Here is a 60,948-nt window from a genome sequence, read left to right on the forward strand (position 1 = left end):
TCGCAACAGTTTCTGTGTGTAATCAAGAATGGTCCACCACCCAACGGACACCCAGCCAAGTTGACAACTGTGGCGTCAACATGGGCCAGCATCCCTGTTAAGTGCTTTTGACACATTGTAGAGTCCATAGCCCATCGAATTGAGACCGTTCTGAGGGCAAAGGGGAAGGTATTCTTTATGTTTTGTACACTCAGTGTATTACACATTGTCTATCAGGAATATCAATAACCACTGTCTTTTAGCTTTAGACAATAAAACGTTGCCTTTAAAATTGTGAGCTGGAATGGCAACCCCCGCTGAAAAAAAGAGAGCCGTTCGCTAACCATGTCATTGACATTTCCAAAAAAGTAGTCTTCCGAGCATGAATGCGTCTCTTGCGATGCGGATCTTATTTTTGTACAGTCTTTCCAAAATAGAAAACAGAAACCAGCTTCAAATCCATTAAGTAAAATAAAATAGAAAGTAAGAACTTCGCTGAAGTTAAAGTGATTCAACGGCTTACAACAAAAACTCGCTAAACGGGATGCAAACAGGATTATCACTGAGCGGGACCATTTGTTTTCTTGACCTCCAAGGAGATGGGCAACATCCACAGCATTATCCATGTACTTCTTTCAAACCTCAGGTGCCACATTCAGGCTGATATCACCTTTACATTTTCGTTGGTCTCTTCTGGAACCCCGTTTGTTGCATTTAGCGAGATTCAAGTTATCAACATTCACAGACGCATAATGCGTTCTCCCTCACCATCTTCTCCAGGTTGTCAGCCCTCTCGTCGATTTTAACCGAGTAATTCCTTGGATGATGTTCGCATGCAGATCATAAAGGGTGATATCATTTTGCTTCATCTTGTGGGCAGGGCTTTATTTGGTCTGCGATATCCGAGTCACTCAAAACCCCTTCCGCATCAGTAAGCATGTCGTCCTCATGAGTCAGAGCCAAGGGGATGTCTGTCGAGTAATCATGTTCAGTAACTAGCTAACGTTCTTATTCTTCACAGCATCCTTGTGGCTAGCTTAGCCTTCTTTACATTTTCCTCTTGCGACACGTTAGAAGGTCCTTTCGACTAATGGATGAATTATGTTATAGTCCTAGTTTTAAAGTGTTTTCATGGCTTCTAAAAAAAAAGTTTGAAGGATATTAAAGTTTAAATTAGGCGGACACGGTTGTAGCGACCGCACTTGTCGCCATCTTGACGTTAGTCACCCCATAGTTAGTACAACTGAGGTCGCTTCCAGTTAACGTTAATTGGCCAGTTTATTTATCTCACTGACATTTGCGTGTAGTTCAATCGCTGACACTATTAAATAGCCATACGCCGCGGGAGGTTTATGGACGTAAATAAGTTCCCTGCGTTAGCCAGCTAGCTCTGGTTAGCTAGCTTGCTCTGCGAACGTAACTAGCAAATAAATCGATTTCCTTACCTGAGCTGAAGTCGTTGTATTGTCTGCCCCTTTCAAGTAACAGCACCTTATTTTAGCAAACCTGAACACTGTCAGTGGCAAAAGTCAAATAGCATAGATGCAATATCAAGCACAGGGATTTCAGTTGCAAACAAATAGCTATGGATGCTAACCGGATGTTGTTAAGTAATGAAATGCGGCAGTTACGTAATCAGTCATTTATGAGCGCCTCTGTGGCGAGGATACATACATATCCTACCTACCAGCAAAATGCGTGCTCGTAAAAAAATATTTCTAGCAATAAAATTAATGCATTTTTATATTTGACTATAAAGCATTTTGAAATTGAATCAGCTAAAATATTGTACATAATTTATGTACAATGATGGTCAGATTGGGAATTTAACCAAGACACTGGATATCCCTCTCGTGGTGTAGAGGCTCTGCTTTGGCAAAGTGGGTGGGGTTATATCCTACCTGTCTGGCCCTGTCCGGGGGTATCATCGGATGGGGCCACAGTGTCTCCTGACCCCTCCCGTCTCAGCCTCCAGTATTTATGCTGCAGTAGTTTATGTGTCGGGGGGGCTAGGGTTAGTCTGTTATATCTGGAGTATTTCTCCTGTCTTATCTGGTGTCCAGTGTGAACTTAAGTATGCTCTCTCTAATTCTCTCTTTCTTAATCTCTCGCGGAGGACCTGAGCCCTAGGACCTTGCCTCAGGACTAACTGGCATGATGACTCCTTGCTGTCCCCAGTCCACCTGGTTGTGCTGCTGCTCCAGTTTCAACTGTTCTGCCTGTGGCTATGGAATCCTGACCTGTTCACCGGACGTGCTACCTGTCCCAGACCTGCTGTTTTTAACTCTCTAGAGACAGCAGGAGCGGTAGAGATACTCTGAATAATCGGCTATGAAAAGCCAACTGACATTTACTCCTGAGGTGCTGACCTGTTGCACCCTCGACAACTACTGTGATTATTATTTGACCATGCTGGTCATTTATGAACATTTGAACATCTTGGCCATGTTCTGTTATAATCTCCACCTGGCACAGCCAGAAGAGGACTGGCCACCCCTCATAGCCTGGTTCCTCTCTAGGTTTCTTCCTAGGTTTTGGCCTTTCTAGGGAGTTTTTCCTAGCCCCTGTGCTTCCTGCATTGTTTGGGGTTTTAAGCTGAGTTTCTGTACAGCACTTTGAGATATCAGCTGATGTAAGAAGGGCTATATAAATACATTTGATTTGATTTGTTTAACACCCCTACTCTTACAATAAGTGATCACAGATAGTCAGGACACCCTTTTAATGTCCCATCTAAAAGACAGAACCCCACAAAGGATAATGTCCCCAATAACTGCCCTGGGATCAGAGGAAAGAGTGCCTCCTACTCACACACCAAAACAACTTCAAGAAGCATCTGGCCTCCCATCCAGGTACCAACCAAGACCAACCCTGCTTAGCGTCAGTGGTAATCCAGCAGTGAAATGCAGGATGGTATGCTGGTTGCTGCAAATTCTCTGCAGATTCTATGAAATCCTACTACACTTCAAACACAAGTGTTGAAAGTCTTCAGAAATTGTGGTTTCTTTACCAGATAGATTCCAGGGCCCGTATCCACAAAGAATCTTAGAAAAGGTTCTAGGAATCCTGTTAAAACCTGTTTTGAAAAGAAGAAAAATCCCAGTTCAGAGAAGGTTGTAGGATGATGTTAAGACACTGCCCAGACAAAGTCTAAACCAGCAGTAAAATCAACCAGAGAGTTGGATATAATGAGGTTTAATGGCAGTTGCATTACCGCCACCAATTAGACTGGGGTCCCTTATACTTTGCAAGGAATAAAGGGAAAGGGAAAATATAAATAGAAAATGCCCTGCCATCTAATCCTACATTAATTGAAAACCCACCACCCTATTCCACTATATAAACCTATCTGGTCCTACCTCAGGCCAATAGCCTGTCAAGAAGCAGTGCGGCTTGGCTGGGTTGTGTTTCAGAGGACACACGGCTCTCGACCTTTGCCACTCCCGAGTCCGTACGGGAGTTGCAACGATGAGACAAGACTAACTACCAACTGGATACCACAAAATTGGGGCGATAAAGGGTAAATAAAATAGTTTTAAAAATGTCAAAGTTCTTCAAATGTTTGAGACAATCAGTTGTGTTGTCACAAAGGAAGGGTGGGATACAGAAGATGGCCCTATTTGGTAAAAAAACAAGTCAATATTATGGCAAGAGCAGCTCAAATAGGCAAAGATAAAACGACAGTTCATCCTTACTTTAAGACGTGAAGGTCAGTCAATCCGGAAAATGTCAAGAACTTTGAAAGTTTCTTCAAGTGCAGTCGCAAAAACCATCAAGCGCTATGATAAAACTGGCTCTCATGAGAACCGCCAAAGGAAAACCCAGAGTTACCTCTGCCGCAGAGGATAAGTTCATTAGTAAGCAGCCTCAGAAATTGCAGCTCAAATAAATACTTCACAGAGCTCAATAAACACACATCACAACGGTTCAGAGGAGACTGCGTGAATCAGGCCTTGTTGGTCGATTTGCTGCAAAGAAACCACTACTAAAGGACACCAATAATAAGAAGAGACTTGCTTCAGCCAAGAAACACGAGCAATGGACATTATACCGGTAGAAATCTGTACTTTGGTCTGATGAGTCCAAATGTTTTATTTATTTATCCAGGCAAGTTAGTTAAGAACAAATTATTATTTACAATGACGGCCTACCAAAAGGCAAAACGCCTCCTTCGGGGACCTGGGTCTGTGCTCTTCTTTTTTTTTTAGAAATACAGTATAAATATAGGACAAAACACATCACAACAAGAGAGACAACACGACATAAAGAGAGACCTAAGACAACATAACAAGGCAGCAAAACATGACAACACAGCATGGTAGCAACACAACATGGTAGCAGCACAAAAACATGGTACAAACATTATTGGGCACAATCAACAGCACAAAGGTCAAGAAGGTAGAGACAACAATACATCACACAAAGCAGCCACAACTGTCAGTAAGAGTGCCCATGATTGAGTCTATGAATGAAGAGCTTGAGATAAACTGTCCAGTTTGAGTGTTTGTTGCAGCTTGATCCAATCGCTAGCTGCAGCAAACTGAAAAGAGGAGCAACCCAGGGATGTGTGCGCTTTGGGGACCTTTAACAGAATGTGACTGGCAGAACGGGTATTGTATATGGAGAATGAGGGCTGCAGTAGATATCTCAGATAGGGGGGAGTGAGGCCTAAGAGGGTTTTATAAATAAGCATCAACCAGTGGGTCTTGCGACGTGTATACAGAGTTGACCAGTTTACAGAGGAGTAAATCTGCAAATCTGATTGCCGAATGAAGAACATTTAGCTGCTCGAGAGCACCCATACCTGCCGAATTATAAATTATGTCTCCGTAATCTAGCATGGGTAGGATGGCCATCTGAATCAGGGTTAGTTTGGCAGCTGGGGTGAAAGAGGAGTGATTACGATAGAGGAAACCAAGTCTAGATTTAACTTTAGCCTGCATCTTTGATATGCTAAGAAAAGGACAGTGCACCTTCTAGCCATACTCCCAAATAATTGTATGCGGTGACTACCTCAAGCTCTAAACCGTCAGAGGTAGTAATAACACCTGTGGGAGGAGGGGCATTCTTCTTAACAAACTACATGACCTTTGTTTAGGAGGTGTTCAGAACAATGTTAAGAGTAGAGGAAGCTTGTTGGACACTAAAGAAAGCTATGTTGTAGAGCATTTAACACAAAATCCAGGGAGGGGCCAGCTGAGAATAAGACTACCATCTGCATATAAATGGATGAGAGAGCTTCCTACTGCCTGGGCTATGTTGTTGATGTAATTGAGAAGAGTGTGGGGCCTAGGATTGAGCCTTGGGGTACTCCCTTGGTGACAGGCAGTAGCTGATACAGCAGATTTTCTGACTTTATAAACTGCACTCTTTGAGGTAGTTAGAAAACCAGGCCAGAGACACCAATACTCCTTAGCCGGCCCACAAGAATGGAATGGTCTACCTTATCAAAAGCTTTGACCAGGTAATAAAAATAGCAGCACAATATTGCTTAGAATCAAGGGCAATGATGACATCATTGAAGACCTTTAAGGTTGCAGTGACAGATCCATAACCTGAGCGGAAACCAGATTGCATAACCAAGAGAATACTATAGACATCAAGAAAGCCAGTCAGTTGATTATTGACAAGTTTTTCCAACACTTTTGATAAACAGGGCAAAATAGAAATAGGCCTATAAGAGTTAGGATCGGCTTAATCGTGCCCTTTAAATAAAGGACAAACTGTGGCTGCCTTCCAAGTAATGGGAACCTCCCCAGAAAGGAGAGAGGTAAAAAAAGTTGGAGATAGACTTTGCGATGATAGGGGCAGCAACCTTAAAGGAGACAGAGTCTGACCCAGATGTTTTCTGGGGTTCAAATTTAAGGAGCTCCATTAGCACCTCAGACTCAGTCACTGCCTGCAGGGGGAAACTTTGTAGAGAGGCAGGGGAAAAGGCAGGGGAAGAGGCAGGGGAAAAGGAGGGAGAAGCATCGGGGATAGTCTCATTAGAAGGGGTGGAAGATGAGGAAATGTTGGACGGGCAAGGAGGCATGGCTGAGTCAAATAGGAATCCTGACTTAATGAAGTGGTGATTAAAGAGCTCAGCCATGTGCTTCTTGTCAATAACAACCACATCATCAACATTGAGGGACATGGGCAGCTGTGATGAGGAGGGTTTATTCTCCAGGTCTTTAACCGTTTTCCAGAACTTCTTGGGGTTAGACCCACAGAGAGAGAACTGTTCCTTAAAGTAACAAACTTTGGCCTTCCGGATAGCCTGAGTGCACTTGTTTCTCATTTGCCTGAATGAGAGCCAGTCAGCCTGAGTATGCGTGTGCCGATCCTTTCGCCAAATGCAATTCTTGAGATGGAGTAACTGCAAGATCACAGTCGAACCAGGGGCTGAACCTGTTTTTAATTCTCATTTTCTTTATGGGAGGCGTTTGTTAACAATACCACTGAAAATATTTTTTGAAAAAGGTCCAAGCATCTTTGACAGAGGGGATCAAGTTGATTCTATACCATTTTAGAGAGGCCAGTTCATGAAGGAAGGCTTGCTCAATAAAGTTTTTTTAGCAACTATCTATGACAAATCAGAACAGGTCGTTTCACTGAGCAGCCATTACGAATACAGGCTGTAAAACAGTGATCAGTAAGGTCATTACAGAAAACACCAGACTGATACCTATCAGGATCATTTGTGAGGATAATGTTGGGGAGAGTAGCCTTTTCTGGGTGTTTGGAGTCATACCTTGTGGGATTGGTGATAATCTGAGAAAGATTTAGGGAGTCCCATTGCTTTAGGACTTGGTCAGGTGGTTTAAGCATGTTCCATTTTAGGTCACCTAGCAGGACAAATTCAGACTTAGTGTAAGGGGCCAGGAGAGAGCTTAGGGCAGGTATTGTACAGGCTGGTGCTGATGGACGACGATAGCACCCAGCAACAGTCAACAAAGAGCTATTTAAAAGTTTAATGCTTAAAACCAGCAAATCAAATTGTTTGGGGACAGACTTGGTAGAGACAACTGAGCACGGAAGGTGATCCTTGGTAAAGATTGCCACTCCCCCACCTTTGGAAGATCTGTCTTGCCAAAATCCTCTGAGGATCCTTCCCCCTTGAACCTTCTTCCTCCACTTTTCTTTTCTCAGCATAGGACACCCTCTGCACTACTCTAACCCTGGCAACCTCAACCTGCCTCTCTCGCACCGGACACTTCTGATCGCCAGCCCCATGAGCACCCCTACAATTAACACATACTGCTTATTTCCCCAATACTACACATTCCTTTGAATCAAGCCGGGGGCGGCAGGGTAGCCTAGTGGTTAGAGCGTTGGACTAGTAACCAGAAGGTTGAAAGTTCAAACCCCCGAGCTGACAAGGTACAAATCTGTCGTTCTGCTCCTGAACAGGCAGTTAACCCACTGTTCCCAGGCTGTCATTGAAAATAAGATTTTGTTCTTAACTGACTTGCCTGGTTAAATAAAGGTAAAATAAATAAATAAAGCCCTTCTGCACACTTCTCACACCTTGGAACCTCCCTCCTACACACTGCTGCCACATGCCCATAAGCTTGATACCTGTAACAACGTAATGGATTTGGCACATAAGCTTGCACGGGATAACTGAAATATCCAAACATCACTTTGTCAGGCAAAGACTATGACTCTTTTCTTTCACCACTCATACCATCCTGTCTGTGTCGCACTGTTAGGTTCTAAATATCAGAGTAAGAAATTGAAGGATGCTATGAAAGCTCCAACCAAGTTTATTCGCCCAAAAGATCGAACAACTGAACAGACAAAGACATATGTGACCCGATTCAGGAAACTAGGCATATGTCGCAAGTCACAAAAAATGTTTTTTTATCAAAATGCATTTGTCAGAAATGCCTTATTGAAAATGTGAACTTTCATGTGCCTTAATATCAAACTTGTATGCCATCTGTAAATACGAATACAATTGTTAAATGACAAGCCTAGTTGGTTTAGCCACAGAAAAAGTGAGCAACCTTCCCGCTAACCATGATTGGCTGCGATAATGAGTGGGCTGGACATGCCGAGAGAGGAGTTTGGGTTGGTCGACCATATAGCACGTGTCTATTGGAGCTGGTCAGTATGTTTAGGTAATCGTGTTGAACGCGGCTTTAACTTATTTTTTAAAATTGCGTAGTACAACTGCATAAACCTAATGTCAAGTTAAAGTGTACTGTTACCTAGCTAATGTTATGTGTATGCTCTCCACTTTCTGGAGGACCGAGTTTTGAAATCAGTAGAATTCAAGTTTGATAGCTAAGGAGATGGAGAAAACACCAGTCTGGATTACATCGTCAAACTAATGCAGCCATGAATGGCATCAGACAGGAGATGGGTCCAACCATGATGTGTACTTGTAAGATTCAGATATTACACGTTTATAATTTTGACAAGAGTAGTTTCCTTTCAAGTGTACTGTTAGCTAATGTTACCTGGCTGGGACGCTAACTAACGTTATGTGTATGATCTTATTCTTCATAACTCAGACACATTTGCTTGACTAGCTATAGCCATAGAACCTGGTTGGTTTGCTACCTGCAGATTCATGAAGGGCAGTAAAGTCATGAGTTGTGATTATGGTCCATTGTTAAAGTGTACTGCTAGCTAGCTAGCTAATGTTAGCTGGCTGGCTCTCTAACGTTCCATCATGCGTTGGGATCCATTGTTTACCTAGCTAGCCATCTAGCTACAGTGGGGCAAAAAAGTATTTAGTCAGCCACCAATTGTGCAAGTTCTCCCACTTAAAAAGATGAGGCCTGTAATTTTCACTTCAACTATGACAGACAAAATGAGAAAAAAACATCCAGAAAATCACATTGTAGGATTTTTAATGAATTTCTTTGCAAATTATGGTGGAAAATAAGTATTTGGTCAATAACACAAGTTTCTCTCAATACTTTGTTATATATCCTTTGTTGGCAATGACAGAGGTCAAATGATTTCTGTAAGCCTTCACAAGGTTTTCACACACTGTTGCTGGTATTTTAGCCCATTCCTCCATGCAGATCTCCTCTAGAGCAGTGATGTTTTGGGGCTGTTGCTGGGCAACACGGACTTTCAACTCCCTCCAAAGATTTTCTATGGGGTTGAGATCTGGAGACTGGCAAGGCCACTCCAGGACCTTGAAATGCTTCTTATGAAGCCACTCCTTCGTTGCCCGGGCGGTGTGTTTGGGATCATTGTCATGCTGAAAGACCCAGCCACGTTTCATCTTCAATGCCCTTGCTGATGGAAGGAGGTTTTCACTCAAAATCTCACGATACATGGCCCCATTCATTCTTTCCTTTACACGGATCAGTCATCCTGGTCCCTTGGCAGAAAAACAGCCCCAAAGCATGATGTTTCCACCCCCATGCTTCACAGTAGGTATGGTGGATGCAACTCAGCATTCTTTGTCCTCCAAACACGACGAGTTGAGTTTTTACCAAAAAGTTATATTTTGGTTTCATCTGACCATATGACATTCTCCCAATCTTCTTCTGGATCATCCAAATGCTCTCTAGCAAACTTCAGACGGGCCTGGACATGTACTGGCTTAAGCAGGGGTCTCGTCTGGCACTGCAGGATTTGAGTCCCTGGCGGCGTAGTGTGTTACTGATGGTAGGCTTTGTTACTTTGGTCCCAGCTCTCTGCAGGTCATTCACTAGGTCCCCCCGTGTGGTTCTGGGAGTTTTGCTCACCGTTCTTGTGATAATTTTGACCCCACGGGGTGAGATCTTGCGTGGAGCCCCAGATCGAGAGAGTTTATCAGTGGTCTTGTATGTCTTCCATTTCCTAATAATTGCTCCCACAGTTGATTTATTCAAACCAAGCTGCTTACCTCTTGCAGATTCAGTCTTCCCAGCCTGGTGCAGGTCTACAATTTTGCTTCTGGTGTCCTTTGACAGCTCTTTGGTCTTGGCCATAGTGGAGTTTGGAGTGTGACTGTTTGAGGTTGTGGACAGGTGTCTTTTATACTGAAAACAAGTTGAAACGATGTGCCATTCATACAGGCAACGAGTGGAGGACAGAGGAGCCTCTTAAAGAAGAAGTTACAGGTCTGTGAGAGCCAGAAATCTTGCTTGTTTGTAGGTGACCAAATACTTATTTTCCACCATAATTTGCATATAAATTCATAAAAAATCCTACAATGTGATTTTCTGGATTTTTTCCCTCACATTGTCTGTCATAGTTGAAGTGTACCTATGATGAAAATTACAGGCCTCTCTCATCTTTTTAAGTGGGAGAACTTGCACAATTGGTGGCTGACTAAATACTTTTTTGCCCCACTGTAGATTTCTTAACAAAAGACTCTCGTCTTAGTGTGCCAGAGCGCAGAATAACTGATGCATTTTGAATGCTCAACACCTGTTGAATATGTCCGGTGTCAGTAAATGTTGGCAACAAAGCGTATTTCAATTGTTGCCAGCAGTACAGTTCGTCACCAACACTCTGGATAACATGAAAAAAGCCTAACCAGCTCTGCTTGGGCGAGTAAAATGGTCAGAGTGGGGTGTTCTCTCATTATGTGTCTGGAAGTAGCTAGCCAATGTTAGCTTGGGTGCTGGACTAGTTGTGAGGTCAGAGCATTCGGAACAACCCCACTTATTGGCCAGAGCTTCCAGTGTGCGCTTTGAACGTGAAACCACAGAGTGAGTAATGTTCAGTGAGCTGTTCTCTCTCTGATGTCTGGAAGTAGCTGGCAAGTTAGTATAGAACGGTTGGATCAACCCTTACAGAGACGGGTGGGGCTAAGGCTTAAGAGGGTGTGAAAAATGCTGAATGAGTGTAGACAAAGAAGGGATGGTTCTCAAAAGTGAGTTACTTTCCCATTGTTTCCTCAAATGCAGTGTATGATATGCCATTTTGTAGCTCTGTCTCTACTTTTACCCAATGAAAAAAACAGAAATTCAAATGTTGCAACATAAGACCGAATCCAGGTGCTGAGTCACATATTTTCACCAGTGGTAGTATATATATACACCCCAATTTGGGTGACATCATGTTTAGAGAGAAGGAGGACATTTATTTATTTAACCAGGTAGGCAAGTTGAGAACAAGTTCTCATTTACAATTGCGACCTGGCCAGGATAAAGAAAAGCAGTTCGACACATACAACGACACAGAGTTACACATGGAGTAAAACAAACATACAGTCAATAATACAGTATAAATAAGTCTATATACAATGTGAGCAAATGAGGTGAGATAAGGGAGGTAAAGGCAAAAAAAGGCCATGGTGACAAAGTAAATACAATATAGCAAGTAAAACACTGGAATGTGTTTTCTACAATTGTAGATTTGCAATGGAAGAATGTGCAAAGTAGAAATAAAAATAATAGGGTGCAAAGGAGCAAAATTAATTAATTAATTAAATACAGTAGGGAAAGAGGTAGTTGTTTGGGCTAAAATATAGGTGGGCTATGTACAGGTGCAGTAATCTGTGAGCTGCTCTGACAGTTGGTGCTTAAAGTTAGTGAGGGAGATAAGTGTTTCCAGTTTCAGTGCTTTTTGTAGTTCGTTCCAGTCATTGGCAGCAGAGAACTGGAAGGAGAGGTGGCCAAAGAAAGAATTGGTTTTGAGGGGTGACTAGAGAGATATACATGCTGGAGCGTGTGCTACAGGTGGGAGATGCTATGGTGACCAGCGAGCTGAGATAAGGGGGGACTTTACCTAGCAGGTTCTTGTAGATGACATGGAGCCAGTGGGTTTGGCGATGAGTATGAAGCGAGGGCCAGCCAACGAGAGCGTACAGGTCGCAATGGTGGGTAGTATATGGGGCTTTGGTGACAAAACGGATTGCACTGTGATAGACTGCATCCAATTTGTTGAGTAGGGTATTGGAGGCTATTTTGTAAATGACATCGCCAAAGTCGAGGATTGGTAGGATGGTCAGTTTTACAAGGGTATGTTTGGCAAGCATGAGTGAAGGATGCTTTGTTGCGAAATAGGAAGCCAATTCTAGATTTAACTTTGGATTGGAGATATTTGATATGGGTCTGGAAAGAGAGTTTACAGTCTAACCAGACACCTAAGTGTTTGTAGTTGTCCACGTATTCTAAGTCAGAGCCATCCAGAGTAGTGATGTTGGACAGGCGGGCAGGTGCGGGTAGTGATCGGTTGAAGAGCATGCATTTAGTTTTACTTGTATTTAAGAGCAATTGGAGGCCACGGAAGGATAGTTGTATGGCATTGAAGCTTGCCTGGAGAGTTGTTAATACAGTGTCCAAAGAAGGGCCAGAAGTATACAGAATGGTGTCGTCTGTGTAGAGGTGGATCAGAGACTCACCAGCAGCAAGACCGACCTCATTGATGTATACAGAGAAGAGAGTCGGTCCAAGAATTGAACCCTGTGGCACACCCATAGAGACTGACAGAGGTCCAGACAGCAGACCCTCCGATTTGACACACTGAACTCTATCAGAGAAGTAGTTGGTGAACCAGGCAAGGCAATCATTTGAGAAACCAAGGCTGTCGAGTCTGCCGATGAGGATGTGGAGTCGAAAGCCTTGGCCAGATCAATGAACACGGCTGCACAGTAATGTTTCTTATCGATGGCGGTTAAGATATCGTTTAGGACCTTGAGCGTGGCTGAGGTGCACCCATGACCAGCTCTGAAACCAGATTGCATAGCAGAGAAGGTATGGTGAGATTTGAAATGGTCGGTAATCTGTTTGTTGACTTGGCTTTCGAAGACCTTAGAAAGGCATGGAAGGATAGATATAGGTCTGTAGCAGTTTGGGTCAAGAGTGTCCCCCCCTTTGAAGAGGGGGATGACCGCACCTGCTTTCCAATCTTTGGGAATCTCCGACGACACGAAAGAGAGGTTGAACAGGCTAGTATTAGGGGTGGCAACAATTTTGGCAGGTAATTTTAGAAAGAAAGGGTCCAGATTGTCTAGCCCGGCTGATTTGTAGGGGTCCAGATTTTGCAGCTCTTTCAGAACATGGGGAAGGCTTGGGCGAGTTGCTGTGGGGGGTGCAGTGCTGTTGACCGGGGTAGGAGTAGCCAGTCGTAGAAAAATGCTTACTGAAATTCTCAATTATGGTGGATTTATCAGGTGACAGTGCTTCCTATCTTCAGTGCAGTGGGCAGCTGGGAGGAGGTGTTCTTATTCTCCATGGACTTTACAGTGTCCCAGAACGTTTTTGAGTTAGTGTTGCAGGAAGAAAATTTCTGCTTGAAAAAGCTAGCCTTGGCTTTTCTAACTGCCTGTGTATAATGGTTTCAGCTTCCCTGAACAGCTGCATATCACGGGGGCTGATCGATGCTAATGCAGAACGCCATAGGATGTTTTTGTGTTGGTTAAGGGCAGTCAGGTCTGGGGAGAACCAAGGGCTATATCTATTCCTGGTTCTAAATTTCTTGAATGGGGCATGTTTATTTAAGATGGTTAGGAAGGCATTTAAAAAAAATATCCAGGCATCCTCTACTGACGGGATGAGATCAATATCCTTCCAGGATACCCCGGCCAGGTCGATTAGAAAGGCCTGCTCGCTGAAGTGTTTCAGGGAGCGTTTTACAGTGATGAGTGGAGGTCGTTTGATCGCTGAACCATTACGGATGCAGGCAATGAGGCAAGTGATCACTAAGATCTTGGTTGAAGACAGCAGAGGTGTATTTAGAGGGCAAGTTGGTTAGGATGATATCTATGAGGGTGCCCGTGTTTAAGGCTTTGGGGAGGTACCTGGTAGGTTCATTGATAATTTGTGTGAGATTGAGGGTATCAAGTTTAGATTGTAGGATGGCTGGGGTGTTAAACATGTTCCAGTTTAGGTCGCCTAGCAGCACGAGCTCTGAAGATAGATGGGGGGCAATCAGTTCACATATGATGTCCAGAGCACAGCTGGGGGCAGAGGGTGGTCTATAGCAGACTGCAATGGTGAGAGACTTGTTTTTAGAGAGGTGGATGTATGAAATGTATGAAAAAAGTTGTAAATATATATATATACGGGACACAACAAGGACAAAAGACGTCTGAACTGCTATGCAATCCCTGGAGATCATCAGACATCTCTATTGCTAGGCAGGAAATTAAGTGATGCTGGCAATAAACTGTTCCTTCTCCTTTAATGTGACCTGACCTCGACCCCCTTCCTTACTAATCCACATAACTCCATCCTTATCAGTTCCTGCCACATGTGATTCTTTCCCTCACTCAGTACATTCCAAGCTTAACTGCATCCGCCATATACATTCCTCCTACAGATAACCATTCACTTCTGGTGTAGAAACCAGACTATGGCACCCTTCATGTCTCTACTATAACTAATGATTAATAATATTTAAAGTAAAAAATTCAGAACCCATCAGCACCAAATGAAAAGCATCACAAACACAGGAAATCTTCCCCTTCAGTTGGTCTACTTTCACATTTACAGCTACCCTAGTAGCTTTTCTTGAGAAAACAATAAGTGACAGCTCTTGTCCCCATTCGCGCAGCACCCGCTCCCCTCTGATGTTATTTTAATGGACAAAAAAATTGTTTTTCTTTCAAAAACAAGGAAATTTCTAAGTGACCCCAAACTTTTGAACGGTAGTATGTGTCTCCACCCTAACAATGAGATTTGTTGTCCAAAGAGCAGAACAGCAGGCTGTCAAGCTTCCACCTATTACTCACTTAGGATTGGTGGATACATCTCGTTATTTTAGTACCTTATTGAATATAGTGTTGAACACCAAGTATTCAATGGAGAGAGACACTATGTTACTAGCAACATGTCATAAATATGCATAGCCATCTCGAAACAACTCCAATGAAGCGGTGTTGATGTCAACCGCTTGTATTCAATGGAGAGAAACGATGCTACTAGCCACATGTCATGAATATGCATAGCCATCTTGAGTCAACTCCGATATAAAGTGTACAAAACGTCAATGAGATCAAATAAATCTCAAATAGCAAATAAGCCATTAAATTTTTTGGTGAACCAAATTCGACACCCTTTCATTGACCTCCATACAAAAACTCCTCGCTTGGTGAGTGAAAGAAACGAAACAACGCCACCCGCTATAGAAGACAGCATTTTTGTCCCATTGAGCTATAATAAGAACTAGAGACAGCCTCCAAGATACCCGACCAAAATCTACTTGCGTACGCTGAATCGTGGGGGCTGACATATTACTAGTTCAAGTTTCAGGATCCCAATTAGTACATGTGCACTAGCACTGGAGCCCAGCCGAGCACAGTGTGTGCAGCAGCTTGCACATGCATTCCAGTGCAAGCTAAAAGCGGGGTCATGGATCAGTGGGGGAGGGGAAATCTGCAGGCATTAAGCACCACCACACAACCCTGTCACAACCACTGGAAACATGAAGAATATTTTGTGTATGCAAGTATTCAGGACTATGAGGACAGTGTTTCTAGCTTGCTCTATACAGTTTAAGTTGAAAGTTTACATACACCTTAGCCAAATAAATTTCAACTCCATTTTTCACACTTCCTGACATTAAATTCTAGTAAAAATTGGTCAGTTTGGATCACCACTTTATTTTAAGAATGTGAAATGTCAGAATAATAGTAGAGAGAATGATTTATTTCAGCTTTTATTTCTTTCATCACAATCCCAGTGGTCAGAAGTTTACATATACTAATTGAGTGTTTGGTAGCATTGCCTTTAAATTGTTTAACTTGGGTCAAACGTTTTGGGTAGCCTTCCACAAGCTTCCCACAATAAGTTGGGTGAATTTTGGCCCATTCCTCCTGACAGAGCTGGTGTAACTGAGTCAGGTTCGTAGGCCTCCTTGCTCGCACACGCTTTTTCAGTTCTGCCCACAAATTTTCTATGGATTGAGTTCAGGGCTTTGTAATGACCACTCCAATATCTCAACTTTGTTGTCCTTAAGCCATTTTGCCACAATTCTGGAAGTATGCTTGGGGTCATTGTCCATTTGGAAGACCCATTTGCGACCAAGCTTTAACTTCCTGACTGATGTCTTGAGATGTTGCTTCAATATATCCACATCATTTTCCTTCCTCATACCGTCTATTTTGTGAAGCGCACCAGTCCCTCTGCAGCAAAGCACCCCCACAACATGATGCTGCCACCGGCGTGCTTCACGGTTGGGATGGTGTTCTTCAGCTTGCAAGCATCCCCCTTTTTCCTCCAAACATAACGATGGTCATTATGGCCAAACAGTTCTATTTTTGTTTCATTAGACCAGAGGCCATTTCTTTGTCCCCATGTGCAGTTGCAAACCATAGTCTGGCTTTTCTATGGCGGTTTTGGAGCAGTGGCTTCTTCCTTGCTGAGCGGCCTTTCAGGTTATGTCGATATAGGAGTCGTTTTACTGTGGATATAGATACTTTTGTACCCGTTTCCTCCAGCATCTTCACAAGGTCTTTTGCTGTTGTTCTGGGATTGATTTGCACTTTTCGCACCTAAGTACGTTTGTCACGCCCTGACCATAGAGAGCCATTGTTTCTCTATGGTGTAGTAGGTCAGAGCGTGACTAAGGGGTGATCTAGTATATCTATGTCTATGTTGTGCCCCAGTTTCTATGTTGATGTTTTGTATGATTCCCAATTAGAGGCAGCTGGTAGTCGTGGTCTCTAATTAGGGATAATATTTAAATAGTTATTTTTCCCACCTGTGTTGGTGGGATCTTGGTTATGTGTAATTGCCTGTGAGCACTTCATTGTCTTCAGGTTTCGTTCATTCTTTAATGTTTCTGTGCATTTCAGTTAATAAACATGTGGAAACCATATCCACGCTGTACCTTGGTCTGATAATTCTTATGACGAACGTGACAACGTTCATCCCTTGGAGACAGAAAGTGTCTCCTTCCTGAGCGGTATGATGACTGCGTGGTCCCATGGTGTTTATACTTGCGTACCATTGTTTGTACAGATGAACGTGGTACCTTCAGGCGTTTAGAAATTGCTCCCAAGGATGAACCAGACTTGTGAAGGTCTACATTTCTTTCTGAGCTGAGGTCTTGGCTGATTTCTTTTGATTTTCCCATGATGTCAAGCAAAGAGGTACTGAGTTTTAAGGTCAGCCTTGAAATACATCCACAGATACACCTCCAATTGACTCAAATGATGTCAATTAGCCTATCAGAATCTTCTAAAGCCATTACATCATTTTCTGGAATTTTCCAAGCTGTTTAAAGGCACAGTCAACTTAGTGTATGTAAACTTCTGACCCACTGGAATTGTGTTACAGTGAATTATAAGTGAAATAAATTTGTGTCATGCATAAAGTAGATGTCCTAACCGACTTGCCAAAACTAAACAATACATTTGTGGAGTGGTTGAAAAATGAGTTTTAATTACTTCAACTTAAGTGTATGTAAACTTCTGACTTCAACTGTATGTGCACCTCAGGAGACATTTGTATGATATATTCTGTTTAACACAATGCAAAATAAAGCTAGTAAAAATGTATGCAGTTATGATATACCGATTAACAAACCAATGTATAATTCAAGCTGTGTCCCAATTAATCAGTACAGTCACCTAGCTAAAATTTAGATATACAGAATATGATAAAATATTTTTGTACTATTAGTTTATCAACTCCACCAGGATTCTATAAGACGCTCACAACATATATAGCCACTGATATTGTGAGTGATGTCAAACCAATATTAGGAGTGATGTCTGATCGGCTTTCTGTGAATATCGGTGGACCATCCTCTCTTACCCCTGCCAGAACTCTTCAGCCTGTCAATTCAATGAGTTCAGCATGAGGTCCTTTAAGTCCTGTTTTCAAAACAATCAACAATTGCTTAATCAGAGTAACACTGGTTCAGATATCTATTTACAAAGGAATATTTTAACTAAAATCTATGTAATTTAATCAATCTCAACATCCTGCATCCTCACATAAAACTAATAGCCCTTGTCTATGATGTGCTTCTCTCATAAATATATATATATACACACACACACAGTGAGGGGGGGAAAGTATTTGATCACCTGCTGATTTTGTACGTATGCCCACTGACAAAGAAATGATCCGTCTATAGTTTTAATGGTAGGTTTATTTGAACAGTGAGAGACAGAATAACAACAAAAATCCAGAAAAACGCATGTCAAAAATGTTATAAATTGACTTGCATTTTAATGAGGGAAATAAGTATTTGACCCCTCTGCAAAACATGACTTAGTACTTGGTGGCAAAACCCTTGTTGGCAATCCCAGAGGTCAGACGTTTCTTGTAGTTGGCCACCAGGTTTGCACACATCTCAGGAGGGATTTTGTCCCACTCCTCTTTGCAGATTTTCCAAGTCAGTAAGGTTGAAGCTGACGTTTGGCAACTCAAACCTTCAGCTCCCTACACAGATTTTCTATGGGATTAAGGTCTGGAGACTGGCTTGGCCACTCCAGGACCTTAATGTGCTTCTTCTTGAGCCACTCCTTTGTTGCCTTGGCCGTGTGTTTTGGGTCATTGTCATGCTGGAATACCCATCCACGACCCATTTTCAATGCCCTGGCTGAGGAAAGGAGGTTCTCACCCAAGATTTGACGGTACATGGCCCCGTCCATCGTCCCTTTGATGCGGTGAAGTTGTCCTGTTCCCTTAGCAGAAAAACACCCCAAAGCATAATGTTTCCACCTCCATGTTTGACGGAGATGATGGTGTTCTTGGGGTCATAGGCAGCATTCCTCCTCCAAACACGGTGAGTTGAGTTGATGCCAAAGAGCTCCATTTTGGTCTCATCTGACCACAACACTTTCACCCAGTTGTCCTCTGAATCATTCAGATGTTCATTGGCAAACTTCAGACGGGCATGTATATGTGCTTTCTTGAGCAGGGAGACCTTGCGGGCGCTGCAGGATTTCAGTCCTTCACGGCGTAGCATGTTACCAATTGTTTTCTTGGTGACTATGGTCCCAGCTGCCTTGAGATCATTGACAAGATCCTGTTCTGGGATGATTCCTCACCGTTCTCATGATCATTGCAACTCCACAAGTTGAGATTTTGCATGGAGCCCCAGGCTGAGGGAGATTGACAGTTTTGGGTTTCTTCCATTTGCGAATAATCACACCAACTGTTGTCACCTCCTCACCAAGCTGCTTGGCAATGGTCTAGTAGCCCATTCCAGCCTTGTGTAGGTCTACAATCTTGTCCCTGACATCCTTGAAGAGCTCTTTGGTCTTGGCCATGGTGGAAAGTTTGGAATCTGATTGATTGATTCTTTCTGTGGACAGGTGTCTTTTATACAGGTAACAAACTGAGATTAGGAGCACTCCCTTTAAGAGTGTGCTCCTAATCTCAGCTCATTAACTGTATAAAAGACACCTGGGAGCCAGAAATCTTTCTGATTGAGAGGGGGTCAAATACTTATTTCCCTCATTAAAATGCAAATCAATTTCTAACATTTTTGACATGCGTTTTTCTGGATTTGTTTGTTGTTATTCTCTCTCACTGTTCAAATAAACCTACCATTAAAATTAGACTCATCATTTCTTTGTCAGTGGGCAAAAGTACAAAAAATCAGCAGGGGATCAAATACTTTCCCCCCTCACTGCATAAACTCTTTAAGGCTATGGTGGATGGCATCTAAAAATATCTAGAATTGTCTCAAGGGGTGAAAAACTCCTTCACGCAGAAATAGGCCAGGGCCATTATGTTTTATGTGGGGATGGCTTAAAAGTGTCCGCTTGCTTCCAAGCCGAAACAGTTCAAATAACAGTGCATATATTATGACAACATTTTGTGACGATTATTGATCGTTTTGGACTTCGTTAAGTTTTTTCCCGGCTGTTCGGGCACAACATTTTTGCCGAGGAGATCTTAGTCGCACAATTTTGCATCTGATTAGGATGTTTGGTGCAGTATTTCTCGAGTCGTCTCTCGTTGAACAACATCAGGCACTTCATTAAAGAGTCTCTATTGTTGACCAATCGCCGATGAGGTGGCGTGTTTTGGCTGGGAAGCATGCGGACCTTACCCAGTGCCCTCCCAAACCCTGAACAAATGATGACAAGGGAGCTTCAGTGGGCACTCCTAATGGGCGAGTAGGACATACAGGAGGAGGAGTGGTATTGGGATGAGGGAGCTCCCTGGTGTTGGCCAGGGATATGGTCACGTTCATGTTGTTGTAAACTATAGGCTGATCTGGTCCAACTTATATGTATTCTTTTATATATGTTACCTGTAAATAGTTCCCAAAAGCTTTGTGCTTTTACTGAGTGCCTACTTGTTTTCTTTCTTGTTCACAAATACCATCAAGACCTCCAGTGGTGTCAGGTTACAAACTGACTGCTGCTGGTCCACTGTACATCAGTTCACTTCAGTGTATAAGGGAATGGAGTCTGACTTTTAACATTGTAGCCCTGTGGGACACGATTACAGAATATGATTACACATTTGCTGTGAGTTGCAAAGAAATAACATAACCTGCAAGCTTGTAAGAAATACACACAAAATGTTAAGCTAAATGATTCATGCATTAGTCCATTTGGCTGGGTGGCACATGGGCCGAGTCAAGCACAGATTTGAGAAATGCCTGTTGTCCACTCCAGAGATTGGACAGTTTGAGCTGGTGATCCCGCTTCTCGGGGCATAGTGTCTATCAACAGGGCACATATACATTATCTTCAGCATGAGGAAGGAGGAGAACATGATCAGATGGAGAGTTACTGGGTGATAAGGGGTTTCTCTAGCCATGTGTGTCAAAATATATTGGATTGGAATTATTGTGACCAGACTACGTCATTGCAAGTCGAAGACTTGTTCAAATAGAGAGATAACATGCATACATTCACTATGTTTACATTCTGAGCTGCCATGTGGAGCAGGTTGAAGGCTAACTACTTGTCTGTGGCGTTCATACGGACATGGTACTTGATCAGGAGGGCCGCAATGTGCATGTGCTGTAGAGAAGAGAAGAGGACAGAAGAAAAAAGGAAGAGAGACAGGACATGATTTAACATCCCCATGACATGCCTAAAGACTGACATTCACACTAATACATATGTAGGCTTTCCACTGTCTCATCACAGAATGGGGGATATTTTATGTGATGGAAGGGATGGTTTTCTGAACTAAACAATGCATACAATGTCTTCTAAAGCCCGATGACATCCAAGCTGTTACATAGGCCACAATGTCAGAGTATGTGTTTTGTGTGAGTCATCTATGTCTATGTAAAAACCTTATAGCAAACCGTACAGCATGTAAAACGTCTTCAAGGGCCTGAAGTATTCTTTGTAGTAACTCACCCCATATCAGGCTGTGTTGCGCAGGGAGGTGAGCATCCTTTGACCTGAGCGTTGTCGTCAGCCCTGTGCTCAAGGAGAGCAGCATCTCCTTCCAGCTTGTCCTGGATGCCCATGTCTCCCTCCTTCACCATGTCCAAAGACATGTTACCATCACGGTTCTTCTTGGTGGGGATACACACAGACAGGTTAGTCATTCAAATGTATGAAAAGCATCTCAAGTAAAAGGATATCATTATATATATATATATATATATATATATATATATATATATATATATATATATATATATATATATAGCATGGTAATGACATTTTTTTTAAAGCATGCTAGTAGCCTTCAGTCAATCAAACAATTACTTTTGAAGATCCAATAGGAAAGGCACAGGAAGGAAGGCTAACCTTGAGTATCAGCAGATCTCTTAGCTATTTTCCCTTGGCTGCAGCCTCAGAGGGGTGAAATTCCACAGGTCAGCTACGTTGACCGATGCCCTGTTTCTCACCAACAGCTCAGCGACCTCAGTGACAGTGGGAGCAGACACGCAGGGACACTAGAATACAGAACATTTCAAATGTACTGTATGTATGTAGTGCTAAAACTAAACTCGATGATAAAGATATGTTCAGTCAATGCAGAACTAAAGCCAACTGAAAGACAGTAGGGTGTACTAGTCAGACAACACATAACCAAATGTAGAGAGTAAAATATAAAAAAACAGAATCTTTGCATTTAACCAATATGCTGTACTAATGTACCATTGATTTTCTGCTAAGTTTGTCCATCTCGGATCCTCTCTGCTAAGAAAGTGTGGGAACTTAGCCTGGTGACAACAGCGGCCTGCAGCTTCACTGTAGTCAGTTAAGCAAAGTCTCCGGAGCTCCGGCAACAGGCAGCCTGGAACACACAAGTGGAAGTAGGATAAATGGCATGTGATTAACAACGTAAGTGGTCACACTCTAATGAAGGAATTTGAAATGTCCATCCTTGTTTACGTGAGACGCTAGTGGAGTATAACGTTTTGTCTGGGCTGAAGGTGCAGCAGTGGTGGCAGCGTTGCTTCAGGGGTCAGGAGACTGGAACACACAGGAGGACCTCCGGTAAGTGGCATGTGAACCTAAACCGTAAATGACACTCACACGCCAATAAGGAAGTATGGAAAAAAGATTAGCTCTTTGCAGGACTTCCTCCCATTGTCTCTGTTGCCACCATTCTTATCATAGCCAATTACAGGCCACCAGCTAAATAAAGGGAAATTCTTGAGGGAAACGTTTTTCAGTCTTCCAGAGATTTGAGACTGGGACAGAGGTTCACCTTTCTGTGGGAAAATGACCCTAACCATACTGCTAAAGCAAAACTCGAGTGTTTTAAGGGGAAACATGTGTATGTCTTGGAATGGCCTAGTCAAAGCCCAGACCTCAATCCAATTTAGAATCTGTGGTATGACAAAGATTGCTGTACACCAGCGGAACCCATCCAACTTGAAGGAGCTGGAGCAGTTTTACCTTGAAGAATGAGCAAAAATCCCAGTGGCTATATGTGCCAAGCTTATAGTGACATACCCCAAGAGCCTTGCAGCTGTAATTGCTGCAAAAGGTGGCTCTACAAAGTATTACCTTTGGGGGGGGGGGGGGGTAAATAGTTATGCATGCTCAAGTTCTGTGTCTTATTTCTTGTTTGTTTAACAATAAATATTTTGCATCTTCAAAGTGGTAGGCATGTTGTGTAAATCAAATGATACAAACCTACAATTTTTTTATTCCAGGTTGTAGGGCAACAAAATAGGAAAATTGCCAAGTGGGTGAGTACTTTCACAAGCCACTGTACAGTCTGGGAATAATGGGCATTTCAGTTATTGAACCATTGTATAATCCAACAATAGAATCAATGTATAAATGTACACCAAGGTCATTCTTTGTCATGCCTCATTTTAGGAGGATCAGATGGTGACAGGGGTCTCGGCAGAGTCAGGCAGCCAGGGAAGACCAGACTCTGACAGAGGTGAGGTGAATTTTTGCAGACAACACTTGATTCTCTCTGTCAGCAAACACTGGACAAGACGGACGCTATTTTCAAACCGTATCAAGGGTTGATAGAGGCTTTATTGATGATGAATGGATACAGATATGTTAGAATGCCCAGTCATGTTCATATCATCTCAGACATAAATTACTGCAGTTTAAGACTGAATATCATGCACTCAGAAATTGTATTATCCTGCTGGAGGTGTAAAGCACAAAAGGAGACACATTTGCATATGTTGTGGTCTTTTGAAGGCTGGCTGAATTCTGACAAAGGCTGAGATACTCTGTCTACAGATTCTCCCTGTTTTTGTTTGCTTGGAAATGTTGATACAGGACATTTATCAGAAGAAACTGTGTAACCGAGCATTTGTGGTGGCTAATAAATGCATTGCCATTAATTGGAAAGTTGGTTTTCATCCCACAATGTATGGAAGAAATGTTATGTTCAGTATCACTAGATTTGTTTTAAGATTAAGGGTATACTGTGCAACTTTCATAAGGTCTGGATGCCTTCTTTGGAATACTGTACAAAAAGATGTGTCTGTATTGAAAACATGCCCACGTCAAGAGATTTACGCAATCCCTTGCTGCTGGGCAGCTCAGTCCTGGCCCTGTGGATCTGCTGTCCTGTTGTCACACTGGCCATCGCCTAACACACACGAAACCAATAAGGAATGTTTCACGAAGATTCTAAAGCTGAGTGTGGTGTGTTGGGTGCACTACAGGGCCGTGGACCCCTAGGAGCAGGACTGGGTGACCCAGCTGTATATTCGGTGCAAGTAAAAATAGCTCTATAGTACTATTAGGCCTATGATATTAATTGTATGGAGGGTGCACTGTTATAGTGTGTGTGTTTTAACTCAACTTTTGTTTTCTAAAACTTTCCCTTGAGAAAAAGATGGGAAGGAATTTGTGTTGGGGAGAAAGTTTAGTTATTGATTAAACTGGTGGCGGTCGGGCATGTAGGAGGCTTGGGTCGGCTGGGCGGTCTGGCTGAAATTTGGATGTCTTGAGAATCAAAGGTTGTCTTTGTACTTTATTTGTACGAGTTCATTTGTTGGGAAAAGGTGCAACACCATATTGATTATTGAATTATCATGGATCAGTCTTTAACAATGAATTAAACATTTAATAACCTCTTACCTAGCTTGATGACTGTGGGCATTTTTGCTTGCTTTTTGTTGTTCTAAATAGATGGCTTGAAGGGCCATATTAGATTGTGTATAAATGCAGGAAATGTGCTTAAGTTGCCTCAAAAAACAGGAGGACCCCCAGAGCCCCTGCCAAGTTGTCCCCCTTTACAAATAGCACTGCTGGGTGATTTACAAAGTCATAGTGATCCGATCAATATAATTTACCCAGCATTATTAGATTTAGCTCTTTAGTGTTATGGAGGCTCCACTAAATACATTTTTATATTTAAAAAAAATATCCTCAATTTATCATATCCAATTGGTAGGCCCGCACGGACTCAGGATTGTCGAAGGTCCTCCGAAAAACAATCCAGCCAAGCCGCACTGCTTCTTGACACAATGCATACATAACATAGAAGCCAGCCACGCCAATTTGTCGGAGGAATCGCCACACACCTGGCGACCATATCAGCGTACATGCGCCCGGCCCGCCACAGCAATTGCTAGAGCGTGATGGGACATTCCTGCCGGCCAAACCCTCCCCTAACCCAGACGACGCTGGGCCAATTGTACGTCGCCTTATGAGGCTCCCAGTCGCGGCCGGCTGAGCGAGAGCTCGATATCGAACCAGAATCTGTAGTAATGCAGCTAACACTGCGATGCAGTGCCTTAGACCGATGCACCACTCGGGAGACCCTCACTAAATTAATTCAGCCATTCACTGCTATTTAATCGATCAACTTATTATTACTTGAGCTTTATCAGTTGCGATGCAGCTATATCCAAGGTATTTCAGATTGTGTGCCATTCGGTCCCCTCCTCCTTACTATTGCTCAACCGGTCTACTTTTCAATACCCTCCCCTTCATCCCCTCCTCTGTCTCTCTCCACTGGATGGAGTTCAGTACGCGGCGCGTGTGTGGCCAGTCGGGCCTAGCTACGGCCCTGGGGGAGCTGGACATGGTCTTGGCTCTGCGCACATTCCTGGTGGGCAACAGCCTGACTCTGGCCGACCTGTGTGTGTGGACCGCGCTCAAAGGTCGGTCAGTCCCAGTGACTCAGCTGACCCTAGATGGGTGTCTAATGCTTTAACCGAAGACGGCTGGGGTGTAGACAGTTATACATAACAGCACAGGCAAATATATTAAAGTGTGCATCTAAAAACTAAACTAGACTCACTTAGGTGAGCACAGAGCAATAAAAAAGGTCATGTGGTTTGTTAAGAAGAATGCCCCTTCTCCCACAGGTATTATTACTACCTCTGATGGTTTAGAGCTTGAGGTAGTCACCGCATACAATTATTTGGGAGTATGGCTAAAAGGTGCACTGTCCTTCTCTCAGCACATATCAAAGCTGCAGGCTAAAGTTAAATCTAGACTTGGTTTCCTCTATCGTAATCTTTCACCCCAGCTGCCAAACTAACCCTGATTCAGATGGCCATCCTACCCATGCTAGATTACGGAGACATCATTTATAGATTGGCAGGTAAGGGCGCTCTCGAGCAGCTAGATTTTCTTTACCATTCAGCCATCAGATTGGCCACCAATGCACCTTATAGGACACATCACTGCACTCTATACTCCTCTGTCAACTGGTCATCTCTGTTTACCCATCGGAAGACCCACTGGTTGATGCTCATTTATAAAACCCTCTTAGGCCTCACTCCCCCGTCTGAGATATCTACTGCAGCCCTCATCCTTCACATACAACACCCGTTCTGCCAGTCACATTCTGTTAAAGGTCCCCAAGGCACACACATCCCTGGGTCGCTCCTCTTTTCAGTTAATTGCAGCTAGCAACTGGAACGAGCTGCAACAAACACTCAAACTGGACAGTTAATCTCAAGCTCTTCATTCATAGACTCAATCATGGGCACTCTTAGTGACAGTTGTGGCTGCTTTGTGTGATGTATTGTCTCTACCTTATTGACCTTTGTGCTGTTGACTGTGCCCAATAATGTTTGTACCATGCTGCCTTGCTATGTTGTTATCTTAGGTCTCTCTTTATGTAGTGTTGGGTCTCTTATTGTGATGTGTTTGGTCCTATATTTATATTGTATTTATTCAAATCCCAGGCCCCTGTCCTCGCAGGAGGACTTTTGGTAGGCCGTCATTGTAAATAAGGATTTAAATAACATCTATGTTGAGAAGTAGACATCGATTTTGGACTTGTCAGTTGCATTTTCTCGCCCTTTCGCTCTTACACTCACACATGTGTCCGTACAGGTGGCAGTAAATCCAGAAGCAGGCAGGGACTTCATTTACAATATGTATAATCTATGAGAATAAAAAGATTCAGAACTTGTGAAACATCACAGCACAGTTGAAAAAAATTGATGGCAATGGTGTTCAGATATGAGAGGGCTTGAGTGGAGCTGAAGGATGGGACTAAAAACAAAAACAACTATCATCAAATATACTGTGTCCGTGAAACGTATATAGTATGTATAAGCTGGAAGAAGAAGCCCAAGTGTCCATTAGTTTACTTCAATTAGTGGAGGAATGGTAGGGTTAAGAAAAGGAAAATATATATTCACAAAAAAATAAAACGGGGGGATTGGAAATGCAGACAATTACATTGCTGTAAAACAGTCTGCAATATAAAAGCTGATCTACCCTAAAAAAAAAAAGGAAAATGCCCCCCACTTCTAAAACTAAAGTTGCAGCCGTTAGTTATATCGACACGTGCTTTGGTACCGCTGGCATCATTTCCCTTGCCAATAATGTTGCATTTCATTTTTTATCTTACAGAATCAAAGTTAAAGGCCCAATTTAGGCACTTTAAAACATGTTATTGCGCTACAAATGAATATTTGACATAAGATGTAGGATAAGGTTAATTAAATAAACAAGTGTTAATTTATTAACCTGCAGATATAGGGCAGCAGTTAGCCTAGCGGTTATAGTGTTGTGCCAGCAACTGAAAGGTCACTGGTTCGAATACCTAAACTGTCAAGGTGAAAAATGACGGTGTCCTTGAACAAGGCACATAACCCTACTTTGCTCCAGGGTCTCCGTACTATTATGGCTGACCCTGTAAATTAGCACATTTCACTGCACTTCTCTGGTGTAGGTGACAAAACAATTAAAGGATTATCATATGAAATCATTTTCAAAAGCATGTAAATCCAGATTATTCATACAGAAAAATCAAAACATTCTTTCAACTAAACTCCAACTCCTCATGAGGTGTCCTACATATGTCGACTAGGTAGGACCCCTATGACTAGAGGCTTCATACATAGCTTTTAGCATAAGAGTAGGTGTAAAATGTCTTTCCTCAGCACTTACGACCAAATTTTCCATCTCTTGAGACGCTTTGTGGATACAGTCCCTGGGCCCGGTTTCCCAAAAGCATCTTCAGGCAAAGCTCATTGTTAGTTCGATTGTTATATGGGATCCTAACAATAAACTTAGCCTTCTATAAGATGCTTTTGGGAAACCGGGCCCAGGACAAGTAAAACCGAAAGACAGGTTTGCTGATTGCATAAGTCTACAGTAAAAAGGTAGACTCCACAATTTGACATTTCAGACAGCATTGTGGCGGGGTCCACAGCAGAATTCCAATCTGCCAAGACTACCACTAATGTTATATTGCTCACTCTACCTTCATGTAAAACAGAGTTTAAGTAAAGAAAAAACGACAACAGTAACTGTAGCTTTGAACAGTGGTGTTTAGCTTTACTGCACATTAGAAGGTTAAGTCAGGCATCGCTGTATACTCAAAACAAAATGTCCGCCAAACCGGTACTCAGCCATTAAACTCAATGAGAAATACAACCCTAATCCTTTACGATTGGCCCCTTTCCCAATGCCGGGCTGCATTTCATTGCCACGAGCTCTCAAGACAATAGAAAAGTGTGCCTTGTCCTTATGTCGTGTCACTGCTACTCCCATAAGTATCCTTCATGGAACTGGGGGGGGGGTTCCTAAATTGTTGGCAAAATCTACATCCCAAATAACGCCACGGCACTGTATCCCGTTGGGGGGGGGATCCTTGTTGCCTCTTTAAGAGGTGATGGAGACCATGTTGTTGGGGCTGAGAATCTCGATCCAGTAACCATCAGGGTCCTGTACAAACGCCAACCCCTTCATTTTACCTGAGAGAAGAGCAGAGGGCGATAGAGAGAGACGAGAATGGAGTAGAAGACAAAACACCATGAGATAGATAGAAATGCTCCTGATTAAAATTGTCAGGATACACATTGGAGCAAGAATAGAATATAAACATCCAATGAGCACATGAGCTGAATTAAAGTATTTCCAGAGTAAGAAATATCCTAAATGAACTGTTGCGTCTAAGAAAAGATATTTCTGGAATTGTATTATCCATTTACTTTATTGAATTTACAAAAACTTTTCTGTAAGCTCCAAACAGTAAATGGACTCTTCCTGGTTTCATACATAACCATAAAAACACCAGGATGATTTCCCTGTGACTGAAGCAACACACATTGAAAAGGTGTTAATCATACCCACCAACAGTAACACCCGGGCCACGTTCAACAGGGCCCAACGTTGTTAACTTTGATATGTCATCTGGAACATGCCTCAATGTGGCCATGAAGTGGTAATGTTATTGACCAAAACTGCCTCACTTTTAAGTGAAATCAATGATGTCATGTTGCCAAGACAGTTCTCGTAATGTTTACATGTAACCCAATCCTGTGTTTTAACTACAGAGAACTCTAGACAAATATGATGATACCCTCACCTGTTTGGCAAAATGCTAAGCTATGAACACTAACACCATTGAGGAATGCCAGCAGAACAATCCTCAAGTCTGTTAATACATCTGGCATAAATATAATACAGTACCAGTCAAAAGTTGACACCTACTCATTCAAGGGTTTTTATTTGTACTATTTTCTACATTGTAGAATAATAGCAAAGGCATCAAAACGATCAAATAACACATGGAATCATGTAGTAACCAAAAATGTATTCAAATGTATTTTATATTTAAAATTCTTCAGTTGCCACCCTTTGCCTTGATGACAGCTTCGCACACTTTTGGTATTCTCTCAACCAGCTTCATGAAGTAGTCACCTGGAATGCATTTCAATTAACCTCTTACATCTATGGGGGCGCTATTTCATTTTTGGATGAAAAACGTTCCCGTTTTAAACAAGATATTTTGTCACAAAAAGATGCTCGACTATGCATATAATTGATACCATTCGAAAGAAAACACTCTGACGTGTCCAGAAATACCAAGATATTCTCTGTGCGTGCCCTAGAACGTGAGCTTCAGGCAAAACCAAGATGAGATGGCATCCAGGAAATGACAAGGATTTTTGAGGCTCTGTTTTCCATTGTCTCCTTATATGGCTGTGAATGCGAGAGGAGTGAGTCAACCCTTTCTGTCGTTTCCCCAAGGTGTCTGCAGCATTGTGACGTATTTGTAGGAAGATCATTGGAAGATTGACCATAAGAGACCACATTTACCAGGTGTCCGCCCGGTGTCCTGCGCCGAAATTGGTGCGCAAAAGTCACCTGCCAGTATTTTTCCATGCGATACAGAGAGGAAAGCAAGCTTCCACGAACTGCATATCAATGAAGAGATATGTGAAAAAACACCTTGAGGATTGATTCCAAACAACGTTTGCCATGTTTCGGTCAATATTATGTAGTTCAAAAACCATAAAGCGCTATGCTGAAACTGGCTCTCATGAGGACCACCACAGGAAAGGAAGACCCAGAGTTACATCTGCTGCAGAGGATAAGTGCATTCAAGTTACCAGCCTCGGAAATTGCAGCTCAAGTAAGAAACACCTCAACATCAAGTGTTCAGAAGAGACTGCGTGAACCAGGCCTTCATGGTCAAATTGCTGCAAAGAAACCACTACCAAAGGACACCAATAAGAAGAGACTTGCTTGGGCAAGGAACACGACCAATGGACATTAGACCGGTGGAAATCTGTCATTTGATCAATTTTTTTTTTTAATTCCCAAATGAGATTTTTGGTCTTGTCTTTGTGAGACGCAGAGTTGGTGAACGGATGATCTCCACATGTGTGGTTCCCACCGTGAAGCATGGAGGTGGTGTGATGGTGCTTTCCTGGTGACACGGTCAGTGATTTATTTAGAATTCAAGGCACACTTAACAAGCATGGCTACCACAGCATTCTGCAGCGATATGCCATCCCATCTGGTTTGCGCTTAGTGGGAATATCATTTGTTTTTCAACAGAACAATAACCCAAAACACACCTCCAGGTTGTGCAAGGGATACTTGACCAAGAATGAGTGATGGAATGCTGCATCAGATGACTTGGCCTCCACAAATTACCCGACCTCAACCCAGTTGAAATGTAGGACTAGGTACTGCATACCTAGGAAGGTTTAGCCCCCTAATATATTAGACTGGAGCACAGCGTGTTCATGAGAGCCACACTAATGATAAAAAATATACAAAAATTCAAGCAAGAAGATATTTGAACATTGTGTGTATTAGCAGCAGCAATAAGGAGAGAGGTTGATTTATGCCCCATTAGGGCAAGGAACCGTGACAGATTATGTGGAGACAACTAAATAATTTTGGTAATGTGGGTTGTCAAAAACAGTGATATGACACTGGAAGAAGACATTAGGTCACCTGTATCCTCCAGTAATACATTTGCAGACGCTTTAGTTTTGGTTCTAATAAGGTATCAGGTCCCGTGACCAAATGATTAGGCACCTATACCATAACTATCAAATATAGCCGATTCCTTACAATGAGGAATGTGCTCAATTTACGACAGGGAGTTTTGCATTCAGCAAGGTAACCAGGGAAGAATCGAAAGCGATCCAGCTACTATCCATGTCTCTGATCATAGGACCAGTAACAATACACAGATCATTTTACATGGGAAGTAGGAGTTGATTTTGGGGTTGGAGAATCTATGCGAAATACCAGGCGAATAGATTCTAAAAAGACAAAATAAAATTACCAGGCCAAACCCTCCTAGCAAACAAGGCAATAAATAGGCCATAGAGGTGAAATAATTACAATTTAGCATTAACACTGGAGTGATAGATGTGCAAGTAGAGATACTGGCATGCAAAAGAGCAAAAAGATAAATAACACCACGGGGATGAGGTAGTTGGGCGTGCTATTTACAGATTGGCTGTGTACAGGTACAGTGATCGGTACGGTGCTCTGACAGCGATGATTGGAGGGTGGACAGTGGACTTAACATGTTTGGTTTCATTAACTTTTGGGTTTCTGATTAAGATGCAGCATAGTGAATGCTAACGAAATGTACACTTTCTCTTCCATGAGAGGGGGTGTCATTATTTCTTTGGAATGTTTCCCGAGGCTGTGGTCTTGGGAGAGCAGTTAGTGAAATTCTGCAGTTTTATAAGTATTAAAGTATCCGGATTATGCTGCAAAAGGGAGCTCCCAGATAAGTAAGGCCTGGCCATTTGTGTGTTTTAGCCCTAGGGTTTACCATACACACAACCCCCTCATCGGTTATGAATATGTGTTAGTGGCGTTAATATCGTGTTTGAATTATTGTATGGGGTCTTAAAAATTGGTTGTGAACTAGGTTTGCAGAATGATGGAAAATGTTTGAAATGTTAAGGTTATTGAAGAAGTACAGGGAATGAAAACACTTAATGGTGTTGAATGACCTTTGTCCTGACTTTCTGGTGAGGCCTGATCAACCTCAAAAGAAATTGTGAGATTTAAGTTTAATATGAATGAGGGACATCTGTCTATAGTCTATTTTACCATTACCTTTTGGGATACAATTATTTCCTTATGGAGTTGGAGAGCTGTAATTATAATTAGTTTGTTTTTGATTTAACAGGCAGTGTTTGTTTTTTAATCACGATGACAGTCATGTGTTCAAGGGGAAATAACCAGTTCCCTGGGACCCAGCCCATTTGCAAATGTATTTTGTTCAGTCTGCATATAAAAAGGAAAATATATGTTAGTAATGGTTGACAGTTACTCCAAATGGATTGTGATGTGTATTGCTGTTGTTCTTGTCTTTGTTTCGATACAAATCTCACCAGACAGCAACACTTCCGGCGCCGACAGAGATGGCCGCCTCGCTTCGCGTTCCTAGGTAACTATGCAGTTTTTTGTTTTTTTATGTGTTATTTCTTACATTAGTACCTCAGGTCATCTTAGGTTTCATTACATACAGCCGAGAAGAACTACTGTATATAAGATCAACGTCAACTCACCATCAGTACGACCAAGAATATGTTTTTCGCGACGCGGATCCTGTGTTCTGCCTTACAAACAGGACAACGGAATGGATCGCATGCAGCGACCCCAAAAAACGACTCCTAAAAAGAGGGAAACGTAGCGGTCTTCTGGTCAGACTACGGAAACGGGCACATCGTGCCCCACTTCCTAGCATTCTTCTTGCCAATGTCCAGTCTCTTGACAACAAGGTTGATGAAATCCGAGCAAGGGTAGCATTCCAGAGGGACATCAGAGACTGTAACGTTCTGTGCTTCACGGAAACATGGCTCACTGGAGAGACGCTATCCGATGCGGTGCAGCCAACGGGTTTCTCCACGCATCGCGCCGACAGAAACAAACACCTTTCTGGTAAGAAGAGGGGTGGGGTGTATGCCTTATGGCTAACGAGGCATGGTGCGATGAAAGAAACATACAGGAACTCAAATCCTTCTGTTCACCTGATTTAGAATTCCTCACAATCAAATGTAGACCGCATTACCTACCAAGAGAATTCTCTTCGATTATAATCACAGCCGTATATATCCCCCCCCAAGCAGACACATCGATGGCTCTGAACGAACTTTATTTAACTCTTTGCAAACTGGAAACCATTTATCCGGAGGCTGCATTCATCGTTGTTGGGGATTTTAACAAGGCTAATCTGAAAACAAGACTCCCTAAATTTTATCAACATATCGATTGCGCAACCAGGGGAGGAAAAACCTTGGATCACTGTTACTCTAACTTCCGCGACGCATATAAGGCCCTGCACCGCCCCCCTTTCGGAAAAGCTGACCACAACTCCATTTTTGAAGATGTTCTTCCCATAGCAACGATTAAAACATTCCCTAACCAGAAACCTTGGATTGATGGCAGCATTCGTGTGAAACTGAAAGCACGAACCACTGCTTTCAATCAGGGCAAGGGGTCTGGCAACATGACTGAATACAAACAATGCAGCTATTCCCTCCGTAAGGCTATCAAACAAGCTAAGCGTCAGTACAGAGACAAAGTAGAATCCCAATTCAACGGCTCAGACACAAGAGGCATGTGGCAGGGTCTACAGTCAATCACGGACTACAGGAAGAAATCCAGCCCAGTCACGGACCAGGATGTCTTGCTCCCAGGCAGACTAAATAACTTTTTTGCCCGCTTTGAGGACAATACAGTGCCACTGACACTGCCTGCAACGGAAAAATGCGGTCTCTCCTTCACTGCAGCCGAGGTGAGTAAAACATCCCTATACCAGTCTGCTGTTCCCACATGCTTCAAGAGGGCCACCATCGTTCCTGTTCCCAAGAAAGCTAAGGTAACTGAGCTAAACGACTACCGCCCCGTAGCACTCACTTCCGTCATCATGAAGTGCTTTGAGAGACTAGTCAAGGACCATATCACCTCCACCCTACCTGACTCCCTAGACCCACTCCAATTTGCTTACCGCTCAAATAGGTCCACAGACGATGCAATCTCAACCACACTGCCCTAACCCATCTGGACAAGAGGAATACCTATGTGAGAATGCTGTTCATCGACTACAGCTCGGCATTCAACACCATAGTACCCTCCAAGCTTGTCATCAAGCTCGAGACCCTGGGTCTCGACCCCGCCCTGTGCAACTGGGTACTGGACTTCCTGACGGGCCGCCCCCAGGTGGTGAGGGTAGGTAACAACATCTCCTCCCCGCTGATCCTCAACACTGGGGCCCCACAAGGGTGCGTTCTGAGCCCTCTCCTGTACTCCCTGTTCACCCACGACTGCGTGGCCACGCACGCCTCCAACTCAATCATCAAGTTTGCGGACGACACAACAGTGGTAGGCTTGATTACCAACAACGACGAGACGGCCTACAGGGAGGAGGTGAGGGCCCTCGGAGTGTGGTGTCAGGAAAATAACCTCACACTCAACGTCAACAAAACTAAGGAGATGATTGTGGACTTCAGGAAACAGCAGAGGGAACACCCCCTATCCACATCGATGGAACAGTAGTGGAGAGAGTAGCAAGTTTTAAGTTCCTCGGCATACACATCACAGACAAACTGAATTGGTCCACTCACACAGACAGCATCGTGAAGAAGGCGCAGCAGCGCCTCTTCAACCTCAGGAGGCTGAAGAAATTCGCTTGTCACCAAAAGCACTCACAAACTTCTACAGAGGCACAATCGAGAGCATCCTGGCGGGCTGTATCACCGCCTGGTACGGCAACTGCTCCGCCCTCAACCGTAAGGCTCTCCAGAGGGTAGTGAGGTCTGCACAACGCATCATCGGGGCAAACTACCTGCCCTCCAGGACACCTACACCACCCGATGTTACAGGAAGGCCATAAAGATCATCAAGGACATCTACCACCCGAGCCACTGCCTGTTCACCCCGCTATCATCCAGAAGGCGAGGTCAGTACAGGTGCATCAAAGCTGGGACCGAGAGACTGAAAAACAGCTTCTATCTCAAGGCCATCAGACTGTTAAACAGCCACCACTAACATTGAGTGGCTGCTGCCTACACACTGACACTGACTCAACTCCAGCCACTTTAATAATGGGAACTGATGGGAAATGTTGTAAATATATCACTAGCCACTTTAAACAATGCTACCTTATATAATGTTACTTTCCCTACATTATTCATCTCATATGCATACCTATATACTGTACTCTATATCATCGACTGCATCCTTATGTAATACATGTATCACTAGCCACTTTAACTATGCCACTTTGTTTACATATTCATCTCACATGTATATACTGTACTCGATACCATCTACTGTATCTTGCCTATGCTGCTCTGTACCATCACTCACTCATATATCCTTATGTACATATTCTTTATCCCCTTACACTGTGTATAAGACAGTAGATTAGGAATTGTTAGTTAGATTACTTGTTGGTTATTACTGCATTGTCGGAACTAGAAGCACAAGCATTTCGCTACACTCGCATTAACATCTGCTAACCATGTGTATGTGACAAATAAAATTTGATTTGATTTGAGATTGGGTCTGCTGTATTGTTGGGATCTCTCCCGAAGGGTTAGAGCTCTAACTCCCTGACCCGGTAACTGCGAGATGGCAAAGATGACCACAGATGGTATCTTGATGCATGGGGTGGATAATTTGACCAAGAACATTGTGAACCTCAACCCTCCCTAAAAGGGTGAAGAATAGCGATAAAGGCGTTCACTACGACCTTGTTTCTCACCACTCCTACCTGTGAGCCGAGTCTGAGCCAGCAACTTGAGTATGAGCAGCAGGAGTATGGCATGAGGCTGTGCATGTGGAGTGAGATCAATGTCAATCTCCTCTCATACTGCTGATGTACTGGTGGGAAAAATAACCAGACAGAATAGACTGTACAGAATGGTGGTAGCGGCTCAGGTGAGAGACTCGTGTACTTGGAAAAATCTGAAAATTTCCTCAGATATTGAAAAACCGGGACATTATCATGGCATCAACTGTGACGGGCATGAGTTACCCATGTGCCGTTGGGAAGATAAACTAACACTATTTGAAGAACCATTGAAGACGCTAAAAGGATGAGTGCTGGAGAAGGGAATGGGTCAACCGTGCCCCTAATACTTTATTTGGGGTAATCAGGTTGTTTGTGGAGGTCAGCACAAAGCATAGTAATTTAAAGTAAAAATGCATTGAGATACCGATCTGTCATTAGCATGGCACTTGCTGCTCCTAAGCTGTGAGGAGAACATAAGGAGGATGCGCTGCTCAAAATTATTGGGTCGAGGGAGGGTTTTTCTCCTTGTGAAACCTTATCGTTTAGTGTCCTCAGAGGGAGGTTATTAGAGAAGCCACTATATGATAGCTTGGGCCAACCATGAGGGGGTACTGGATGAAGGGGTTTTGTTTTACCAGATGTTTTTTCATCTGAAACCTAATGTTAAACGGCATGAATACATATGGATTAATGGATGATACAGTACAATTAATTACATACAAGGCTCATTGTCGGTCTTGCGTTAACACCAGAGAATGAGGAAGGAGACTGGCTTGGAGACTAGCATTCCATGGGCATAGAACAGAACAAATGGTTCTTTCCCCAGTCTTAGTAGCATCAAGGGTAGTGTGAAATTATTAAACATGTATTGTCTTTCTTCCATGTTCAAGTCAATATGTTTCTAGGTGTCGTGGAACATAAGAGCGATCATTGTTCCAAAGGAAGGATTGGTGGAAATTAACTATTTGACCTGAATATTTTAGTATGTTTATAACTATAGAAGTGGATTAGTAGTAGTGACTAATGTGTTATGGGTGAGATGGAATGATTTATGTACAAATGTATTTGTAGCAGGTGGCGAGGTACATGCGGTGCCTGTGTTTGAGACAGAATGTTTGCATAAGGGGTGGCAGGGTAGCCTAGTGGTTAGAGCGTTGGACTAGTAACCGGAAGGTTGCAAGTTCAAACCCCCGAGCTGACAAGGTACAAATCTGTCGTTCTGCCCCTGAACAGGCAGTTAACCCACTGTTCATAGGCCGTCATTGAAAATAAGAATTTGTTCTTAACTGACTTGCCTGGTTAAATAAAGGTAAAATAAAAAAATAAATAAGGCTGTTATAATTGCAGAGTATGGCAGAACCAACAGTGTATTCTGTGGAGTCGTAAAAACCAGGTCATTAACATTACAGGGAAGTGGGGGTCATAAATTAAGGAAGTGGGTAATAGAGTCTCTGGGGAACTATACCACTTTATGTAGATTGTTACAGGGGATGGCTTGTAGGAGAGGAAGGACAGCTAACTGTGCACAAGAGACTACTATGAATTTAATTTTAATGTCACAACATGGTGAGAGTAGCAGAGATAGTGTTGTCATTTCAGACACTATTGTCAACTTTTAATGATGGGTTTGTCAAAGAAAGTACAAAGCTTAAAATAATAGCCACAGATCCCTGTATACAGGAGGCCACATACCAAAGGGGAAGTTTGCTTTAATAATAGCATCACATCTCCTGCAGTGTGAGATGACTCAGTACTACAGTGCTGAATTAATCAACTTTACCTCATCTTAAAGTAAAGATGATTAAAGCCAACGCACGTATATATCGATCGGGTGGCTATGGAGGAAGGAGATCAGGAGCAAAGTTAAAATGACAAAATGGCTTGGGAACACCTCTGGGAGCCTGGGGTCTGACAGGGAAGACTGGGTGAAAGCATGAGGTGGTTTCTTAGGGCCTTCATTATTATGGAACCCAGCAGGAAAGTATCCAGAAGGCATAGTCAAGCAAATAATGGGAATTGTCATGTTATCAAACTTCTTTGACTTGTACTGTAAAAAGTTTGAAGACGCCTACTTATTCCAAGAGTGTGCAAAGCTGTCAAAGGCAAAGGGCGGCTACTTTGAAGAATCTAAAATAGATTTTGATTTGTTGAACACTTTTTTGGTTACTACACGACTCCATGTGATATTTCATAGTTTTGAGATCTTCAATATTATCTACAAAAATAAATAAAAACTTGAATGAGTAGGTGTCCAAACTCACGCATATTTTATGACACCAAGCAAATGTTTCACACACCCAAATCTTGCTTACAAAAAAAGCCAAGTGTGAGTAGTACTGTGGGGCTACTCTTACCATCATCAGGCTTCTTGACAAAGGTGACTGCTTGCTCTTCAAACAGCTTGCAGGCAGCATAGACGTCAGGCACCGCTATTCCAATGTGCCCTATGATGCGTGAGAATGAACATAATACATTGCTGACTTACTAGTTTACGCCACTTATGCAGTTAATCAACTCAACGACTTGGAATACAGCTGGGGTGTATATCTAAGTCTTGAACAAAAACTATCCATTAGGATAAATAACAATCCGAAAGAGGGGGGGTAACAATGAAGCCTGCAGATATAATGCTTTATAACTTGTTATAAGCATGCATGGGCCTTTTAAAAAGTGTCCTTCTTACAGATATACAATAAAAGGGTCAAACATGTCAATGAGAAGTCTTACAATGCATTATAACTGAAAAAAAGTATTGATTATTCCAGCAGACTTTATGTACAGTGGTACGGCAAGGTACTATGGGATGATTACTGAGCTTCAGTGCAGAGTAGAGACTCACCAAAGCCACGAGGGTCCGAGTTGCCATTGTGGTAAGACTGGCTAGCTTCACTCTCAGAGCCCCAGTTACTAGGAGGCACAGAAAAAAAACAATGCAATACAAAACTATCAAATTATAGGAATGTAAGATAACACATGCGATATTTAAAAATTGTAAAAAATAAATGACCTTTTAATGTGGCATGAACACAACCCATCATGACATTTATCTGATTGTCAAACAATGAGGCTGAAACCATTCTAGGAAAAACAGGAAGGTCACCCTAAACACAAGGTCAACTTATTAGGCTAGGCTGCAATGTGTATTACTGTGAACTTCAAATAGGCCTACCAGAAGCCAGTGATGTAGTGTTGACTGATTCGCCGACCGCAGTCAAAAAAAGTAATGCTCACCATGCATTCAATGGCTAAATTAAATTTTAAAAAAGTGGGCTATACCACTGCTGGTAGCCTACCCTCTCAGCCAAGGCAAACAGGAACACACGCAGAATAGGTAGCCCACATTCAATATAATACAAGAATTGATTCAAAACATGTTTTACACCATATAGTTCATGAGTTGTCCATAATTCATGAGTTAATGCGTGAAGTCTTCACAGATTGTGTGACATAACACTACCTTTCCTTATCGACAATGTCATTATTAGCATTTAGCAATTTAAAAAGAGAACTTAAACCCTGTACGAATCTTGGAGATTTAAAAAATGCACTGTAAGCGTAACTGTGTAACATTAAATTACATTTCGCCGTAAAAACAATTCTCATGGGCACACAAATCCAAAATAATGTATGCCAATGCCATTACAAAATGTAATGCTTCTGACCGAAAGAGTCAACTATCGGTCTAATGTCATTAACATGTACTTGGATGCACAGTTGTCTAGCTGTAGCTAGTTGTCTAGTAATATTGCCGATCATCATCAGGTATTCAAGTAAAAAAAAAAACCTGCACGCACCTGATAAACAAAGCAATGAGTGCTATAAACAGCTGATTTAACAATGATAGATCAGAGTGCATTCGGAAAGTATTCAGACCCCTTCACCACATTACAACCTTATTCTAAAATGGATTAAATACATGTTGTTTTCCTCAATCTACACACAATAGCCCATATTGATAAAGCAAACAGCTTTTTAGAAATCTTTGGCACCTAAGGGCATTCAGACCATGAGAAGCAAGATTTTCTGGTCTAATAAAACCAAGATTGAACTCTTTGGCCTGAATGCCAAGTGTCAGGTCTGGAGGAAACCTGGCAACAACCCTACGGTAAAGCATGGTGGTGGTAACATGTTGTGGTGTTGTTTTTCAGCGTCAGGAACTGGGTAACGTGTCAGGATCAAGGGAAAAATAAACTAAGCAAAGTACAGAGATCCTTGATGAAAATCCGCTCATAGAGAGTGTGCATAACCTCAGACTGGGGAGAAGGTTCACCTTCCAACAACACAATGACCCTAAGCACACAGTCAGCACAACGCAGGAGTGGCTTCGGGATGAGTCTCTAAATGCTCGAGTGACCCAGCCAGAGCCCGGACCCAATCAAACATCTCTGGAGACCTGAAAATAGCTGTGCAGCGACGCTCCCCATCCAACCTGACAGAGCTTGAGGGGACCTGCAGAGAAGAATGGGACAAACTCCCCAAATTCAGGTGTGCCAAGCTTGTAGCGTCATACCCAAGAAGACTAGCTGTAATTGCTGTCAAAACGTGCTTCAACAAAGTACTGAGTAAAGAGTCTGAATACATCTGTAAATGTGATTATTTCAGATTTTGACCCGTTTTTGCTTTGTCATTATGGGCTATTATGTGTAGATAGAGGGAAAAATGTACTTCATTTTAATATAAGGCTGTAACGTAACAAAATGTGGAAAAAGTCAAGGGGTATGAATACTTTCCGAATGCACTGTACATCTAATGCATTGGAATAAAGCCTATTTTATTTATGTTTTAATTGAGGACGCATGTCAAAACAAATGGCGAAAAAGAGGAAGTACAAAGGAAAATCTCAGCCGAGGCAAAAAAATATATATAATCAGCATGGACATCGCCGCCACAAATAAAATGGTTTAAACCGAGAGGTGGGGGTGTTCGTTAATTTTCAGATTTACCACTGCATTTTAAACAAATTAGAGAATGGTTCAATTGGAATTATTTTAAAGATGCCCCAGTTGTACTTTTGTTGCATTTAGGGCAACCAACGTCTCCTTCAGGGGAGTTGAGCCCCCCCTGGCTCCTCTGATAATTCACACCCATGCCCGCACTAAAAACCATTTCAAGGATATCTCTAGGACTGGAGTAAGAGTAGACCTTCTGATCATGCCCAGGCCATTTGTGAATAGTGAGGAGCGCTTTTGCCTATCACCCAAAATCCAAAGCGGCCTTACTGGGTGAGCTCAATGGTGGCTCGTCTGGAGAAGGTCCAGGCCGTTCTTTCTTTCACATCAGCAGGGATCTCCTTCTTGTCTTCGTAACCCAGGAAGTAAAGGGAGAAGTGCATGGAGGGGAAGTCAAACTTTTGGAGTAACCTGAAGGGAAGGGACAAAGAAAAGTTACCCGTGTTGAATGACTGCATGAGGGGAGAAACAGCACTACATATTGGAAAATGACAAAGGATCTGCTCTATTGACGCGTCTGGAGGGTTGTAGTGTTTTACCATTTGCTTATTGCCAGTCGATAGTCTGATGAACCAGCCTGACAGCTGCGCTCAATACGTGTGCCACGTGTTGAGCACAGAGTTCAGGCTGGTTTCAGGGTTATGCCATTTGTTTAATACTTTAGCCACCTTGTCATCTTCATTCCAAGAAGTGCAGGACCAGTCAGGTAACAAAGCTAGCTTAAAGTAGCATTTTATTAAGTAACTGTCAAGTTAGTAAACAAGTTCCTCCTGCTCGTCCTACATCAATTTACTTTGGTTAAAACTATCATGAAATTAATCTAGTCAAAGTTTTATTTGAAAGACTAGATGTACTGTATTTCTCGTGATCCAATGACCAGACAACATTGGTGGGGCAACGGTTGGCACTCACGTCATTCCCATGATCCTGGTATAGAAGTCCAGGGATTTCACTGGATCCTTCACCCTCAGCATGGTCTGCTGCATCATGAAATCCTGGAACACCACAGAATTATTATTCTTAATTCTAGGACTTGTGTTTTACATCAAAAAGAAGTGAGCATTGAAAAACAGGTACACCTGTAAATTCAGGGTGGCAACTTGGTTTCCTTCAATAATCGTTCATGCTTGCTGACAACTACAATGATCTAAGATTAATCATTATGTTTCAGTACAGTAATGGGAGTCTCACGCTGTACATTCCGAGACAGTCGTGCTTTGCAGGATTTGTCATACTGTCCTAAATAAAAATGTTTTTGTTTTGTACACTGCACCATTAAAATCGTCCTGCATTAGAGGACAATACAGCTGTCTGCAGCTCAGGCAACCCCACACCCCCCCATCCTTTTAACAGCAGGACACTGTAATTGCCTTTATCACTCTGAAGATTATGAATTGGGCTGTTTGAGAAGGTTTGAATCCTAAGCAAACTGCCCACACATAGTTTGAAGTAAAATACCAACACAGCTACTGTAGTAGGTCTAAGCTGAATGCTGGAAAACCTTGATGACTCAACATAATACAGCAATAAAAGTCAACTTAAACAATGACAACTGGCGTCAGAAATAATGTAGTTCGTATTGATTTAATATTAACAGCTGATTTCCACTGGGAAAATGACTAGTAGTACATTACCCTGTAAACAAAATAGAGTTAGAAATAAAAAGAAAACATAGTTTTAAATGTACAACCACGTGTACATTCAGATATAGTCAACTTTGTAAATACAACTCAGGGATGGCCACAATTGCTTTTGACAAGCTACAGGTTTATACTGGCTTTTTTGTTCAAGCCCAGTTCTAACCACACCTAATTGATGGTCTCGTTGAAGAGCTGAACTCTTGATGAACAGCTGAGTGGTAGAATCAGATGTGGTAGCACTGGGCTTGAACAGAAAAGCCTGCATACCGCTGTGGATCATCAAGAGCAATGTTGTTAACTCCTGGTACAAACACTTCAACAAAAATAAACTGCTGAGAAACACCTGTAAAACAGTAATTAAAAATTTAAAACACTTTTGTACAATTAGACTTATTTACAAATCTGAAATTGGATAAGTGCTCTAAATCCTTGAATAAAGAACTTGAGCTACAAAATGTCCTAAATAATGTAGTACACAGCTGTCCAACTCAAGTAAAAGAGCACATGGCCTCATTTATAAATGGCAACATTATGAAAACAGGTGGGAGAACTCAGATTTGGAACAGAGCATACATTTTAAGTATTGATAGTGTACAAAAATACCATGTGTACCTCGAGCATTTGAATTAGCATAAAGAGACAATTCATGCTTGATCCGAAAATGTGGTCGGAGACGCTGTATGGATGGTGTGACGCAATTGCGAAGCCTCCGGAGGCATAGCCAGATAGCCCAGACTTCTACAGAGGCCAAAACAACGCAAATGTTGCATGACCAATGTAGACTTCGAAATGACCATGTAGCGCCTTTAAAGGGTGCGTTCCTAAAATTGCCTCCAGTGTGTCAGAGTGCACTCTGTGCTGTTCAGAAATTCAGAGCGCACACTGGACGCTCTGGCCGAGGAGTCGGGTTGATGCGAGCGTTCTGACCTCACGAAGGCAATCAAGAGCCCAAACGGGCTAAAGTTAGGCTGTTTTCATGTTATCCAGAACGTTAGTGACCAACTGTGCCGCTAGCAACAATTTAATTCAGTTGTTTTGATTAGTCAACTCTCCAGTTATTTATATAAAAAAAATATTTTCACCTTTATTTAACCAACAACTTCATTCACAACAGCGACCTGGCCAAGATAAAGCAAAGCGACGAAAACACCAGAGTTACACATGGGATAAACAAACAGTCAATAACACAATAGAAAAATGTATACAGTGTGTGCAAATGAAGTAAGGAGGAAAGGCAATAAATAGACCAATAGTGGAGAAGTACTTCCAATTTATCAATTTACACTGGAGTGAGATGTGCAGATGAGGATGTGCAAGTAGAAATACCGGTGTGCAAAACAGCAGAAAAAAAGTACAGGAATGAGGTAGGTAGTTGGTTGGATGGGCTGTGTACAGCTGTAGCGATCGGTAAGCATCAGCTGTCAGAGCAGCTTAAAGATGGTGAGGGAGATATGTCTCCAACATCTATGGTTTTTGACATTTGTTCCAGTCATTGCAGCAGAGAACTGGAAGGAAAGACAGCCAAAGGAGGAGTTGGCTTTGGGGATGACCAGTGAAATATAAAGTTGAAGTCGGAAGTTTACATACACTTTGGTTGGAGTCATTAAAACTTGTTTTTTCAACCACTCCACACATTTCTTGTTAACAACACCGTCATCTCAGATTTTCAAAATATGCTTTTCAACCATAGCTACACAAGCATTTGTGTAAGAGTATTGATAGGTAGCATAGCATTAAGCCTAGCATTCAGCAGGCAACATTTTCACAAAAACAAGAAAAGCATTCAAATAAAATCATTTGCCTTTGAAGAACTTCGGATGTTTTCAATGAGGAGACTCTCAGATAGCAAATGTTCAGTTTTTCCAAAAAGATTAGTGTAGGAGAAATTGCTCCGTTTTGTTCATCACATTTGGCAAAGAAAAAACCCAGAAAATTCAGTCATTACAACGCCAAACTTTTCCAAATTAACTCCATATCGACAGAAACATGGCAAACGTTGTTTAGAATCAATACTCAAGGTGTTTGTCACATATCTATTCGATGATAAATCATTCGTGGCAGTTGCCTTTCTCCTCTGAACCAAATGGAAAAGTGGACGCAGCTGGAGATCGCACAATAATTGACGGAGGACACCAAGCGGACACCTGGTAAATGTAGTCTCTTATGGTCAATCTTCAAATGATATACCTACATACGTCACAATGCTGCAGACACCTTGGGGAAACGACAGAAAGTGTAGGCTCATTCCTGGCGCATTCACAGCCATATAAGGAGACATTTGAACACAGCGCATTCAAAATCTGGGCCATCTTGGTTTCGCCTGTAGCATTAGTTCTGCGGCACACAGACAATATCTTTGCAGTTTTGGAAACGTCAGTGTTTTCTTTCCAAAGCTGTCAATTATATGAACTCCATCTGAGAAGTAGTTGGTGAACCAGGCCAGGCGTCATTTGAGAAACCAAGGCAGTTGAGTCGGCTGATAAGAATATGGTGATTGACCGAGTCGAAAGCCTTGGCCAGGTCGATGAAGACTACTGCACAGTACACCGTCTTATCGATGATGGTTATGATGTCGTTTAGGACCTTGAGTGTGGCTGAGGAGCCCCCGTGACCTGCTCGGAAACCAGATTGCATAGCGGAGAAGGTACGGTGGGATTCGAAATGGTCAGTGATCTGATTGTTCACTTGGCTTTATAGGTCTGTAACAGTTTAGGTCTAAACAGAGTCTCCCCCTGTGAGGGTGATGACCGCGGCCGCTTTCCAATCTTTAGGAATCTCAGGTGATACGTAGGAGAAGTTGAACAGACGAGTAATAGGGGTTACAACAACAGTGGCAGATAATTTTAGGAAGAGAGGGTCCAGGTTGTCAAGCCCAGCTGATTTGTAGGGATCCAGATCTTGCAGCTCTTTCAGAACATCAGATGTCTGGATTTGGGTGAAGGAGAAGCGGGGGGGGCCAGGTGGAAAGCATGTCCAGCCGTAGAGAATTGCTTATTGAAATTCTCGCTTATCGTGGATTTATCAGTGGTGACAGTGTTTCTTAGTCTCAGTGCAGTGGGCACTGTAAATTCTCCATGGACTTTAATGTCCCAAAACGTTTTGGAATTAGTGCTGCAGGATGCATATTTGTATGGAAAAGCCAGTCTTTGACAGGATGAAGTCAATCGTTATTTCTGGAGAGATGGATTTTTAAAAGTAGAAGCTCAAATGGTTTGGGCACAGACCTGGATAGTATGACAGAACTCTGCAGGCTCTCTCCACAGTAGATTGCAATTCCACCCCCTTCAGCAGTTCGTTCTTGATGGAAAATGGAATTGTGGATGGAAAATTCAGAATTTTTGGGGGCCTTCCTAAGCCAGGATTCAGACATGGCTAGGACATCATGGTTGGCGGGGTGTGTTAAATCAGTGAATAAAGCAAACTTAGGGAGGAGGCTTCTGACGTTAACATGCATGAACCCAAGGCTTTTACGGTTGCAGAAGTCAGCAAATGAGAGTGCCTGGGGGCACACAGGGCCTGGGTTAACCTCTACATCACCAGAGGAACATAGGAGTAGGATGAGGGTATAAAGGCTATAAGATCTGGTATTCTGCTTGCCATGAAGATTGTACATTTAGTTCTGTATTAGATTCTCTTTTGTATGTTTAACAAGCTTGCCATCTTGATGAATACCATTTACACTTCCTAGCTTAGAATTTTGAAGTAAAATATTTTCTAACTGTAGTTATCCTTTTGTCTACATTGCCATTGACTTGCCTGGCAGTATATTGAGTGGATGCCCAGGGCAGCGGCAACACCTCTGTTGCTTGTCTATTAGCTAAGAAATTCCAGTACAGACTGACGGCACTGAATTTCTGAACCATCTCAGTGCAGCTCCTTCCAATAGGGCGCTTTCCCTTTAATTCCCAATTAAATAGCCAGCATCAGCTGTGCAAAAGTAGGGTTGTGATGGAGACGTGAATGAGGATGTGTTGAACCCTCAGTTCCCGACGCTTCTCTGTTGTTTTGTTGCCGTTAAACGTGTTTTGTAGCCTAATTGAGTTTACCCAGGATCGGATCCACTCTTTGCTTCCGTGGACGACACCTCTGTTCTCCGTGGCCTTTCTCCGCTGGAGATCTATTGGCGGATTGGATTGTCTGACTGACCGATTGACTACCACCTTTTTGTATACGGTATTTCATTTGTTTTGATGTCATGTATACGGTGATGATTTATGTAGTTAGTTGTAGTTGGAGACTTAGTAAGAGTTGATACGCTTTAAAGTTCTGTGGTAAAATAATTGTTATATGGATTGTATGATTAATACTGGGTTTACGCTACACTTGAATGAACGGACAAGCATTGCGTGACTAAGGTCACGGGAGTTCCCTGAACTCCTTTACCGGGCTGGACTGTTTTTAAGCCCGAGGTACAGGACATTTCTAGAAGAACCAGAACTCATTGTGATATAGTAATGTGTGTATAATCATTGATGTTGCTAATACAACCCACGCGAAAGAATAGTTGTTTTTGAAGTTCTTTCCAATGTTTTAAGGGTTTATGAAAAGTGTATTTCCATCCTGACTTTTGCATAAGTCCTTTGTATTGGTGTAGACTTGACGGACCAGATGGGACTCATTCCCTCCCAAACCAAAAGGAGAAACCAATGTTTTCTCTGGTAGGCAAAACCTACCTGGCACCCCTATAAATAATAACCTCAAGTCAAAACCGTTACAAGACGTGGCAGTCAACAGGCAACAAGAAGCTATAGGAGATGAGTAAATAAATGGGAAAATGTATGAAATTCATATGAAATCTGTCCATGTGCTAATTGATCAAGTGTCTCACATATCCCACTCCGTTGCCAGCAACATTGCCTAAAAAATATCCAATGTATCAAGGCCTTGAAAGCTTGTCTCTAGTGAGATGCACCATCACACTCACTTCAAACCCAAAAGACTAACAGTCACCTAATATATTTTAATAAGTGCGTGTTGGGAGGTGGCTGTCTAAACTATTAAATAAAGAATGGTCAAAACATCTCATTTAGTTTTTTTTGACCTCACGCTGCTGCAACCGCATGTCATATCCTTCTGTACGTAAATCCAATGTAAACCAAAATACTTCATTTGGTATGGTATATATTAAATGTGGATGTCCATCATCCATTTCTCCTATGTTACAATTAGCACAATATGTTATACATTTCCAATGCATACGATACAAATTTCAATTTGTGGCCAACGCTAATGTTATCTAGGGTTTAGGTTAGAAGTTATGTTAAAGGGTTGGGGGAAGGCTTAGCTAACATGCTAAGTATTTGCAAAGTAGTATGTAGTTTCAATAAAAGTAGTAAGTAGTTTCAAAGTTGTGTTTAGCTCAAATGTTAAAGTTGTCCATGAGATTTGAGTGTTCAAATTGCATCATGGTTGCTAGACACTTTACACGTCTTGAGTGTGAGACCAGGCTGGCAAACAGCATGTCCTGCAAGCAATGATTCTGATGTTTTACCCTGGTGCACCATGTGCAGCCGACTACATTTTACTTGTGCATGGCGACTTCAAATTTTCTGTGAACACACTTTAAAAGTAACTTGACATGGTTGATCAGTCAGTACAAAATTTGAATAATAATGACAAGAATGCAGGAGAGTTTATGTTGGAGCTGGAATTTATTCTACACATTTCTGAAACAGTGATGCTGTCAGTCTGGTGAGTTGATGCTAGCATGCACAACTTAGGTTCTGTTTACATGTGTGTTAGGGGTTCAACCATTTACTGTATGGGGTTCATAACACCTTACAATTTGTTCTCTCGGCTATGGTTTGTGTGGTCTTGGTTCTTAGTTGAGGAAATGTAGCGTAGCTACCTGCAGTGTTTGTCCTGTCTGAAATCTGGCTACCTCATCTTACCGTAGCTTGGTCTGTGCAATGCAAATGAACGTGAGCAACATGGCAGTTAGGTAGTCTAAGTTTAAAACCACCAAACTTTGGTTATGATATGTTGTAGTACATACACGTTAGCTAATATTATCTAGCTAGCACAGCTTATTTGTGCATATTTGTTTGTGCTCTGATTACATATTACCATATGTCCCAGATGCTTTCTGTAATTTTGATGTAGTCGCGAAAAAAACAGGCGTTAGACCTTCCCGAGTTAACATTGTAGTCTTAACTCAGGTAACAACTATTAACAAGGTTACAGCTACTTGGTGTTCTCTTGGGTACACGTTGTGGTGACCCACAGTGCTAGCGAGGGCTGGCGCATAGCCATAAAGATTTTCTGGTCATGCTTAACAATTTTTTTTTCTGCAGAAAAATTGTAAAACCTAGACAAAAAGCATGTCCCCGTCCTCCTTTTCAAATTGTGGCCGATTTAAAAACAGCCAGAATAAATGTTCTGAATTATTTGTTGTGTCTAAATGCCTGCTGGGTAATTTGATATGTTTATAAAATCTGTTTGTTCGTAGGCATCGAATTGAGTGAATGTTGTGCAGGTTCACTGAGCTTGAAACCAAATGGATAGGGCAAGCTCATTGATTTGTAGATCTGACGCAGGTGCTACCTCAGATTATGAGCCAAGCAAGTGTCGCTAATTAGGTATGTAGTACCAAAGGAAAGCCACTGGGAGGCGAAAGAGCTATAAACCCATACTGTTTGCCTTAGAGACAATCAGTTACAGTTATTTATAAAGCCCTTTTTACATCAGCAGGTGTCAAAGTACTAGACAGAAACCCTAAGTATAACATATTTAGCATTAACCCTAATTCTAGGGTAGGGTAGCCTAGAACACCTTTACTAAAATAGTTTAGTATTAAGTTAGTAAAAGCCATTATCGTACTAAATTGCGTCGATTTTTTAAAATCAAAAACATAAGCATTTTACTGGTTTTTTTTTACTAGTTATTCTAGGATATTTATTGTTGCAAGGCAGAATACTTCATGAACAAGATACACGTTTTATTTTTCAGCTGTGGTTTGAACTGGGTGTGACCGAGTAAGGTAGGGCACTTGAGACTGATCTCAGAAATTAATAAGAAAAATACACTTTATTTCTCAGCTTCCTCACCAATATCTTGATGTGAATGAACCTTTAATTGCTAAATATTTCCAATAGATGTCAGCATAAGACCTCGAAGCCTAATTTTAGGCTACAAGCAGCAATATGATTGACATAAAATAGCATGCAGCCAAAGACTGCCCCATGATTTTATAAAATGGTCACACGACTTCAGTTTAATTTATATATTTATTTATTTTAGGCCTGTGTTGATTTTGGGAGAGCAAACTATAGCAGGTATTGAATCCCATCCAAATAATCACCACTCAGATGATCTAACCTCAACCCGAGTGAGTATACATGCATTATAAAATCATATATATCTTATGCCAGTGCGTGTAAACAGCCTCGGAAAAGAGTGCATCTGACACAGCCCGCAAAAAAAATTATATCATGGAACCCTCGCAGTTAGTAAATTTACCTTTACCTTCTCACGCAACCTCGCTTGCATGAGAAGGCAGAGTGCTCGCTGTTGCAGACACCAAACTTTTGGCGGAGCTAGTTGAGTTAGCTGAGTTAGCTAACGTAAACTTGTACATCGCCTTGGTCCGTACAATTGCCCTTATTCTAGCGCCCCAAATACGTAATAATTCCAGATCAACTGTAATGTCAAAACCATTGTAAAGCACAATTTCTCCCCTTTCCAACATAATCAATTACATGACCTAAACGCTGCCTGTTTCTGCATAATTCAAGCAGGCAATGAGCCCCGTCAGCTCTTTTTAAAAATGGCGGGTGGGGAAGCTAAACTAATGCGTGATAGTGAGAAGGAGAGATGTCGTGTGGGGAAATTGCCTTTTTTCCCCACTCGATCTGTCCAACTTAACGCCTCTAAAATGTAAATAAAACACTATAAAAGAGTTTATATAATGTGTCATTACATACATATTTGAAGGTTTGTGAATCGCGGCTTTGAGAATGATGATCCATGCAATGATGACCAAAAATGATACCCCCCCTTACCCCAGTCACTGTCCATTTTTTGTTTTTAAAGGATGGAAGTGCTACACCTGGTGGAGAGAGAGAAAGACAGAAATAGTTGCTTTATGCGTGCGTCAAGATGTAACGGAGGGTCAGTTTTGAACTTTTCTCCAGTACTATAGAGCCATTACCAGGTCAATCAACGCATTTCCGGTTCCGGGTTGGAGCGAGCGGTCGCATCTACACTTCGGTCCGCAGGTAGTATAACTTTATTACATTTTCATTACATTTCATTATAGTACAACGGTTTGATTTGTCTAATCTTAGCAATTTCTTTTTAGCTAGCTACATAGCCGTCTTTGTATCAAAGATAATTGCGTAATTATCGTATTTCGTCGTCCTAACGTAGTCTACACTGCTATCTGCCCAGCAGCTAGCTAACGTCCACTAGCACTGTAGAAACTATTACACTCAACTGAACGACTCGATTGGTGTAGTGTTAGCTAGCTACATAGTTTGCTGTCTTCGTATCCAAGATAATTGTGTAGTTTAGATTGTGTAGACTTAGAGTGATTATCTTAATTTACCGAGGTTAGCTAGCCAGCTATTTGTCATCCTTAACGTAGGAGATACTGCTAGCTAGCTAGCCAACGTCTTCCGAATTGAACTTCAACAACCCGGTCAACATTCCGCTTCGCTCCACAGGTAGTATCACATTTTCATTTCACTTCATTACAGTACAACGGTTTGATTTGTTTGATCGTAGCTAGCTAGCTACATAGCCGTCTTTGTATCTAAGACAATTGTGTAGTCTGGAGCGATTTTCTAGGTTAGCTAGCCAGCTATTGTCGTTCTTTTAACGTAACGTTACGTAATCAACACTGCTAGCCAGCCAGCTAGCACCCCGAATAGCAGCACTGTAGAAACTATTACACTCGACGGAACGACTTGATTAGTGTAGTGTCAACAACGCAGCCACTGCCAGCTAGCCTACAAAGTCAACAACGTAGCCACTGCCAGCTAGCCTACTCCAGCAGTACTGTATCATTTCAATCATTTTAGTCAATAAGATTCTTGCTACGTAAGCTTAACTTTCTGAACATTCGAGACGTGTAGTCCACTTGTCATTCCAATCTCCTTTGCATTAGCGTAGCCTCTTCTGTAGCCTGTCAACTATGTGTCTATCTATCCCTGTTCTCTCCTCTCTGCACAGACCATACAAACGCTCCACACCGCGTGGCCGCGCCACCCTAATCTGGTGGTCCCAGCGCGCACGACCCACGTGGAGTTCCAGGTCTCCGGTAGCCTCTGGAACTGCCGATCTGCGGCCAACAAGGCAGAGTTCATCTCAGCCTATGCCTCCCTCCAGTCCCTCGACTTCTTGGCACTGACGGAAACATGGATCACCACAGACAACACTGCTACTCCTACTGCTCTTCTTCGTCCGCCCACGTGTTCTCGCACACCCCGAGAGCTTCTGGTCAGTGGGGTGGTGGCACCGGGATCCTCATCTCTCCCAAGTGGTCATTCTCTCTTTCTCCCCTTACCCATCTGTCTATCGCCTCCTTTGAATTCCATGCTGTCACAGTTACCAGCCCTTTCAAGCTTAACATCCTTATCATTTATCGCCCTCCAGGTTCCCTCGGAGAGTTCATCAATGAGCTTGATGCCTTGATAAGCTCCTTTCCTGAGGACGGCTCACCTCTCACAGTCCTGGGCGACTTTAACCTCCCCACGTCTACCTTTGACTCATTCCTCTCTGCCTCCTCCTTTCCACTCCTCTCCTTTTTGACCTCACCCTCTCCCCCTACTCACAAGGCAGGCAATTCGCCGACCTCATCTTTACTAGATGCTGTTCTTCCACTAACCTCATTGCAACTCCTCCAAGTCTCCGACCACTACCTTGTATCCTTTTCCCTCTCGCTCTCATCCAACACTTCCCACGCTGCCCCTACTCGGATGGTATCGCGCCGTCCCAACCTTCGCTCTCTCTCCCCGCTACTCTCTCCTCTTCCATCCTATCATCTCTTCCCTCTGCTCAAACCTTCTCCAACCTATCTCCTGATTCTGCCTCCTCAACCCTCATCTCTTCCCTTTCTGCATCCTTTGACTCTCTGTCCCCTATCCTCCAGGCCGGCTCGGTCCTCCCCTCCCGCTCCGTGGCTCGACGACTCATTGCGAGCTCACGGAACAGTGCTCCGGGCAGCCGAGCGGAAGTGGAGGAAAACTCGCCTCCCTGCGGACCTGGCATCCTTTCACTCCCTCCTCTCTACATTTTCCTCCTCTGTCTCTGCTGCTAAAGCCACTTTCTTCCACTCTAAATTCCAAGCATCTGCCTCTAACCCTAGGAAGCTCTTTGCCACCTTCTCCTCCCTCCTGAATCCTCCCCCCCCTCCGCAGATGACTTCGTCAACCATTTTGAAAAGAAGGTCGACGACATCCGATCCTCGTTTGCTAAGTCAAACGACACCGCTGGTTCTGCTCACACTGCCCTACCCTGTGCTCTGACCTCTTTCTCCCCTCTCTCTCCAGATGAAATCTCGCTTCTTGTGACGGCCGGCCGCCCAACAACCTGCCCGCTTGACCCTATCCCCTCCTCTTTCTCCAGACCATTTCCGGAGACCTTCTCCCTTACCTCACCTCGCTCATCAACTCATCCCTGACCGCTGGCTACGTCCCTTCCGTCTTCAAGAGAGCGAGAGATGCACCCCTTCTGAAAAACCTACGCTCGATCCCTCCGATGTCAACAACTACAGACCAGTATCCCTTCTTTCTTTTCTCTCCAAAACTCTTGAACGTGCCGTCCTCGGCCAGCTCTCCCGCTATCTCTCTCAGAATGACCTTCTTGATCCAAATCAGTCAGGTTTCAAGACTAGTCATTCAACTGAGACTGCTCTTCTCTGTATCACGGAGGCGCTCCGCACTGCTAAAGCTAACTCTCTCTCCTCTGCTCTCATCCTTCTAGACCTATCGGCTGCCTTCGACACTGTGAACCATCAGATCCTCCTCTCCACCCTCTCCGAGTTGGGCATCTCCGGCGCGGCCCACGCTTGGATTGCGTCCTACCTGACAGGTCGCTCCTACCAGGTGGATTCTCAGATTCTCGCCACGCGCTCTCACCACTGGTGTCCCCCAGGGCTCTGTTCTAGGCCCTCTCCTATTCTCGCTATACACCAAGTCACTTGGCTCTGTCATAACCTCACATGGTCTCTCCTATCATTGCTATGCAGACGACACGCAATTAATCTTCGCCTTTCCCCCTTCTGATGACCAGGTGGCGAATCGCATCTCTGCATGCCTGGCAGACATATCAGTGTGGATGACGGATCACCACCTCAAGCTGAACCTCGGCAAGACGGAGCTGCTCTTCCTCCCGGGGAAGGACTGCCCGTTCCATGATCTCGCCATCACGGTTGACAACTCCATTGTGTCCTCCTCCCAGAGCGCTAAGAACCTTGGCGTGATCCTGGACAACACCCTGTCGTTCTCAACTAACATCAAGGCGGTGGCCCGTTCCTGTAGGTTCATGCTCTACAACATCCGCAGAGTACGACCCTGCCTCACGCAGGAAGCGGCGCAGGTCCTAATCCAGGCACTTGTCATCTCCCGTCTGGATTACTGCAACTCGCTGTTGGCTGGGCTCCCTGCCTGTGCCATTAAACCCCTACAACTCATCCAGAACGCCGCAGCCCGTCTGGTGTTCAACCTTCCCAAGTTCTCTCACGTCACCCCGCTCCCTCCACTGGCTTCCAGTTGAAGCTCGCATCCGCTACAAGACCATGGTGCTTGCCTACGGAGCTGTGAGGGGAACGGCACCGCAGTACCTCCAGGCTCTGATCAGGCCCTACACCCAAACAAGGGCACTGCGTTCATCCACCTCTGGCCTGCTCGCCTCCCTACCACTGAGGAAGTACAGTTCCCGCTCAGCCCAGTCAAAACTGTTCGCTGCTCTGGCCCCCCAATGGTGGAACAAACTCCCTCACGACGCCAGGACAGCGGAGTCAATCACCACCTTCCGGAGACACCTGAAACCCCACCTCTTCAAGGAATACCTAGGATAGGATAAAGTAATCCTTCTCGCCCCCCCTTAAATGATTTAGATGCACTATTGTAAAGTGGCTGTTCCACTGATGTCAGAAGGTGAATTCACCAATTTGTAAGTCGCTCTGGATAAGAGTGTCTGCTAAATGACTTAAATGTAAATGTATGCTTGAATAGAAACCTAGTTCACACCCCCGATTTTGACGTCAACACAGTCGCTACAGTCCCATTAGTTTTCTTTGTAGCCTCGTTTGAATGTTGTGGTTGCGCACATTTGTACTGAATGGGGTGAGTTTACGTTACTTGTGCGACAAGGCAGTGGCTCGATGCTGGTTGATTTGGCATTGAACACAATAGGAAAATGCGTTTATCCTCGACCATAGGTTACTGAATTAATGTTCAAGATGGTTTATTATTATCATTATAGTAACCTGTTAAAATTAGGGGGTGCTTCCAGGGATGAGTAACCTTCATACATTTCATTTGTGGTCTTATACTGCCATCTATTGGAAATATTTAGCAGCACCATAAAAAAAATATATTGATCATACAATCAACAAGTTTCTATAGCCAAGGTCACGAATACATGTATAGTAATCCTTACTGAAGAAATAATTACTCAGAACTGCAACATATAAAATGTGTTAGTAAATTGTCACTTACAACCATAAAATAGCCATTTACAGCATAATGAACAATCGTCCAGATACGCATAAACAGAAAAACACCGTACAATTGTTTTTTTTTAAGTTACCTTACCCATCTTAAAGTTAACTGCCAAAGTAACACCCTCTTAAAGCGCCAATCAGCAATTGAAACAATAAAGTGCTTTCCCAACCCTGTTCGGATGCAAGGACTGACCATCCATGGTATGAAAATTATCCTTTTAACCATGTTGAGAATTGTGTTTGTGTTTTTTATTAACATCGGAGTTAACCAAGCTTGTATTTTAGGTTCTGATAGAGAACTACAGTTAAACTAGGCTCAGAAGGGATTTATTTTTTATTAATCAAAATGGGTAGTAATCATTAATAAGTTAAAATGGAAATTATACATATACACACGGTCAAGTTTTAGAACACCTACTCATTCAAGGGTTTTTCTATATTTTTACTATTTTCTACATTGTAGAATATAAGTGAAGAACAAAAAAAATTGGTTACATATTTGGTTAATCTAAATATTTTATATTGGAGATTCTTCAAAGTAGCTACCCTTTGCCTTGATGACAGCTTTGCCCTCTTGGCATTCTCTCAACCAGCTTCATGAGATAGTCACCTGGAATGCATTTCAATGAACCGGTGTCCCTTGTTTGAAGTGCATTTGTGGAATTTCTAGCCTTCTTAATGCGTTTGAGCTAATCTGTTGTGACAAGGTAGGGGTGGTATACAGAAGACAGTCTTTAACCAAATAGGGCTAAGTCCAAATTATGGCAAGAACAGCTCAAATAAGCAAAGAGAAACAGTCCATCATTACTTTAAAGACATGAAGGTCAGTCAATACTGAAAAAGTGCATTCGCAAAAACGCTATGATGAAACTGGCTGTCATGAGGACAGCCACAGGAATGGAAGACCCAGAGGTACCTCTGGTGCACCTCAGATTGCAACCCAAATAAATGCATCACAGACACATCTCAACATCAACTTTTCAGAGGAGACTGCGTGAATCAGGCCTTCATGGTCCAATTGCTGCAAAGAAACCACCACAAAAGGAGAGACTTGCTTGGGCCAAGAAACATAAGCAATGAACAGTATACCAGTGGATATCTGTCCCTTGGTCTGAGGAGTCCAAACGTGAGATTTTTGGTTTCTTTGTGAGACGTGGTGTGGGTGAACGGATGATCACTGCATGAGTTTTTACCCACCATAACGCAAGGAGGTAGTGTTATGGTGTGGGGATGCTTTGCTGGTGACACGGTCTGTGATTTATTTAGATTTCAAGGCAGGGCTACAACAGCATTCTGCAGCAATACGCCATCCCATCTGGTTTGGGCTTAGTGGGACTATCATTTGTTTTTCAACAAGACAATGACCCAACACACCTCCAGGCTGTGTAAGGGCTATTTGACCAAGAAGGAGAGTGATGAGTGCTGCATCAGATGACCTGGCCTCCACAATCTGCCGACCTCAACCCAATTGAGATGGTATGGGATGAATCAGAATGCAGAGTGAAGGAAAAGCAGCCAACAAGTGCTCAGCCAACAAGTGCTCCTTCAATACTGTTGGAAAAGCATTCCAGGTGAAGCTGGTTGAGAGTGCAACGCTGTCATCAAGGAAAAGGATGGCTACTTGGAAGAAACCAAAACATTTTGATTTGTTTAACTTTTTTTTTAGTTACTCCATAATTCCATGTGTGCTATTTCATTGTTGATGCCTTCACTATTATTCTACAATTTGAGTCAATTGGAGGTGTACCTGTGGATGTATTTCAGGGCCTACCTTCAAACTCAGTGCCTCTTTGCTTGACATCATGGGAAAATCAAAAGAAATCAGCCAAGACCTCAGAAAAAAACATTGAAGACCTCCACAAGTCTGGTTCATTCTTAGATGCTATTTCCAAATGCCTGAAGGTACCACGTTCATCTGTACAAACAATAGTATGCAAGTATAAACACCATGGGACCACTCAGCCATCATACCGCTCAGGAAGGAGACGCGTTTGGTCTCCTAGAGATTAACGTACTGTGGTGCGAAAAGTGCAAATCAATCCCAGAAAAACAACAAAGGACCTTGTGAAGACGCTGGAGGAAACAGGCACAAAAGTATCTATATCCACAGTAAAACGAGTCCTATATCAACATAACCTGAAAAGCCACTCAGTAAGGAAGAAGCCACTGCTCCAAAACTGCCATAAAAAAGCCAGACTACGGTTTGCAACTGCACATGGGGACAAAGATCTTACTTTTTGGAGAACTGTCCTCTGGTCTGTTGAAACAAAAATATAACTGTTGGGCCATAATGACCATTGTTATGTTTGGAGGACAAATGGGGAGGCTTGCAAGCTGAAGAATAGCATCCCAACCATGAAGCATGAGGGTGGCAGCATCATGTTGTGAGGGTGCTTTGCTGCAGGAAGGACTGGTGCACTTCACAAAATAGATGGCATCATGAGGCGGAAAATGTGGATATATTGAAGCAACATCTCAAGACACCAGTCAGGAAGTTAAAGCTTGGTTGCAAATGGGTCTTCCAAATGGACAATGACCCCAAGCACAAAAGCCCTGACCTCAATCATATAGAAAATGTGTGGGTAGGCCTACAAATCTGACTCAGTTACACCAGCTTTCAGGAGGAAAGGGACAAAATTCACCCAACTTATTGTGGGAAGCTTGTGGAAGGCTACCCAAAACATTTGACCCAAGTTAAACAATTTAAAGGCAATGCTACCAAATACTAATTGAGTGTATGTAAACTTCTGACCCACTGGGAATGTGACAAAATAAAATATGAAATAAATCACTACTATTATTCTGATATTTCAGATTCTTAAAATAAAAGTGATGATCCTACCTGACCTAAGACAGGGAATTTTTACTTGGATTAAATGTCGGGAATTGTGAAAAACTGAGTTTAAATGTATTTGGCTAAGGTGTATGTAAAATTCAGACTTCAACGGTATGCGTATATATAGCGGGTGTAGCAAACAGTGCAGTAGTATCTAACAATTTACAACACAAAAATGTAAGTAAAAGACAGGAAGAAAAATATAAATATTAGATTTAGTAAATGCCACTCCGACATTGCTCAAATACAGTAGAATAGAATGCATAAGAGATGAATAAAGCAGTATGTAAACATTATTAAAGTCTTTGTTTATAGGGCAGCAGCCTCTAAGATGCAGGGTTGAGTAACCGTGTGGAAGCCGGCCTTGAGTTAGAAAACAGCTTCTGTCCCAGCTTTCATGCGCCTGTACTGACCTTGGCTTCTGAACGATAGCGGGGTGAACAGGCCGTGGCTCAGGTGGTTGATGTCCATCTTTTTGACCTTCCTGTGACGTCGGGTGCTGTATGTGTCCCGGAGGGCAGGTAGGTTTCCCCCAGTGAGGTGTAGTGCAGACCACACCACCCTCTGGAGAGCTCTGCGGGTTTCAGGCAGTGCAGTTGCCGTACCAGGCGGTGATACAGCCCAACAGGATGCTCTCAATTGTGCATCTAAAATTTTGTGAGGTTTTTAGGGGCCAAGCCCAATATCTTCAGTCTCCTGAGGTTGAAGTGGCGCCGGTGCGCCTTCTTTGCCACACTGCCTGTGTGGGCCATTTCAGAACGTCAATAATGTGTACGCCAAGGAACTTGAAGCTTTCACCTTCTCCACTGCGGCCCCGTCGATGTGGATAGGGGCATGCTCCCTCTGCTGTTTCCTGAAGTCCATGATCAACTCCTTCATTTTGTTGACGTTGAGTTAGATTATTTTCCTGGTACCACTCACCCAGGACCCTCACCTTTTCCCTGTATACTGTCTCATAATTGTTGGTAATCAGGCCTACTGTTGTGTCGTCTGCAAACTTGATTGAGTTGGATGCATGTGTGGACCCAATTGCACAGGACGGGGTTGATGAGCTGTAGTCAATGGAAAGCATTCTTACATTGGTATTCCTCTTGTCCAGATGGGATAGGGCAGTGTGCAGTGCGATGGCATTATCTGTGGGTCTATTGGGGCGGTGTGCAAATTGCAGTGGGTCTAGGGTGTCAGGTAAGGTGGAGCCTCAAAAGCACATCATGATGATGACAGAAATTAGTCCTATGGGGCGATAGTCATTTAATTCAGTTACCTTTGCTTTCTTGGGTACAGGAACAACGGTGGACATATTGAAGCAAATGGGGACAGCAGGCAGGGATAGGGAGAGACTGAATATGTCAGGAAACACTCCAGACAGCTGGTCTGCGCATGCTCTGAGGACACGTCTAGGGATGCCGGCTGGCACGACATCGAGCAAATTTCAGCTCTCATCCGACTGGTATAACTTTACCTTAGCTAGATAATTAAAAAATTAAAAAAACATTTATTGGGTAGCTACCTTTAACGTACTTGCCCGTTCGTTAGCTAGCTATGTTAGCTTTCAGCTGACTGGTTTTAGCTAGTTACAGTCAGAGGCTAACTGCTGGACTTTGTCCAAGCACGCTAACGTTATCTAGGTAACATTAGCTAGCTAATCAAAATACCTGTTTGCATGTATTGATTGACCACAGTTAGCTATATACACACACAATAGCCTAGGCTTGTTCGCATACAATTCTTACGACTGGCAGCGTGGTGCAAGCAGCTGTGTTGTTGCTGAGCAACCGATCTGGTGTTATAGAACATAGAAATGCTACAAGGTAGCACGTCGTTTCTTAATGTCCGGAAAGGTGTACGATAACGTAACATTAAGTTATTTTTAAAAAACTGTTGCGACTATCAACACTGTAGATGCGAGTTTGTAATGGCATGATATACAGTCAAGTATCAGTAATACAGGGACGCTCTGGCCTACACAAGCGCGGACACGGACTTGCTTATTACAGACCTAGGTCTGGCTGGCAAATACACAATACGGCATCATTACATAACAGAAATGAAATGGAGTAAAGTAAGTAAATGTAAAGCCTATCTATAAGTGTGTGTCAATTTCTATAGAAGAGTGGGCAAAAAAATGTACACTGAGTTCCTGTTTTGCAGTTGCATACACCATCAGTGCTAGCAGAGGCACAGCAAAAATATGGTCGGATGTATCCCTCCAAAGTCCAAATGTCACTTCGAAGTATAGAGTTTCATAGTTAGTAGCACTGCGGACGGTGTATCAGTAGAATGCACTAAGTCTATAAATAAGACGCAAACAGCAAAAGCTATTTCACTTTTGCAAACGTTGCATCTGGCAGACGATGTTCACCTGCCCGTGAGCCCAGCTGTAAAGCTATGAAACTGCATAACCGGCCTATGTGCCTAACTTTAGTATTGCGAGTTCCACTTGGGCAGAATTCAAGAGTGGACTGCTAGATAGCTACTCACCTTCGTAAGTGGGTTTCCATCTTTGCACGCTGCTGCCGCGGCCTCATCTGATAAGCCTTGGTCGGTCATTTTACTTGGATATTTACCTCTAGAAGAAGACCGAGGAGTGCTAGGTTGTTGGTGAGCAGCAAGGCACGGCCACTGAAGTGAGGAAGTAAAGAGCCCCTCCAAAAACGGCTCGACTGGGAGCGTCTAGCTACGTCAGTCAGGGCAAAACAGCTAAGCAACCGTTCAGAACGTGTTCTCAACACCATATATGGGAGTGAGAGAAGAGGATGGAACTAAGTGAAACTGGGCCGACATTCTGCAAATTCTCTCATCGAAGTAACATCTGATCTCAATACATGTTTATGTTTCCATAACTATAATATGTTACGAACAGAGTGGACTACGTTTTATAGACAAACGCTATGCCAAAGTATTTAAAAATGGTGGTGTTTAGAAAGAGTGCAAGGTCGAATTGAGTTTGTGCACACGCGCACTTCAGAAGAGGCGTTCACTAAACAGAAATATGCAAATATATGCTAAAACTCGCCAATAGGATCTCTACCCCGTGCATGGCTTTGGCCACGTCCTTGCTTGTTCTGCCCACTCTGCTTCATTTGCTCCCACTGGAAACTACACAGATGAACTTAGGTTAGTTATATATATATCTTTGGCTACGTCG

At 42.8% G+C, this 60,948-nt stretch overlaps 2 protein-coding genes across 5 annotated transcripts in view; both read right to left on the reverse strand.

Moving 5' to 3' along the window:
* The window catches only part of LOC135506209 (BTB/POZ domain-containing protein 9-like), a 14,209-nt gene extending 12,611 nt beyond the window's left edge, over nucleotides 1-1,598 (reverse strand). For 3 of the 4 annotated variants that reach the window (XM_064925734.1, XM_064925718.1, XM_064925742.1), the window contains exon 1: nucleotides 1,425-1,598. The gene's annotated coding sequence lies outside the window, so the exon portion shown is untranslated. Of the gene's footprint in view, nucleotides 1-747; nucleotides 851-1,424 lie in introns of those variants that run through there. The other variant, XM_064925727.1, reaches the window with a different exon arrangement.
* A 26,354-nt stretch (nucleotides 1,599-27,952) lies between these two features.
* Nucleotides 27,953-60,692, reverse strand: glo1 (glyoxalase 1). The gene is made up of 6 exons (XM_064925752.1): nucleotides 60,282-60,692; nucleotides 41,570-41,652; nucleotides 40,928-41,068; nucleotides 38,548-38,615; nucleotides 38,063-38,152; nucleotides 27,953-28,398 (listed from the first exon to the last, which is right to left on the reverse strand). Exons 1-6 carry the CDS (start codon nucleotides 60,348-60,350, stop codon nucleotides 28,307-28,309), a joined length of 543 nt encoding a protein of 180 aa, XP_064781824.1. The 5' UTR covers nucleotides 60,351-60,692; the 3' UTR covers nucleotides 27,953-28,306.
* Between the last annotated feature and the right edge of the window lie 256 nt (nucleotides 60,693-60,948).

This window comes from Oncorhynchus masou, chromosome 2 (genome assembly GCF_036934945.1).
Source record: "Oncorhynchus masou masou isolate Uvic2021 chromosome 2, UVic_Omas_1.1, whole genome shotgun sequence".
Taxonomy (NCBI): domain Eukaryota; kingdom Metazoa; phylum Chordata; class Actinopteri; order Salmoniformes; family Salmonidae; genus Oncorhynchus; species Oncorhynchus masou.

Coding starts and splice junctions, on each gene's coding strand:
- glo1 (XM_064925752.1), bottom strand. CDS start 60,350: ATGACCGACCAAGGCTTATCAGATGAGGCCGCGGCAGCAGCGTGCAAA. Junction 41,069..41,569: donor ACCAGGATCATGGGAATGAC/GTGAGTGCCAAC, acceptor CCTTCCCTTCAG/GTTACTCCAAAAGTTTGACT. Junction 38,153..38,547: donor CTCGGACCCTCGTGGCTTTG/GTGAGTCTCTAC, acceptor CACGCATCATAG/GGCACATTGGAATAGCGGTG.